The sequence below is a fragment of the Lepisma saccharinum genome, chromosome 5, assembly GCF_977018435.1.
Source record: "Lepisma saccharinum chromosome 5, izLepSacc3.1, whole genome shotgun sequence".
Lineage (NCBI taxonomy): Eukaryota > Metazoa > Arthropoda > Insecta > Zygentoma > Lepismatidae > Lepisma > Lepisma saccharinum.
In genome coordinates this window covers 33,372,455-33,444,543 of record NC_139233.1, presented here as the reverse complement: position 1 = coordinate 33,444,543, position 72,089 = coordinate 33,372,455, and the positions used below count along the sequence as shown (strand labels likewise).

The 72,089-nt window shown below is 38.2% G+C and overlaps 2 protein-coding genes, 3 long non-coding RNA genes and 1 pseudogene across 5 annotated transcripts; 1 reads left to right on the top strand and 5 right to left on the bottom strand.

Annotated features, from left to right (window-relative positions):
• Positions 1–13,113: 13,113 nt before the first annotated feature.
• On the bottom strand, positions 13,114–16,030 carry LOC145988301 (uncharacterized). The gene is made up of 4 exons (XR_014441732.1): positions 15,976–16,030; positions 14,659–14,729; positions 13,863–14,047; positions 13,114–13,195 (listed from the first exon to the last, which is right to left on the bottom strand). It is a non-coding gene; the product is annotated as an uncharacterized LOC145988301 (long non-coding RNA).
• A 6,437-nt stretch (positions 16,031–22,467) lies between these two features.
• LOC145988310 (uncharacterized) lies at positions 22,468–27,056 on the bottom strand. The gene is made up of 4 exons (XR_014441735.1): positions 26,983–27,056; positions 25,999–26,069; positions 23,697–23,896; positions 22,468–22,565 (listed from the first exon to the last, which is right to left on the bottom strand). It is a non-coding gene; the product is annotated as an uncharacterized LOC145988310 (long non-coding RNA).
• Positions 27,057–32,812: 5,756 nt separating this feature from the next.
• On the bottom strand, positions 32,813–37,017 carry LOC145988300 (uncharacterized). The gene is made up of 4 exons (XR_014441731.1): positions 36,956–37,017; positions 35,506–35,564; positions 33,896–34,118; positions 32,813–32,920 (listed from the first exon to the last, which is right to left on the bottom strand). It is a non-coding gene; the product is annotated as an uncharacterized LOC145988300 (long non-coding RNA).
• A 2,935-nt stretch (positions 37,018–39,952) lies between these two features.
• Positions 39,953–40,426, bottom strand: LOC145987981 (histone-lysine N-methyltransferase SETMAR pseudogene; annotated as a pseudogene).
• A 6,046-nt stretch (positions 40,427–46,472) lies between these two features.
• On the bottom strand, positions 46,473–53,621 carry LOC145988299 (uncharacterized). The gene is made up of 3 exons (XM_083123166.1): positions 53,575–53,621; positions 48,524–48,588; positions 46,473–47,386 (listed from the first exon to the last, which is right to left on the bottom strand). Exons 1-3 carry the CDS (start codon positions 53,590–53,592, stop codon positions 47,149–47,151), a joined length of 321 nt encoding a protein of 106 aa, XP_082979292.1. The 5' UTR covers positions 53,593–53,621; the 3' UTR covers positions 46,473–47,148.
• Positions 53,622–56,192: 2,571 nt separating this feature from the next.
• Positions 56,193–61,200, top strand: LOC145987980 (uncharacterized). The gene is made up of 2 exons (XM_083122820.1): positions 56,193–56,281; positions 59,930–61,200. The coding sequence occupies exon 2, from the start codon at positions 60,049–60,051 to the stop codon at positions 61,198–61,200; it is 1,152 nt and encodes a 383-aa protein (XP_082978946.1). The 5' UTR covers positions 56,193–56,281; positions 59,930–60,048.
• The last annotated feature ends 10,889 nt before the right edge of the window (positions 61,201–72,089 follow it).

Below are 72,089 nucleotides of genomic sequence, written 5' to 3'. Positions count from 1 at the left end.
AAATTTTCGAATTAGGGTAAAAACTAAGCCAGCAAATCAAGTTTCTCAAAAAATAAAAAAAATGTCTGTATTTCCGAAACTTGAGGGGGTAGAATCGATTTTATTTGCTAGTCGAATAGTTCTCGTCGAATCCTGTCCAAAAAATCATCATCCTAGCTCAATTAGGAGCCAAGAAAATCAATGTCTTGGAAAACGTCTTAACATATTTGTCTTAAGAAAATTTTCTTGACAGACCGGAAGTAACATCTTGACAAACCGGAAGTCGACTTTCTTAAAGATTAAGATATTTGTCTTAAGACGTTTTCCAAGACATTGATTTTCTTGGCTCCTATGGGACCTAGAACCATGTAACTTTGGTTTATGTGTATACTATTGTTTTTCCTACATATTCACTCACCATACAACCCACCCAAACAAAAAAATAAAATTCACCCCTGCGCGCATGCGTACATGTATAAATTTATTTATTTATTTATGAACTCAACAGGTACATACCTAATTACAGAGCCCATATGAAGGATACATAGTCATTACAATTACATATATTTCTGTAATATAGAGATAGAAATTATATATAAATATATATACATATATACATACATACATATATATGTATATATATATATATACATACATATATACACATACACACATACACATACATATATATATATATAAAATATTAAAAATATTTTTATATATATATACACTTTATCACACAATTTAAATACAAAATTATGTGTTTAAGCTTAGGCCATTGTGTTAATAGTGGCTTTACTGAAGTCCCTTAGGTTCATAGAAAAGATGTCAATGGTGTTATTCTTGATTAGCAAGTTATTGTAACTGGTGCACATTCTCCACAATGGAGATTTCTTTTTAATTTCGGATCTAGCCTTTTTTATAAGGAAAACTTCATTCTTTAGTCTAGTTTTCGACGACGGAATTCGAAAATTAATCTGGCAGAGTAGATGTTCAGCATCTATTTCGTGATTTAACAATTTCCACAAGAATACTATTTCATGTAACCTTCTTCTGTGACACAGCTTTGTAAACCGACATTCATATATTAGGTTGTCGTAGTGTTCAAATGTGGGGTAAACTTTCTGAAATTTGTATTTTAAAAATCTAAGAAATCTCGATTGGACTCTTTCAATTGCTACACTGTACTTTGCTGTGTCTGTATTCCATATAACAGATGCATATTCGAGTTTGGGTCTTACATATGAATAATACAAAACTTTTAGTGTCTCTATACTCTTGAAATCCCTCCCCATTCTAAGAATAAACCCAAGGTTCTTGAACGCTTCACTAATTATTTGTTCTACGTGTTTATTAAAAGTAAAATTTGAATCAAAAATAACCCCTAAATCCTTGACTGTAAAATTTCTTCCTAGAGTATTGTTGCATATTTGATACTGAAATTCAACTGGGTTTTTCTTTCGAGTATATGTTACATAATGACATTTACTGATATTTAGCGTTAAATCATTGATTTTTGTCCACGTTTCTAACTTTGTAACATCATTTTGAAGTTGCACACTGTCATCTTGTTTGCTTATTTTCCTGTAAAATTTCAGGTCATCTGCAAACAGCAATTTGTGTGAGTTTTCAAATGAATCCGGCAAATCATTAATAAGTAATGTGAAAAGAAGTGGCCCAAGGTTAGACCCCTGAGGTACTCCTTAGGTGACTCTTATCTCGTCGGATGTGTGGCCTTTATACGTTACGTACTGCTTACGGTTCTGCAAATAGGAAGCGAACAGTTGACGCAGTGGTTCAGAAATATTGAAGCATGCTAATTTACTTAATAGAATATCGTGGTTAACCAAGTCGAACGCTTTGCAAAAGTCGGTATATATTACGTCAACCTGACCTCCTTCGTCCAATGTTGAACTAATAAAATTGGTAATATCGGAGAGATTGGTCAACACCGATCTACGTGGTACAAAGCCATGCTGAAACGTTGATATTACAGGTTTTACGTGGGTAAATATGTAACGGTGCATGATTTTTTCGAATATTTTTGCTGGGGCTGATAATATACTTATTGGTCGGTAGTTTTGTACGTCATTAGTGTTATTACTTTTGGGAAGTGGACAAATTGCTGTGGCTTTCCATTTTTCAGGAAATTTGTGTTTTGCAAGAATTAAATTGAAAATTAGATATAACGGGTATTTCAATATATTACTGCAACCTTTGACTACATAGGGCGGTATCTTGTCCGGTCCGGCTGATTTCTTAGGTTTTAAGTTTTTAATTGCTTTTTCTACGTCCTCAATTCGTATCTCTGTAATATTAAGATTATCCAAAGTTTCATATTGCTTATGGTTAGGCAATACTTTCATGTCATATCTAGGGGGATCTTTTTTATACACCGACTGAAAATGCTGTGCAAAAGCTTCGACTACTGATAGTCGGTCTGACAACACTTTGTCTTGGAACAATACAGGATCTTTGTTACTTTTCCTGCGTTTATTTGTAACAAACGACCAAAACTGGGTGCTATCTTTTGCAATATTTATTTCCGAATTGGCAACATAACTGTTGTATGCATCAATAATTTCCTTACTAACTATTGTTCGAAATTCGCTAAATTTATTGTAGTGGTATCGAAAGTCTCCCGCCTGTTTTTTCCACTTCTTGTGGTGATAATGTTTCCTATTTATATTTTTAATAATGCTGCTCGTAAACCAACACGGGTACTGTCTTTTGCGGCTTTTCTTTAAGAGGATACATTCATCGAATATTTTATATATAATTTCATAAAACACGTCTGTAGCTTGATCAACGTCATTCTTTGTTTTCAATACATCCCAGTTCGTGTTAAGCAGCTTGTGATAGATTGATGAAAAGTCGGCTTTACTAAAGTTGTACTGTAGCTTATGACAAGTTTTGTCGCGGGTTTCTTTGACATAATTAATATCTACTAGCAACGAGGGATGGTGTGTGTCTTCAGGAACTAGCGGCTGTGTGTTTCGTGTTACTGTTATTCCCTGCCCATTTATCAAAAACAAATCGAGTGTTTTCCCATTGCTATTTTTAATGTCGTTCAAGCTTTTTAGTTGATATACATTAATAAAGTTGTTTAAATCGAAATACGTTGTTGCTGATGAACTAGTTAGATTGTAATTGCTACCAGTTATATCTGTCAGATTAAAGTCCCCACCTAAATATAGATGAGAAGCTAGGCTCAAAGATTGCAAATAATTGCAGGAATAATACCATAATATTTTAGACTGTAGGTCCAGGTCCCGAGCCAGACAACATATTTGCACTACAACACAAGAAAAATTCATATCTGTGCATATGGGAAGTCCAATACATAGTTGGCAATGTGTGATGTGATCTGCACCAAACATTTAATTTATATGTATGTATATTTAAGTTCCGTGTTGCAATCATGAAATTAAATTTTAATTAACTTTTGTATCCATCTCTCTCTCTCAATCTATATAGCCTGTTCATATTTGGCACAGTCATTGCGAGTCGGCCGTAGCAAAAACAAAATCTCAAGCCATTTTTGCGAATGCTTGGTGTGGCCATAAGCATAATTGGATATAGTTGCCATTAATTAGAGGATTTTATTTTAATTTTAGGTTTAATATCAATCAGCAAGCATAAAAAAACTAAATATTTTAAATAATAAGATTCGAATCACTATGTACTTCCACTAGATATCAAACACACACAACTCTCTGCTTCCTCTAACAATTTAACACATTTATTTTTTTAAATATTTATTTTTTAATACGCACACATATTCCCTACCAACAACGGCACACAGAAGAGAAAAATATTCCAGCTACCAAGATGCTGAAAAAGCAATATACAACTAGTTTTTTTTTTTTTAAGAATTCACGAATAACATATTGCTCACAAATTCTTAAAAAAAATAGTTACATTAAATTTTCAACATGCTCCAAATATATAAAGCAGAAAGAGACATGAAACACCTTCTATATTCTCTCTCTTTGCATGTTTTGTGAGTATATTTTCTTCCACAATACATAAGGGCTGTTTGGTTTTTCAGGAAGTTACCTCCCATCCACAATCCCTTACGTCTGTTAGGTTTTTCAGAATTGACTCACAAAACCAACGCCATATTTATAAATTAAAGTCAACCCATGCAAGCTAAGAAACAAAGTTACTCACATTTTGGAAATCCTGCTGAAATGTTCTTCACCGACGTTCAAGATGAAACAGAACTTTTCCACGCTAGAGCTTTTAGTTTTATCCGTTTTAGTGAGGTCGAGGAGTGATATGTTAGCCAACGCAATATGGACCAATAGAAATCCGAGACAATTCGCTCTAGAAAATAGTCCCCTACATTCCAGCCACATCATTTTGCGATTTCGAAAATTCACAAGCTAATGCATCACATCACTCCTACCAATGCTGTTAACTGACGTCACTATTTCTCAACAGTTGCCAGAGCTGATGTAAAAAAAACTGCTGTAACCTTGTAGCCTACATAGCATCGTGTGTATTGAAATATGAACAAAACAAATTGTATACGTCGGTGAGGAATTCCATATTTATTGTTCAGCTATTTAAAAACAGGAAGTGCATTGTATAACTTCCGCTATCCAAGGCCTACCTATTGTTCATTCTATATTCTGTCAACATTGTTAGCACGCAGGGGGAACGAAATTGTAGTTTCTAGATGTCCACAGGCGAAGCGTAATTTTCAAAACGACAACAGTTGCTTTTCGTTACCAAAAAAACTAATTGCTACAATACAATAGGTATATATTTACAATTAATAGCAAAATATTAATATTTATTTAACAACATCTATGAATTTGTTTCGAACAAAAACATGTTATAGAAACATTTGCCAGCCGTAAGTTCAAAATTTTGGCCCCCCTCTTCCCCCCAAATCGCATTACATACATACATACATACATGTGGAGGACCCGTGGCCTGCCTCTAATATTGCTTAAGAGGTTTTGTTAGCATGCAATAGATGAGTATGCTAGAAAAAAAACAGGGGGAAGGGGGGTAACAAGTCACCACCACCACTATTGCCAATTAGCGTCACCAACTCTTCTTCATCTTACTGCATACTTATCATCTTAGAAGGCTACGCTGTCAACTCCTATTTGCAGGTTAACCTCGCCTCTAAAATATCATATAGCAAAATATTTAAAAAACAAAAAGTTTGTGAAATATGGAGGACCCGTGGCCTGCCTCCCAATATTGCTTAAGAGGTTTGGTTAGCATGCAATACATCAGTATGCTAGAAAAAACAGAGGAGAAGGGGGGGGAGTAACAAGAGCACCACCACCACTATTACCAGTTAGCGTCACCAACTCTTCTTCATCTTACTGCATACTTATCATCTTAGAAGGCTACGCTGTCAACTCCTATTTGTAGGTTAGCTTCGCCTGTGTAATATCATATAGCAAAATAATTAAAAAAACAAAATATTGTGAAGGAACTAGTCAGTGTTGCCAACTCCTATTTGTAGGTTAGCTTCGCCTGTAAAATATCATATGGTGAAATTTTCTTGGGGTGGGTTGGCAACACTGCGACTCACTTGAAGTCGTAGAAGCGGTTGCGTTATTGCCTTTGTTATCTTCCAAAATTCTCTGTTGAATTTGGAGTGTGTGGAAAGTAGTTTGTGCCATTGGTGTTCTTAGGTTTTCTTTAGTCGCTGCCTGGTCTTATCGATGAGGATATTCCATAGCGTTTTATACTGCCTATTCCTGGTTTGCTCCCATTTTTTCCTGGCCCAGTGCTTGGTCTAGAGTTACAGGATGGATATGCGATTGAGATCTCTGCTCTTAGTTGTAGACGTCGTAGAAATTTTGCTGAGTTTAGAGCCTGTGGCGATGTCGGAGGTGGAGGTGGTTGGTGGCTTGTGTCTGAATTGATATTTCAGAGTTTAGAGTGTGAAGGAGACAGGCAGGTGGTCGGAGTCAAGTGCATTGCAACATTCTGGAGGGGTTGTAATGGGCAAGTTTTTGAAGGTGGTGATTTCCAGGATCTCAGGTCTGGTCCCGTGTCTTGGGTAATAGGTAGGTTCTCGTGGGGCGAAAACTGGAAGGTTTAGGGTGGAGAGAATGTTTCTCAGTTGCGTTCCGTTGGCGTTTGTGTCTCGGGAATTCCATTCCGGGTGTTTGGAGTTCAAGTCCCCTGTGCGTCCAGATTAATGAGGGTGGTGATGTCCGCTGGGTCTAGTCTTGTGCTTGGTTGTTTGTAGCCGGAGACGAGCGTTGTGGTTCCGTGAGGTTGGAGGATTTGAATCGAAGTTCCTTCTAATGACTGGAGTGGTGGTAGAGTGACTAGTTGGCTTTTATGCTCCCTCTCCCCACCACCACCCCAAAAGGGGCAAGTTGAATAGCTCGAGGAACTTACCTGAAGGTTACATACAATGTATCAAAATTGAATTTCCGCTTCGGGACTTCCTTCCTGTGGCGTCTATTCCGACAAATGTGACTCACTGACTTACGCCATGGTCCACGCTCATAAGTAGTGTTTTCATTCAACACTGTATATAAAAGAAGAATAAGTAGAAGAGGTTCGTGAAACCTCTTTCATTCATGAACTATTTGTTCGCACCACGTACGACGGGCATACTGTAATGGTTTACACTTTATTTTATTTTCAGGTCCCATGGTCCACCATTCGAGAAGTGAGGACTGACACATGAATGTACGAGTCTAGTCTACCGATTGCAGGCAGCAGTGCCCAAAAAGGATTCCCGGTGTTCACACAGCAGGACGTTCCACACATTATTGTCAGCGGACTATTGGACAACAAGGAAAGCGACTATAATGGTCAGAGTTGAACAATTTGGTTTCTATGAGCGAGGGTGTGACCACAGCAGAGATTTACAGACGATTGGCAGAAGTGTGGTGAACCTGCGCCTTCACGGAAAAACGTTTACAATTTAGCGGGAGGCTGGAAAACAGAACGCACGTCAACATAAAAAGAGACATGTTCTATAAGGAAAGTGGCTGTGACAACACCAAGAAACATTACACGGGTTGACCAAGTCATTCTTGAGAACAGGGGCATCACGTTCTCTGAAATGAACGCAACCACGGGCCTGTCCAGAAACACTCTGCAGCGAATCGTGCACGATCACCTTAACATGGGGAAAGTGTTCGCCAGATGGGTTCAGAAAAAACGACCAGGAAAATGGGCAAAAGGAGTGCTCCTGCAACACGATAACGCACGCTCCCACACCAGTCGGGAATCAATCACGGCCATTGCTGAAATGGGGTTCGAGGTCCTGCCACACCCCACGTACTCTCGTCTGTAAATCTCTGCTGTGGTCACACCCTCTCTCCATAGAAACCGAATTGTCCAACGCTGACCATTATAGTCGCTTTCCCTGTTGTCCAATAGTCCGCTGACAATAATGTGTGGAACGTCCTGCTGTGTGAACACCGGGAATCCTTTATGGACACTGCTGCCTGCAATCGGTAGACTACACTCGTAGCTTCATATGCCAGTCCTCACTTCTCGAAGGATGGACCATGGGACCTGAAAAAAATAGTGTAAATCATTATAGTAGGCCCGTAATATTGACCACAGTGTGGCCACCTTGGTTTCAAATATTAAACTTCGAACTACAAGCCGCTTAAGAGGTAATTCCACACAAAATTCCGAGAATCAGTAGTGAAGTTTGGTATGGTTTTGTGACAAATGGGGGACACTGTATTAACTGAAAGTTGGTTTATTACGTACAACAACTTAAACAGTTTGACCCACAAGTTTGGATCTCACTTATTGCACCCATATTGAAGACATTTTGTGTTCTGACTTCATTGCGTTATGCCTTTATTTGTTATTTAGGCTTGTTAGGTTTAGTTGTTGTAGCAAAAATAATAAATTTTTGGTCAATCTCTGAAATATTGCATTGTACGTACTTATGCTAAGGGAACTAAACGTAACCAGCTTAACCTAACAAGAATGACGTCAGAACACGAAGTGTCTTCAATATGGGTGCAATAAATGAGACCCAATAAACAGTTTCTGCACATGTAGCATACAGGGGCCTCCCTGGTGGCGCAGTGGTAGCGTCGTCGCCTTGTAATCAATGGGTTCCGTGTTCGATACCCAGTGGAGGCTCATAGTGGTTCGGATCCCATTTTAAACCGTAGGTCCAAAGTCAATCAAAACATGTAACATACTGTCCGCAGGCAGCGCCACGAGACGGGGAATGAGGAAATATAGCGGAACTGGTGATGAGAGACTATCGACATCTTGGAGATACATATGCGAATAGCACCAAACCTGACCTGCCTAACCAATTCACGAATTCATCTAAACGCACGGACATGAAAATAGGCGTCTGGGCAGAATTGCGATAGTGCCACATATTGGAAAAGCAAAACGAGAGTGGGAATATAGTCGCTTGTTCCCGCGCACTGTGTGGCAACGTCAACCGGGCTGCGTTACCTAGTTCGACCGTCAGACCAACCTCTCTCCGTGGCACTTTCGAGTCCCATTCTATACATAGTTGGTGATCGTGTGAATTGAAAATTCGTTACAGGCCCCAGAAATAGAGTTCCATGTCTACAGCTCTACAACGAGATCATTCATTCTCTTGAACCTTCAAGCCATAACCATGGGGTTATGCTCCAATGTGGCAACAGCCACGCGAACTTCTGCCACCTCCCTAATGTCATGACCGTGCTTTTAGTAGACCAATAACAGAAATAAGCAAAAAACGTAACCTGTCTAACCTATTCAATGTTTATTTCTGCTATTAAATGCGTACGTGAGTAGGTTAACCATGTTAGGTTCGGTGCTGTTATCACCCTTCAAGTTGCTATAGCTCTCTATCTAGCTGCTCGTGAAGAAATGCACTCTGTACTCTACCATGTAGGAAGTTGCATTGAGATTTGTGCGTTATTTTGCGATGCACTGTACAAGAGAAAGTTTCTTGTGTCCAATAGCTGGCGGAACACAAACATGTATTTCTGGTGCAAAAGCAATTTAGACCGCACGAGAACAATCGTTTTGGCTGTAAAGCTTCCCAATGGAACCTTAGGTTAACTTTTAATGATTAACAGTGTTACTCTGGTAACTCGTACTCGAGTGTGGCTGAAATTCACTTTCGCTACGACGCGTGTCCTGTTGTCAACGGGTGCGCATATTGAAGCTTTCTAGTGTAGGAATGCTCTCCAGAATGTTTTAAGTTGATAAACTACTTGTTTTAGTTATTAAATCGTCTGTTTGCTTTCTGTAGGAACTGTTTACGTTGCTGAACCCAAAGCAATAATTTTCAATGTGTCCCGACTAACATATTTCGCAATAACCTCACGAAACCCTATCATTCTACAATCCATTCTCGGAGTGTGGTCTATAGTGAACAAAATTAGATATATCCAGTTACGCTACTATCATTAGTTTAGGAGATATAAAATTATTTAGAGCAGGACATAATTTGAAATATCGAGCTGAAAACCGCCGCGAGAACAGATCGCCGTCTGATTCTTCCTGCCAGAGATATACGACTGCTCTGCTCTTTCAGCATTGTTATGAAAGAAGTTAAAAAGTACTTTCTTCAAGAACTTTTCAAAAGCATATGATGTTTCGAATATTCCAAGGTTGTGAAGACAGGGTAGCCTTGTGCATTTAAACGGTAAGAAATTCAAAAATTAGACAGATTAAGCCCATAATATCCGTTTGTTTTTAAATACCAGATGGTTATAATTAAAGTGACGGTGTTCAGAGTGGTACAGCACGGGCTGTAATAAGAGTAGCAGTCTGAAACTTCGTAGATATACTAATGAAGCAATGCGCTCGCGAATTATGAGAAAAAAGTTCTAATTTTCGCCACCAGGGCAAAAAATGGCGATGTAAGCAGTCAAAACGTGGTAGTTACAGGAAAGGTGCAGGAAAGATCAAACACATGAGAACAATGGTTCTGGCATGTTTATTAGGAACTATGGTTACAGGAACTGTTCAATATGGCCTCCCAATTCAGCAACATGCTGCATTCGTAACACGGCATGGTCGACGGTTGCTCGCAGCATGTCTGGTGAAATCTGAGCGACATGTCGTTGTATGCTAGCCTTCAGATCAGGCAGAGACCGGACATGTCCCTGATAGACACGATCTTTAAAATATCCCCACAGCCAGAAGTCAAATGGATTAAGGTCGGGGGATCTGGAAGGCGATGCATCTGGAAACTGCCTAAAGATGATGCGGTCATTAGTGAAGGTTTCTCGCAGCAAATCTTTCACTTGGCGAGCGACATGTGGTGTTGCCCCATCTTGCATGAAAATGGTGGTGTGTTCACAGTTCCGTTCTTGCAAAGCTGGAATCACGTGTTGCACAAGCAGGTCCCTATAACGTGCAGATGTCACTGTACACCTAACAGGCCATCGAGGTGTCATCTCCTCAAAGAAAAACGGACCAAGAATGAAGGAGCTAGTGAACCCACACCAAGCAGTCACGTAAACTGAGTGCAATGGTTGTTCCTGCACAACATGTGGACGAGTGGAACCCAATATGCGACAGTTCTGAGTATACACTGCACCATCCAGAGTAAAATGAGCCTCGTCAGTCCACAGAATATTCCCCGGCCACATGTCATCCACTTCCATGCGTGCCAAAAACCGATGGGCAAACTCACGGCGTTGTGGAATATCTTGGAGTTTAAATTGGTGCACAGTTTGAATCTTGTAGGGATACCAGTGTAAAATGCACCGCAAAACCTTGCTAACTGTTGACCAGGGCAGTGGTAATTTACGTGCCACAGCTCTAGCACTGGTTGCAGAAGTTGAGGCATGTGCTGCACGGTCAGCTACAGCTACAGCAACTTCGTTCACAACTTTCACGGGAATGGGCCGCCTTCCTCTCCCTGGTGCAACACCTAATTCACCTGTTTCCTCGAATTTCTTCATCATCTTCTTCAGCCAATTAATTGACATGGGCCCTCTTCTCAGCCCTTTCTGTTGGAGATATTTCCGCAGTGCAGCGTTGCTATTGCTCCAATTCTGGTAAAACAACTTCACTAGCAGTGCACGGTCTTTCTTCGCAATAGCCATTGCTTTTTACACGGAAAAATTCAAACTTTAAATGTTCAGCGAACATTCACATCACTGAAGGAAAAAAAGCAACAAGCGTCACCAACAACAACCAGAGAGCTCACACAATGGTTAGGCAATGTCACCAACTTTGACGTCAGAGTTACAGAAAATTCCACTTTTTGACTGCTTACAGCGCCATATTTTACCGTGGTGGCGAGAATTGGAACTTTTTTGCATAATTCGAGAGCGCATTGCTTCATTAGCATATCTACGAAGTTTCAGACTACTACTCTCCTTACAGCCCGTGCTGTATCACTCTGAACACCGTCACTTTAATTATTGCCACCTGGTACAATCACCACATTTTCTGCAATGTATCAATATTGATAGACAGAATTATCTAAACGAGCTAACAATTAGTTTTTCTTGATTCACGTGTACGCTGGTCCCTTGGCATGTGCCAGCAAAACGCGCTTGACTTTTCTCGTTTCGAAAAATTACATCTATCTTCGCTACAGCGTTTGAGTGGATCTTCGTGTGGTTTGCTTTCTCTGTTGTGTAGGTATCTGTGATAGTTTCGTAGCATTGTAAGCCTATTTTCTATCATAGACAGCAAGGAAATGAAACCCCATGAAGATTAACTGGAATGGGCTAGAAAAATCTAAATACAGTAGTTGTTCTCAGAAATTGGAATAACATATTGGTTTTTCGAAAGCGACTTTGCTGCAATTAGCGAATTCCTAGGACTGATCTCAATGTAAATAGTATAATTTTAAACTCGTGATTGTAATAATAATAATTCTGTCGCTACGTCCTCTTATATGGTAATTGTCTTTGGCGGATTTAACGGGAGGTAAGGACCCCTCCTACACGGATGACCACCAAAAGGTAATGATAAAGTTATATCCCAACGAAGAAAAGAATGTTCGATCAGTACGGCCTTTAGTGATATCTTTTTTCAAGACAGTCAAAGGAAAATACAAATTTTAGCAAAACTGTAACAATCGGGACTGTATGACCGCAGGAATGAAGACGACAGCGTTCAAATTAGGCTATCGGAGAGATCCTCAAATCAAAATGCGATGAAAGAGACTGTTTGTATATACAGTAGACTCGCGATTATCCGAGCTAATTGGGACCGAGATTACCTCGGATACGGAAAAACTTGGATAATACGGAGATAATGTGCTAATAGGTCGTAAATGACGAAACAACACTTAAAACTGTATAGTAATTATTACTAGTACAACATAAATGAGAAGATTACTTTTTCCGCTTAGAATAGGCGTACACAGACTTAAACACCACCGTAACAATCGGATACACCGACAATGTAACGAACACGTGCAGCGCGGACGGTGACTTGACTCCATAAACAAACAGGGGGTTGCGTTATGAAGCGCGATGTTTTCCAACCACTCACTCGGTTAACCCGGAGCCTCGGTTAATCGTGAGTCTACTGTATACGTTGGGAACAAAGCGGAAGTATTTTAGGAGGTTTGATCTTCCTATTATTTGAGTCAGTTTCGTCCAAGAAAGTAATTCCGGTGAAGGCACATTGCATTCCACTCTAAACTGAGAGTGCAGTCTCGAGTATCTTATGTGAACGTAAAGTCCATAAAACAATCTATTCCACAAGAAATGCAAGATGTACCGTAGCTACTAACAGCTGATGTAAAGAGAACATATTTCGCGCGAATACGTTTAATACTTGAAAATATCTACCCATACCTTCAATATTTGATCTTATAATATGCTTAGCCTGGCAACCCGCCCTTTTTAAAAGAACTCTGGTATGCACGCGTGGAACTAGAGTGGTGCACATAGCGCTCGCTCGTCAATCCCCACAAGGGCATGCAAGTTGCCCAAACCTAGCTTGCACCATATTCTGTACCTCTGCCAGGGAAAAATATGGATCCATCTATAACAATTATTTTCATATCGTTACAGAGATTATCACTAGAATCTTGATTCAGATCGTTAATATCTCCACAAGTTTACCTCTTACAAAGTTATATCTCTTTCAACGTCAGTTTGGACCTTTCTATATAATAGGGGATAGCAATACAAGGATTGGTAAGTTACAAGAGTAAAAGATAAACGTATTTAGAAAAATGATTTATTCTGTGAAATTTCGTACAAGAATGAGTGATGACATATACAGAAGAAAATAATTCGTTGAAGCAACGTGTCCCAGAATTCTGAAAGAGAAATTATAAACATTAAAATTCATATGGTCTTATTTGGGTTTGGGTTACGTTAGTAACTTCTCCATTTACGTTAGTAACATAAATGAGTATGCAAATTCTGTATATATTAAAATCCAAATCCAATACATAACTTACAAATTAATATATAACTCTTCACTCTTGTATATTTACAAGGCATTTAAGTCACCAAAAACGTTGGTCAGTTTAAATCATGATTGTTTTTTCTAAATATGGATTGGGAGAGGGCTCAAATTTTGTTCTCTTTATACATTCCTAACGTCTTTAAGTGATGTGGTTACCTAATGTAACCTCAAAAAGGTCAAGGTTTGTGAAGTTCATAATTTCCATAAGAGAATTTATGCAAAGAAAATGTTTTCACGTCTAAGTAGTTTGACTGAGGGGTCATCTGACTCAATCCTTAACTCCTTCGCATAAATGTAATTAATACTTGCGTTATTCTCATATCTACAGAGCCTCACTGATAGCTAGGTGAAAACGTCGATACCTCATCGTCAAGGAATCCAGGGTTCGACTTGTTTTGTTTCATTGCCACTGGCAGGATATCTTGTATTTCGATTACGAGTTCATACACTTTAATATGTTACTGCGGTTGAACATATTTGTATCAATTGACGCATTTTGTGTTCTTCCTACGTACCCGTTGAGTGTCCTAAGAGCCCTTCTCAGTGCCAGTGCTTGTGGTGCTCCACCTTGTGCTCGTGGGTGTCCTTCTTCTTGTGGTGCACATGGTGGTGGGACTCGACGTGCTTGTGTTCGTGGTGATGCTTATGGATATGGTGGTACGGATGATCGTGGTGGAAATGTTTCGGATGATGTTTGATGCTGAAAAGAAGATTATTTACCTTGAGAAATATAGCAACATACTTACGTAAATAAAATATGTACAATGCCTATATAATGAATTGGCACGTATATTGTCTTGCGGTGGCCAAGCGCGGTTGGTGTACGAATCACCATTTTGCCACCGAAGGAGCTGGATTCAAATCGCAGTCGTTTCATCTGATTACCATTCAGCTTATTAATCTAACGAGGTGGAAATTTGACATCAAGTAATATATAAAATCAAAACAGAGGATAATTATGAGTCCGTGAAATTTAGACAATGTAAAGGGAATGAGCCTTTGCGAAGACATCCAAATGTCAAACTCCCTTCCACGTTGCGTTGTGTTGGGTTGCCAGCATCCAGGCGGCAAAACGGTCTTTTTTGAACGGCTGTATCGTCGAATTGACGCACCGGAGAAAAAATGTTATTGAGAAAAGTTGTTTGTTTTGATGTCCTCTACGAATATGTGGTCCGTGGGCGCCATTAAAATGACACCCTGTATATATGATTATATTATAAATGCACTGTTACATTGCTAGGTTATCTGGTTCATGCTACCGTATTATCTTTTTCGTGAAGTCTTCTCTAATATTCGTCTGAAATAACTTACTGTTTGTGGTGGTGATGGCCAGCTTCTATGACTGTCGCCAGGACCCCAAGCAGCACTATGAGGCACAGCATCTGAAAATAGATTGTTCATATAATTCATTTCTGAAATAAGTTGCGTATTTTATTGATTTCCTGACAACGATATTCTCTTCATCATACAAAGGTTTGGATATCACTTTGTGGGTCCAATTCCTATTATCCTATCTGAACATCAAGTAGACTGTAGACAATGTAAACTTTACCAAATTAAAGAACACCTTTGTGTATCAGTTCTCGAACTTCGTATTGCGTGAAACAAGCAATGGACAATTTGCGTCATACTATTTATGCTTGCCACTGTAGAATTTGACTAGGCTAATCATCTAAATGCCGGCCAAAATGTTAATTTCAATCAATCACAAATGTTATTAGTTAGACGTTCTGTGAATGACCAAAATACCCATTGTGAAGACATTCGTACAACTGTTATCACTTACCGCGGCGTCTCTTTCTCTAGGAGCATTTGTGTTCTTTTTTCAAGTCATTGGTAAAAATTGCCTCTTAGTGATGACGACAAGATGTATTGACCTACCTTAATTCTGTACCTAAATATCCTTCAGCCTTTGAAATCTTATTGAGCTGACAACTGCTACGACGTTTATTTTTCAAGTTTATATGAATATAAAAGTTCATACATTACTGACACGAATAAAAATTTCGTGATTTAAATTCCGTTAAACTTCAGGTTGTTTTTATTATGTACACACAGAACCCAAGACGTGTCAATTGACACATCGTATATGCTGACTCCAATAACACATTAATGCGCATAAACTGCAAATGGTGCATCATTTGACGTGCCAAAATACACACACAAATGTATAAAAGGAAACTTTAATCAGCTGGTGATCCATGTGATGTATGAAAAATGCATCAATTGGGAATATCAGACAAGATCATTTCAAAGATAAAATTTCACATTTAATGCATCAATTGACACAGCTAAATGTGTACTTTTTTAGCTTTCATATTATCTTTTCTGAACTTCCCAATTAATACATTTTTAAGGCATCACACGGAATACCAGCTGATGAAAGTGCTTTTTATGCATTTGTATGTGTGTGTTTAGGCACGGCAAACGGTACATCATTTGCAGTTTATGCACATTAATGTGTTATTGGAGTTAACATATATGTGTCAATTGACATGATTTGGGTTCGGTCTACAATGGTTGAAATAGAATTTCCATAACCTGAGAGCCATCTTGTGTATACTGTAGAATCTCACGTTAAAGTTTCCAAGTGTGCATATCAGTGTTTTGTTTCACAGTCATACTCACCAATGCTCTTGCACTCATGATGTATGTTGTTGCTGTTGTTACTTGGGAAGTCCTCTGCGAGAAACTGTGCCACCGACGGCTCTTCGTCGATATTTATTGAGCCACTCGTTACGATACAATAAATGCATGACAATAGATAGGAAATGTGGATTTGGGCTGCCTAACACGAGAAAATCTACAGGCATTATGGTGGAATTAGCCATCGCGTGCTGGTCATTAATAAGATTTCTTACGATAAGACTCGAATATATCCACGCCCCACTTGTTGACCATACTAGCTCATATATGGTACCAGCTTAAGTTTTGCGCTATTCTGCTATGTTAAATTTAATTCTTGCTTTAATTAATACTCGCACGTCTGGTTATTATGAAAGGAAGTGAAACGTTACAAATTTCACCGATTATACTTGTTTTTGTTGGGAATCAATCAGCAGAATTAGAAACACTACTCGTGCAACAAGCAACATGCAACAGTAAGGAAGTCAGTTAGTAATATCTTAGTTATGGAAAGAATTCACATACTGTACATAAGAGTGTGTCTCTTCCTGTTTTTCTTTCTCTCCGTTTTATACCTTCTTTTGTTTACGTATCATCCTTCTTCTCTTTCGCCCTTCCTCTTTATTTATAGATATTTTCACAACCTTGTCAACTGAATCTTTCACTTTTCTTTTATCTTGTCTCGCATCTCCCCTCTGTCTGTATCTTTTGTTCATTATCTATGTCCTTTCCCCTTTTATTCTCTTCTTCTCCTTCTATTTCCATCTTTCTTCTATTTTTCTCCCTTTCCCTTTGTTTCATACATTCATCTGTCTTCATTCTTTTCTCATTCCTTATCCTCTTCTCTCCCTCCTGCGCGCGTGTGCTTGTGAATGTGTGTGTAAAACATTCTAGCACATCCATTTTCTTACCTTCATTTTATCATCATTACGTTGAATTTTGCACCAGTGATTTTTCACTACGTTCTAAGTCACGTCACTTTGAGTCGTAAAGTATTATCTGTAATTCAGTTTTAATATAGTTTGTAGCCTCTCACTCAAGAATTTTTAAGGTGGGAGAAGGGACGTGGGGCTCAACTTCTGGAAAAAATAGTGCGAGTTCAATTGAGAATACAAAAATGGAGCGGAATGGTTATATTGCTACAATATCTTCATGAAAGTAAAGCGTAAAATTTAATTCTGCCTCATACATCGCCTTTGAGTGAGTCCATGATATTGTTTATGTAAAATGGCTCTTTTCTAGATTTTGTATTAACATTTTCCACGGTCAAGATATGTTAACTTGGTTGTGTTTCGTATTCCCACAATTTGGCTTCGTGCAGTAGGGGTTTATCTTCCAAGCTAAAAAAAACGTAGGCAGGTATTTTAACATTTTAATTTTCATCCGTTTCATGATTGTATGAAAGAATATGGTGGTAATATACACTACTTGAGACAATATCACTAATAATAATTGGCCGCCGTTGTGCCCGAGCGTGGAGAGTGCTAAGCTGTCGGCTTTTGATCTCGCTGCCGAAATTCCCGTGTTCGAGTCCCGACCTGAGTATGATTGTTTATGAGTGTCCCTTAATGAATTTTATAATACACTAATCCTCATCGTTGCGATTAGCCGAAAGTAGCATAACTGCGAAGTAAAATAAAGATAATAATAATAGTAATAATAATCATATGAATCTAGCCCCCCATTGTTCCTTTATGACTGTCCGTTTATCTAGTTCATCGTTTCAACTTTCATCCTCATTGTTTCAATTAGCCAATAAATGGTAGAGAAGCTGCGAAAAATAAGATGTAAAATAATAACAGAATTTTCTTCGTAGGTTGAAAAATAAATGCTCCAGAAAACATGCAATAGAGGAAAAGAGTGTCCTGTAATGTGAGTCTGTAAACAAAATATAACTCACGAATGAAGAAGTTTACGTGAAGGTTTCGTCTTGTAGGAAGGAATACAGGCTTGGATGGTGCAGTGGTAGCGTCGTCGCCTTGTAATCAAGGGGTGTCGGTGGAGGCACAAAGTGATTCGGATCCTACTTTAGACTGTAGGTCCAGTCCCGATTAGTCGTACTGTGCATTGTGGACTTAAAACACCAAATCAACAACCAACCAACCAATACAGGGTTGGAAACACTGCTCCTCTCGGGAACTATTCTACCAGGCGAAACTAGATGTGATAAAATTCCTGGTTGCATAACCGTAAGGAAGGACGTTTCTTTAGATTTCCTGGCACAAGCTCGCACCAAGCATTCTGTATGAACTTAAGCAAGCTGAGCTTTAAGGTTTGTCGTAAATCGTCGTAGTTCTTGCCTAATTTATTTTGCTTAAACCGAAGCTTTGCAAGTTCAGTGAAATTCTGACCAGTCACTCATTACCTATGTACCGTTTCCAACCTTAAAATCCTGCCCGCGACTTGGGATGCAGACTTAATTTATATACATTTAAAAACAAATGTTGATCTAGTACTAATACATATTTTCGTGGCATTATAGCGTTATCTCTGCTGAACAAAATTAAGTATATCCCGCTACGCGATTATCATTAATTGCGGAGATATAAAATTATTTAGAGAGATAAAAGTACGAAGGCAAGTCGAAAAGTCTTTGCCCCATTTTTTTCAACCGAAATAATAAACATGCAGGGAAATCAAAATATAAGACTTGTTCTATGTACCTTTCACTATTATTCCACATAGTCACTACAGTGGTTTAGGCATTTGTCACATCGCACCACTAGTATGGAGATGCCGCTGTTGCATAATTCGGCCTGTGGATCGTGGAACCACCGACGGACAGCGGTCTTCGCTTCGTCGTCGCAAATGAACCTTTGGCCTGACAGGAACTTCTTCAGTGGACCGAACACGAGGAAATTACTGGGAGCGAGGTCTGGACTGTACGGTCCATGTTCCAGAATCTCCCATTGGAATGACTGAAGTCTGTCGATGGCCCTGTTGTGACCATCTATCGCTGATTGTCATGAAGGTTTGCTCGGCCATTTTCGAACTCGCAACACCACCACCGGACACTTCTCAAAGCTAGACACTTGTCCTCATACGTCGCCTGCATTTCGTATATCTTGGTTTCTCAATCACACTAATATTTCGCCTGAAAAAGAAATAGGTGCAAAATCTTTTCGATTTACCCTCGTATTAAAAGCAGGACATAATTTCAAATATCGCACTGAAAACAGCCTCGGCGTTGTGGCTATTACCGCGAAAGCAGAACGGCGTCTATTTATCCTGCAGAGTTATCCAGACAGTGGTTTCTGCTCCAATTTCAGCATTGCATATGAAAGAAGACCAAATAAATGAAGTTTTTTTTAAACATGACTTTATTCAATAACTTTTTAAAACATACATTTCGATTACTCCAAGGGTGTGAGGACAAGGTAGCCGCTTGCATTTAAAGAGTGAGAAGTTGGAAAGCTTTTACAGATTAATCCCATAATGCCATTTTTCTAAATACAAGCACATCATATTTTCCGCTGTATTTCAATATCGACAAACAGCATTATACAGACAGGGCCAAAGAGTTGTTACCACTGAATTTGATATGCCGAGGTTACGGTTAGTATGTTTTTAAGTATTTATTTTCACTGTAATTTACATATGTGTATGTATGTAGGTATGTGAATGGTACAAAGTGTATCTCAAGGATGCAGTTCAGTTCAGTAAACACCTGCAACAACCTTGTCCTACATATGCCACCGTTCTCGATGCACACATGCTACAAATTGACATATAAGTGGCAGTGGCGTAGCATGAACATTTCAATTGGGAACGCCAAGTCCGAAGGAAGGGTCGGCCCTTTCTTGCTTAATAACTTACTTATGGTATTAATCGCCACAGGTACTGTTTATTTGCCTGACGTCAGCTGGGTTTTCAACAAAACATCATCCATGCATGTTTTAGCTAGACAATTAGATGCCTCACTATGCCACAAATGTTTTGAACTCTGGTGTTTTAAACCTTTCTGCATGACGCAAGTCATTAGAAAACCTACCTGAATCACAAGCGCCTCTGCACAACAGCAGACGTCATTGTTGTGGTTGATCCAACTACTCATTGATTTGGTTTATTTTACTTCGCTTTTCTACCACTTTTGGTTAATCGCGAATATGAATATGAGTGATGATATTGATGAAGGGACACTGACAAAGAACACCCGTGCTCACGCTGGGATTCGAACCAGGGACCTCTGTCGTCTTGGCGCACTGTGCAAAGCAGAGTGGATGATCCAAATATCGTACACTCTACTGACGTAACAGTGCCGATTAGTAATTCAGACCACTGTTTATTACATCTTGAGAATGCTGATAAACATTTTAAAATAATTTTGTCCAGAGACCATTCGATGTTAAGAGTTTTCAAATGAATGCTAAACATTTCCATTGACACAATATTAAGCAGTTAGATAATAACGAAAAAATACAATAAAAAAAATTAATAGTTTTGCGGGTTAAGTGGTAGAGCAGCAACAGGCTGAATTTCTACCACGAGGACTTCACCAACTTACTTCACAAAAACTGTGTTGATCTTTTAGTTTCTAATGCACATCGCTGTTCGTGCGATAAATCATACAATGCAGTGGCCATTAAGAAACAGTATATTTGAGATTGGTAAAGTTACGTCAGTCAATATTGCGTATTGTAGCATCACATAGCACGAGTTGCATGAGCGCGAAGAGAAAAGAACCGGGTAGGAATTCTGCCGCTGTCGTCTGCTTCAGAAGGCAGGAAAGGTCACATGAACCAATCACGGTAGACCTCTCGTACGCCGGCGTAAGAGAGCCCATTTACGCGCGTGCTGTAGAAATGGAAGCTTTCCCTCCATAAAGGCAGCAAGGGATGTAGGAGTCCTGTACGCCGAACCTGCTCGGCGTCCGGCCGGGACAGGCATTGAAAAGGGATGCTAGAACGAGTGTTGAGAGTGGAGCGTTGCAAGCGGATCGCAAAAAATAGCTATTATAATGCCATGAAGGTCAAACATATATGAAATTAGTCACGTTTTACTTTATAATCACAGCATTTTAGCATTTTTTAAATTTTAAATCTGGGAACGCCGGGCGTACGGGCGTACTATAACGCTACGCCACTGATAAGTGGTAACATCTTTTTGGCCCTCCCTGTATAAACGAGCTAAGAGTTAGTTTTGTCTTAATTCATGTGTACGCTGGTCCCTTGGCATGTACCAGCAAAGAACAGGCTCGACAACTTTTATCCTTCCGAAAAATTACATCTACTCTAAAGCTTTCAAGTGCGTTTTCGTGTGTTTTGCTATCACTGTTGTGTACGAATCTGTGATAGTTTCATTGCATTGTAAGCCTAATTTTCTATCGTAGACAGCAAAGAAACAAAACCGCATGAAGATTCGCTGGAACGATCCTAGAAAGAAGTCTAAATACATTAGATCTTCTCAGAAGTTGGAATATCATAGAGGTTTTTTGAAAGCAGGAATTTTTTAGATGGGCTTTGCTGCCCTAGGCGAATTCGTAGGGCTGATCTCAATGTGAATAGTATAATTTAAAATTCGTGACGGTAATAATAATTCTATCGTTTGTTCCTCTTGTGTAGTAATTGTCTTTGGCGGATTTAGCGGGGGGGGGGGAAGGGCCCCTCCCACACTGATGACTAAGAAAATGTAATGAAAAAGTTAAGTCCCAAAGAACATAAATGTTCGAGAAATAAAATAGAACCTTTCAACTCCATTGTATGATATATTTCTCCAGACAGTCAAGGGAGAAAACAAAGTTTAGCACAAATAGGCTAATTGGGACTCTTCCAACCGTAGAATGAAGGAAACAGCGTTTAAATTATGATATCGGAGAGATCCTCAATGAATACTGCAATGAAATAGATTGTACGTATATTTACATTGATGGGAACAAAGTATGTATTCCAGAAGGTCGAATCTTCAGGACGTTTGAGCCAGTTTCGTCTGAGAAAGTGTAGTTCCTACTGGAGGCACATTGATTGTACAATGGTTCGGGTACCACTTGAAACAGAGTCCAGTCCTGAGTATTTTATCTGAACATAAATCCATAAAACAATATTTTCCACCAAGAATGGAAGATGTCCTAACACCTGATGTAATGGGAACAGTTTGTTTCACGTGAATACGTTTAATACATTGAAATATCTACCCATATTTTCAATATTACATCTTGCAATATACTTAACCTATTTGTTTGAAAGAGCTCTCCTGTGCACTAGAACAAGAATGGTGCACATATCGCTCCCCAAACCTCCACCAGTGCACGCGAGTTGCCCAAACCTGGCATACACCATATTCTGTGCCTCCGCCAGAAAAAAATATGGATCCGCCTATAAAAATATTAATTTCATATTCGTTACAGAGATTATCACTAGGGTCTTGATTCAGATCGATAATGCCTTCCTAAATCTAGCTCTTAGAAAGCTAAATCTCTTTCATATTAATTTTAGACCTCTCTAAAATGAGAGTTTAGCAACACAAGTTGTGGTAAGTTACAAGAGTAAAAAAATATCGTATCTAGAAAAATTATTTATTCTGTGAAATTTTGTACAAGAATGAATGATAACAGAGGAAGCGAATTTGTTGAAGGAGAAGCAAGGTGTCCCAGAATTCTGAAAGATAAATTATAAACATTAAAATTCATGTAGGTTACTTGGGTTTCCATATTATGTTAGTTAACTACTGCTATGGACTCACATAATTGAGTATGCAACACATGTAAATATGAAAATTCAAAGTAACAATATAGCTACAGGGAGGGCCAGAAGGATGTTACCACTTATATGCCAATTTGAAGGAAGGATGAATTATATGTTTATATGCCTTGCATGTGATTATTGGTTTGATTTATTATTGATTGATTGATTTAGTTTATTTTACTTTGCGTTTTGTGCCTCTTGGCTAATTTGCGACGATGGGGATGAGTGATGAAATTGATGAATGGACATTCACAAACAACCAAGCCCGAGCGGGAATCGAACCCGGGACCCTTGGCGTTGCAGCGCGATGTGCTAACCATTCGGCCACAGGACCACGTGTGATTATTGGATACATGTTATATGGAAACTGTAGTTGATATGTAATTGATATGTGTTATTTGCTGTCTTACACAAAATTTATCCGGGGTTGATGCACATATTAAAATTACAGTGAAAATAAATACCTAAATATATAGTAACCGCAACTTCAACATATCAATTTCGGTGGTAACACTCCTTGTATAACATACAAAATTATAACTCTTCACTCTTGTATATTTAAAAGTCCTTTAAATCACCAAAAACCTTGATCAATTCAAAGATCATGGCGATTTAAAGAAAGTTCATATTTTAGAAGTTTAGATGGCGCAAGAGTTCAATCTTGTTCTCTTTTCATATTTGTAACCTCTTTAAATGATGTTTCAAAAGGTCATGAACTATGCAGTTCATAAATTCTGTAAAGCGATTTTATTTTTTAAAAACTCTCTTTACGTGTCAGTACTTTGACTGACGGATCATCTGAATGAATTCTTAACTCCGTCACATAAATTTAATTAATATTTGCGTGACACAAATCTAGTGGTAACGTAGTGGTGCCCTTGACTTATCATCAAGGGATCACGGGTTCGATAGTTGTTTTTTTTTATTGTCACTTGCAGTTTTTCTTGTATTTCGGGTACAAGTCCATACACGTTAATATGTTATTGCATTGATCATTTGCATTAATTGACACATTTAAGGTTCTGCGATTACCAGCCTACGTACCTGTTGAGTGTCCTAAGAGTCCTTTGCAGCCCGCACCACCTCAGTGCCAGTGCTTGTGGTGCTCCACCTTGTGCTCGTGGGTGTCCTTCTTCTTGTGGTGCACATGGTGGTGGGACTCGACGTGCTTGTGTTCGTGGTGATGCTTATGGATATGGTGGTACGGATGATCGTGGTGGTAATGTTTCGGATGATGTTTGATGCTGAAAAAAGATTATTTACCTTGAGAAATATAACAATACTAGCTGATTGCCCGGCGTTGCCCGGGTATTTATTTATCCCAATCTTCCATTAGACAGGAAAATAATGAATTCTAACAATAGTGTAAAATGAACTGTCAGTTGAACTGCATTGGAGTGTCACCATTCATCTTACCGACCCCGAAAACTAAGGATCACGCACTAATATAGATCACTTAACGTGTCACTCCCTTCCCACCCCCACCCCTAGGGATGCCAGAGGTGTCTTTGAGTTCAACGGCTTTGGGAGTGTCACTATTCTTCTTAGCGACCCCGAAAACTATGAAATCCACACTAATATCGGTCGTTTTACATGTACCCCTTGGACCCCTACCCCTAGGGGTGCCAATGTAACTAATTTTATTTACAGGTAAATGTCATTGTTAATGGCACCAATTAGCTTAGCGACTCCGAAAAGTATGGATTCGACACTAATGTAGGTCATTTTTGACATTTTACTTTTCAGCCCCTCTCACCCCCATGCCGATAGGTGATGAACTTGGAGTTCAACGGCATTGGAAATGTCACTATTCATCTTAACGACCCCGAAAAACTATGGATTCCACACTAATATCGGTCTTTTTCGATTATTTTTACATGTCACCTCTTCCTACCCGACCCTTACGAGTGCCGGGGGTGACTTGGAGTTGAATGGCACTGGGAGTGTCACTATTCGTTTTAGCGACTCCGAAAACTATGGATTCCACACTAATATCGGTCTTTTTCGAATATTTTTACATGTCAGCCCTTCCCACCCCACCCTTAAGGGTGACAGGGGTGTTTTACCCCAACAGTATTTCTTTCCAGATTGCAAGTTATATGTGTACCAAGTTTGGTTGAAATCGCTCCAGGCGTTCGAGAGTTATGCCTGAACAAACATACATACACACATACATACATATATATATATATAGAAGATACCTACGCTAATACCATATGTACATACAACGTCTGTTTTGTCTTACGACGGTGACCAAGCGCGGATGTTGTACGATTCATCATTTTGCCACCGAAGGAGATGGATATAAATCGCTCTTACGGAGCAGTTGTTTCATCTGATTATCATGCATCTTATTAAACTTAAGAGGTGGAGATTCGACATCAAGTAATAGCAAAATTAAAAGAGATAATATTTATCAGTCTGTGAAATTTAGACACAAATTCCATCAACTAGAACTGTACGTTATATGATGTCTGATAAGGTTACGGGTGTAAGGGATGACCCTTTGCGAATGCACCCAAATGTCAAAAACTCTTCCACGTTGCACACCCTGGGCTGCATTTTGCAGACTAGGGAGGCTCAGCCGTCTGAACTAACGGCCAGTGTAATACTCCGTTAGGCTAGTGTCGTGTGCTGTCCTTTTGCGTTTGTTATTGATTTGTTTTATTTTACTTCCCTTCTATGCCACTTTTGGCTAATCACGAAGATGAGGATGAGTGATCATATGATGAAGGAATACTTACAAAGAACACCCATGCCCAGGCCGGGATTCGAACCCGGAACCACTGACGTCACTGTTCTAACCACTCCGCCACGGAGACCGGCCATCAATTTCATCATTACATGACGAACCCTGGTTCCGGTGGAGGTACATGGTAGTTTTGATCCCACTTGAAACAGCAGGTCCATGGCCGATTAGCCAAGCTCTGCATAAAGTGGACTTAAAAACTCAAACTCACCGCTCATTCTCATTGCCAAAATAACAGAACGGTCAAAGTATTTTCTTATTTATTCCCTATGTAAACTTCACATTTTTTATTATTTATAATTCCTTTTCTTACAGGAAGATGGCAGATATGTGTTACACATTTTTATAGAATATCAGAGAATTAATATATTAGTAAATTTTGAGCTTCCTTTGTCATGTAGGATAATAGTTCTATGGTCTCAAATTTCTACAGTTAAGTATTATGAGTATTTTAAGTATAAACTTCAGATATGTTAATTATAACGGTGAAGATATTTTTATTATTAAAGCACTGTTAGATTGTTAGGTTATCTGGTTCATGCTACCGTATTATCTTTTTCGTGAAGTCTTCTCTAATATTCGTCTGAAATAACTTACTGTTTGTGATGGTGATGGCCAGCTTCTATGACTGTCGCCAGGACCCCAAGCAGCACTATGAGGCACAGCATCTGAAAATAGATTGTTGAAAGAATTCATTTCTGAAATAAGCTTTGTATTTTATTGATTTCCTAACAATGATTTTCTCTTAATAGTACCAAAGTTTGGATATTACTTTATACGTCCAATTCCATTAGTCTATCTGAATATAAAGTAGGCAACATAAACTTTACCAAATTGTAGGACACCTATCTTACCATTGTTGTAAATAAGATCTTGTCCTTCTACAGTGGGATGCATAAGTATGGTCAGACAAATTGTCCACCACTAATTCCACTGCATTTTAAGTGGCTTGAGGGACTGAAATTGAGATTTGCGCTGTTGTAGAGGCGGTCAGCTCCTTTGCTGATGTGTATCAGTTCTCGAACTTCTTATTGCGATGCACAATTTGCCTCATGCTATTTATGCTTCTCACTGTATAATGTGGTAGGGCTAATAGCCTAAATGCTGACCCATGCAAAATGTTAATTTCAATCAATCACAAATGTTATTAGTTAAGACTTCGTGTGAATGACAATGAGTACCTATTGTGACACACATTCGTATAACTGTTATCAGTTGCCAATGTTTACTCTAGAGCCATTTATGTGCTTGATCAAGTTATTGGTGATGACAAGATATATATTGAACTACCGTAATTCTGTACTTAAATATCCCTCAGCCTTTAAAAAATTGTTCAGCTGAAAACTATTACGACCTTTTGTTTTTCAAGTTTCTAAAATGAAAAGTGTATTAATTACTGACACGTATAAAATAAAATAAAATAAAAAATCCATGATTTAAATTCCTTCAAACTTCAATATCTTTGTATTATATATTGGTTGAATTAGAACTTCTATAACCTGAGAGCCATCTTGTGTATACTGTGGAATCTCACGTTAATGTTTCCATATTATATCAGCGTTTGTTAGAAGAAATACTAACCAATGCTTTTGCACTCATGATGTATGTTGTTGCTGTTGTTACTTGGGAAGTCCTCTGCGAGAAACTGTGCCACCGACGGCTCTTCGTCGATATTTATTGAGCCACTCGTTACGATACAATAAATGCATGACAATAGATAGGAAATGTGGATTTGGGCTGCCTAACACGAGAAAATCTACAGGCGTTATGGTGGAATTAGCCATCGCGTGCTGATCATTAACAAGATTTCTTACGATAAGGCTCGAACATATCCACGGCCCACTTGTTGACCATATTGGCTCATATATGGTACCAGCTTAAGTTTTGCGCTATTATGCTATGTTAAATTTTATTCTTGCTTTAATTAATACTCACACGTCTGGTTATTATGAAAGGAAGCGAAACGTTACAAATTTCACCGCTTATACTTGTTTTTGTTGGGAATCAATCAGCAGAATTAGAAACACTACTCGTGCAACAAGCAACATGGAACAGTAAGGAAGTCAGTTAGTAATATCTTAGATAATTTTCACCTAGATGCTGCGGATAACAACAAATTATGATCAGTTAACAAGGCCATGGAAAGAATACATACATAAGATTGTGTCTCTTCCTGTCTTTCTTTCTCTCCATTTCATACTTTCTTTTTTTTACGTATCTTCCTTCTTCTCACTTGTTTCTCTTTCATCCTTCCTCTTTATTTATAGATATCTTCAGAACCTTGTCAACTGAATCTTTCCCTTTTCTTTTATCTTCTCTCGCATCTCCCCTCTGTCTGTATCTTTTGTTCATTATGTATGTCCTTTCCCATTTTCTTCTCCTCTTCTCCATCTATTTCCATCTTTCTTCTATTTTTCTCTCTTTCCCTTTGTTTAATATATTCATCTTGTCTTCATTCTTTCCTCATTCTTTATCCTCTTATCTCCCTCCTGAGCGCGTGTGCTTGTGTGTATGTGTCTTCTCGTCGTTGTCGACTTTGTCCCTTTTCATTTTTATCCCTTCTTTTCCTCTTTTCTCCTTTCCTTTTGTTTTCTACCTTTCTCTGTTTGTCTTCTTATTTCCTCATTCTCTATCCTTTACTCTCCTTCGTGTATGTATGTCTTCTCTCGCCGTTGTCCACTATCTTTGTCTCTTTGTTCTTTTAATCTACTTCTATTTCCATCTCACTTGCACTTTCTATTGGTTTCTCTCCCTCTGTATTCTTGCTTTCCTCATTCCCTATCCTTTTATCTCTCTCTCCTTCAATATCTCTATCTCTTTTTGTACCTTTTTCATAGACAGTTATATTTATTTTCACATCAATCACTACAGTTCTGCTTGTTGTGTTGGCATATCTTGCATATTCAAATACTGGTTAACATCTACATAATTCCAAATCAATGCCTGTTCTTGTGTAAACTAATATTTACTTAATTTTTTAGTTACTCAGCGAATTCTCTTACACGCGTACACTGTCTTTTCCACCGGTTAGGAACGATCAAGACAAATATTACTTATTAAAATGGTTTTCATTGTAATAAATATAGAAAAGAAGTTCATATATTGCCACTAAATATTCTTAAGTTCCCAAGGAACACATTTGTCTACATGCTCTTGCGCCATCTTTACGTAAAAATGGGATTAAAAAAACAAGAAAGAACAGCTTAAGCGTAATGACTAAATTAAAATCAGTGTGTGGAAGGGAAAGGAAATTTGAGCTCAAATTGGTTGCCCAACTGGATTAGGTTTCTACAGTATCATTTGATCATGTTGCATTTGTTAGGTTTCAGTAGATATTGTAAAGGAAATTACCCATGAATGATTTGGTTACAACCGAGGAATGACCGTCGGAAACCGTTAGTTACCGCTGCCACCCAATAACCATTAAATGACCATGATCGTTAATAACGCTCGGTTTTTTAATGTATATTTATGGTACACATAACTGCAATCTTTAATTATTAGCTATCTTTAAATGTGATAAAATATTCAAATTGGAATAGAAACGGTAGCGTCCCGTTTCTGTAAATTAACAGGGAGACTGGTTAATTTCACGGTAAATTCTAACAGCGTACTGTAGTCGTCTTTGTACAGCAAATACCAAATATGCTATAGTTCTTGTCTGGTCTTACGGCGTGCGGCCTACATTCTGACAAGGGAAGTGAGGAGCTGTGAAGCGACTAATCCTGCGCGATGAGAAACGCAGCAGCCTATAGAACGAGTTGAGCGCAGCATCTCCTCCCGCGACGTTGTTGTCTGGTTTGTCTGCGGCGTATTCCCCGCTCCCCACTTCCCATTTAGGCCGCCCGCCGTAAGACCAGACAATATCTATAGTAGGCAAATTGTCAATCATCATGTTCATTCATTACGTTTTCCGCAACGGTGGGGTTCAAGAATCGAAACAGAAATACGAAATAAGCAAAGGACAGTGTCTGCTCAATTACGAGCAGAATTCCATTTCCCCCTCCATGTCGTAATTCTAATTCACAACAAAGTTTCCTTCCAGTCGACTTCTGCGGTGGTGCGATTTTCACAGCGTGCTACGACGGCAGGGATCATGGGTTTGAATCCTGGCCTGTGCATAGGTGTTCTTTGTGAGTGCGCATTCATCAATTTCATCATGTCATCACTCATCATCACTTTCGCAATTGGCCAAGAGAAGCAAAGTAAAATACACGAAATCAGTTAATCAATAAATTGTTTCCTCCTAATTAATTTTCTTATTGGAAGTAACTTGTCATATTCGAGTTCAACTCTTCCTCAAATCTTGAGGAATATAACAGGTTCCTCCTATTAACTAAAAATGAGTTGACTAATTTTTATCAAATAAATATGGTTCAAACATTAATTAGTTCAGTAATAGTACGTCTATATTAGGCTACACTCTTTCCCAACACAGACACATCAAAATACAGAACGAAAGCTAACGAGATTCTTGTGCGTAGACCATTAACCAACATAATCCTTGTTGTCCTGCCCTTGTATGTGCTGGATTCCCACATTTCCCATGTACAGCTACCGTTTTTATTACAGGTAATGGAGATTTTGAACCTCGGAGTTTTATTTTGGTAGTAGATTGATTTTAAAGCTTTTAGAAGTTTATCTCTGCCAGATTAGTTTAATCGAGACAGTTTTCATTTCAACTCAGAAGATCCATCCTGGTGTACATACAAATGTAATTCCACTCAGTCAGTTACTACTGTTACTACAGGGTCCCTGAAAAATCTCGTACCATGTTCCAAATCACGGTATTTGTTCAATATCTTCTCCGTCATCTTCTACATGAGTCTGTATGCGAAATCGCAGGTTGTTGAACAGTGGCGGCGATTGGGTTCCAAAACTGGGGGGGGGGGCAAGGTGTCAAAACTGGGAGGGCAAGGACAGTATATGTCCATTTGTATATAATATTTAGCATAGTGCGGGGGCAAATGTGGCGAAAGGGCCTCGCCCCCTCTAATCACCGCCACTGCACGGGGATCATGAACTGGAACTATACCACAGCACTGCACATCAATTCTGGTGCGGAGGTTGGTGAGAGCATTTTGGCAGCTGGAATTTTGATACCCCCAGAATGTAAAGGAAACATGTCCGGTGACCTTGGGGGCCATAATTCTCAGCACAAAAGATTAAAATATGCTCAATTTTATCATTTTGCTTATGTTGTGTGACTTATCGAACACCCTGTGTTACTATAATGACAGTATTGTTTCATCCAGTCTCTCTATCATTGGTTTAGTGGAGAAAATTTACAGCTGAGAATGAATACAATGTTATAACTAGATCAATGGTTCTCAATTATGCTAGCAGATGTCAGGAAATCCGTAGCACACAGCAATCTTCCCAGGGGAGATTGGTACAGTTCCAGTTGCTCCAGGGGTCTCCTTGTCTAAGCTCTTTATCTGATTAATCATGTTATATTCACGAGACTCTGTTTCTCTCGTTACATCTCATTAAATGGGTTATCCGAAGTTCATTTCAGCTATATTAAAGTATTTTATACTGCTCCCCAAAACTTAAGGAACACCAATTGAACAGAACGAAACAAACACAAATGTTGGTTTCACCAGGGTTTATGAACACCAATAAGGTACAGATGCAACATCCAACAAAAATGACAAGCAACATTGCAGAATGGTACACAAGTGTCCATAAATCGTAAAAGTACGACACCCCAGTAGATGGAACTGGAGTATGAGAGCGCTCAGACCGCCAATATATCGTGCGTGACCACCTCGAACGGACAAACAGGCACGACATCTGGCCTCCATGCTCTGAGTCAGATTGGTAATCAACGCTGAAGGGATACGGGGTCACTCCAGTAAAAGAGCGTTCCCAGCTCAGGAAGGGTCCGTGGTGGTGGGTTACACTGCGCAAGTCGTCGCCCAAACACGCTCGATAGGATTGAGGTCCGGCGAGCATGCACGCCACTCAATACGGGCGATGTCTTCTGTTTCCAGAAATTCCGACACAATGCATGCTCATCTGATTTTGAGACAAGTGGCTTTAATGTTTTTCATTGTAATTCACCTGTACTTGTCTGTTCCCTTGGTGTTCCTTAAATTTTGTGGAGCGGTGTATTTAATATACCGTACTTTTGAGTTCCAATTCAGTTCAGTGTATGTAACACGTTAAGCAGTTTAATAAGAGAATCATGCAATCATCGCTCATCGACATGATTGGCCCAGAAGTGTCAGCAAAAGGGCGCTTTGCAAGAAAATACGAAATAAAATACAGAGTGCTTGCTTAGGCTAGAAATTTAAAGTACAATTCGTATTTAATTGAATGTAATTTTCCACGATGCAGGTTACTACACTTAAAAATAAATCTTGCGGAACTAATATGATTCGATTTTTCTATATTTCGTTTTCAAGACACTTATCCATGCAGTATGGTCTGGACCTCTCAATTTTTTTCAGGGTACCAGCAGTCTTTTCCTTCTCAAATTCTAACAGTGGGATAGTAGTTCATTATAACAGGAGGGTATTGCGATTGTGTGGTGTTAATTAATCTTATACCGGGTGTTTCAGAAATAATTGAGGTGTTACAAAAATGTATTGCAAGTAAACTATTGTACTTACGTTAATTAAACCAGTCCAGAACGAACGAGAACGAACGAGGAACCAGTTTGTGCGTGTATGTTTTGTTCAACTGAGAGTTCGTATACCTGCCGCTAGGCGACACTCGAATCGCCCACATCACTCACAGAAGAATCACTCACAGTGTTTTGTGCAATGTTTTGGTCCCCAAGGTCACCAGATCTTACACCGTGTGAAATATTTTTGTGGGGTTTAATTAAAAACGGTTTCGTCTCACCCGTTCCGTGTGATATCGCAGCCATAAGAGAAAGCATTATCAAAACCATAAACACTATCGACAAGTCCATGTTGATGCAAATGTGGGAAAAAGTAAACTATTGTATCGATGTCTCCCGTGTCTCCGTGATCATTCGTAGGTGTAAAAAATATTGAGTTCCTCTTTCGTTCTGGACGGGTTTCATTAACGCAAATTCAATACTTTACTTGCAATAATTTTTGTAGCTCCTCAATTACTTCTGAAGCACCCGGTACTTAAATGAGTTGTCTTCACTCATTGACTCATAAGGCACAGTCCATACCCATGAACGTAAATCCTGAGTTTTGGAGTGTGTTCCTTTTATGACGTAAGCATACAGTAAGAAGAGGTTTTCCCAAATTCTACCCCTAAGGACACAAAATGGTCGTTAACCTTATTTTTTATTGATTCGCTTACAGCCCAAACTCCTGGACCTTGAAGATAATACTTTTATTGTAAACAAAAATCGTCAACAGATGGCGCTCTATGGATTGTACATCTTGGCGGAAAGGCCGCTAGTAATAAATAACACAGAATGGACTACGTTAGAAAACCAAGCTCGTTTTATTAGAAAACATTTTTTGTACATGAAAGTATGAGTGTTGATTGTAACAGCATTAGAGATCAGATCTGTCCTTGACTATTTATCCTGAAAAGAAATCAAAATTGTTGAGAAATATTAAGCAAATTCTAAATATATCTAATTATTGCATATACTTTCTTTTCAACAAACGAAATTTTCTGAACGCCAAACAGCATATCACTATTATAGTAATCACCTGACTTACTCATGTTTTCCGACTATGACAATGTTATAAGGGGACCCAAGTCGAGGTGTTGTCCTAATGATATCATGTTTACGTGTCATTAGAAAGAAACGTTTTTAAGAGAAGAGAGAAAGGACGAATTATAAAAGAAGCAGTAGGGGATGAGAGAGTGAAGAGTGAAAGACAAAACAAGATAACAAGAGAAAGAGAGAAGGGTGGATAAATAAAGAAGCAAGAGAAGGAAATATAGAAGTGATAAAGGAAGTGAGAGTGTGAGAGGCAAAAAGAAATAAAGAGAGGAGACAGAAATAGAGAAGAGAAAGAACCCAGAGAGACAAGACTGAAATAATGAAGTAACACAGAAGAAAAACAGAAAATAATAAATAAAGAACCGAAAGAGAGAGAAGGAAGCTGGACAAAGGGACAGAGGTAAAGTAATAGAAATAACAATGCATGATAAAAAACGCAGTGAATGAATATGTGTTAGAGGAAGAAGTGGAAGGAAGGAAATTTAAAGATGATCAATAGTACAAGACATTAAAAAGAAATATGAGACATAAAACATAATGGAAAACAGAAAAACAAATTATAAAGAAGATATAGAGTAAATAGGAAGGAAGAGATACAAAGAATAAATTAATACGGAGGAAAGCTTGAAATAAAACACAAGGATAAGGACTCGAGTAACCAAGGGTACCATGTTCGATTCATGCTGCTTCGAATCCGACCTTAATCGGTACGGTCTGATCACGCAGTAGACTTAACCACGCAATCAACAGAGATCCAAGTTGCACCAAATGTGCTACTCATCTGCAGCTACGTAACCTGGGAATATTTGAACACATGCCTGTACTTACCTACATGCTTATTAGTTGTCGCTGAGGTCGCACTTCTGAAGATCCACCGTTCTTCTACCAACCCTTCTTCTCTTCCTTCTTGTGTTCGTGCTTCTCCTCCTTCTTGTGGTGGATGTGGTGGTGCTGCTCGTAGTGTTTGTGTTCATGGACGTGGTCATGGTGGTGATGGTACGGGTGCTTGTGGTAGAAGTGCTTTGGGTGGTGTTCGATGTGTTTCTTATGACTGAAAAGAAAGTAATCATATTAGTTTCAATCATTGAAATAATTCTCAAGTTACGAGAAGTTTAAAAACGTTGCAAGGGAAATTTCTCACGAAAAATACACTTCTAGCTTTGTGTGGTGCACTGAAGCCGATTTTGCACCGTCATTCCATTGTTTCCTTTCCTGTTTTGATCCCTTATCTCTTTCTATCCCTCTTATACTGCTCTCTTTCCCTTTGTTTTCTTTTTCTAATTTACCTCTCTCCTTATCTCTGTCTCTCCTCATTTCTTTTTCTCACATTTTGTCTTCCCATTCCTTTCCTCTATTTCTTTGTCTCTTACTCTGTTTTTCCTATCTTTCCTTTTTATGTATCATTCTTGTTTTCTCTTTCTTCCATCACGTTTCCCCTTCATCTTCCTCCCTCCATTTCTTTTCTCAATACTTATCTCTTCCTTCCTATTTTCTTACTTTCAATCTCCTCTCTCTCTCTCTCTTTCCCTATCTTGTTCCAATCTCTCTCTTTACTTCTCCTCTTTCTCATTGTTCCCTTCTCTCTTCTACCTCTTTCTTTGTTTCCTCATTTTCTCTCTTCTACCTCTCTTCTCGCTGTATATTTACTTAACGTTCGTTTTCAAGTTACGAACGAGCTTTACACAGAAGTGTAATGTTTCTTTGCTAAAATCAAACATAGCGTCTCGCGAACAAGCAAACGTTTAAGTATACCTGAAGCAAGAGATTCATTGGAATAATCCGCGTATTTGTTCAGAATTACTAACAAAATACCTAATTTAGAAATGTGGTTATGGTTATCGATAATCGCAACCAAACGTTTTGGGTAAAGTCAAAGAAATCAACATTTCCTATCGGCGTATAATACGAGTACGATATTGCACCCAGTACAATGAAATTCATTCTGTTACCTTAACATTTCACAACTATGTTAATGCGTAACTCGAGCTTTGAGATGGATACAAGTTTAACGCCCAAACATTTTTACAGAAATTACAAGGAACATATTGGACTATAATATAAATCGGTTTATTATTTTAGTTTTATTATTTGTTGGATCTATAATGTTTTTAATTATTTCTCCTAATATTATTAGAATTATTTTAGGATGGGATGGCCTAGGATTAGTTTCTTACTGTCTAGTAATTTATTATCAGAATGTTCGTTCCTATTCTGCTGGGATACTAACTGCTCTATCCAATCGAATTGGTGATGTATTTATTTTATTATCTATTGCTTGAATATTAAACTGTGAAACTCGAGTAGTCAAAAATTTAACTTTTCTTTATTTTAACAAAAAATTAGACGTCTTAGTCTCAAACAGGATTCCTGTGGTTCTAAAATGGTACATTATTTGTATAACATTGATATTAATGTCTAAGTTATTATTTTCTACTCACTGTTCTTCGTGGCCGGCGAAGGAAACCGCCAAGATCCCAAGAACAATGAAGCACAGCAACTAAATAAGGAAAGAAAAACAATAAAAAATATAAAATGTTTACAGGAGATACAATTGTATAGGGAGTTGTTCAATAATGAACATTACCTGTACTTTGAACAAGATGTTTTGTGACATTATTTATCGAACAACCCTCGTATCTCCCCCCTCCCCCTGTGTGTGTCTTTTTTAAAAAAATCAATTAGTAGTGATAATTTCTATGGTTCATTATGCTTTATGTCTGGTGACTGTATTTTTCTTTGTAGGTTGATTACAAGATCTATGGCAGTGTCCTGAATGGTGAGTACCAAAAGTTTTACACATAGAAATTGTTATAGAGTTACAGAACTCTACGATGATGACTTACGAAACGGCGAACAACACGTTAGTTCCTTCACATTAGTTTATACGCTTTCCCATATCCATCCTTGCTTCCAGACAACGGTACCAAACGTTACTTAATGAAAATACACTGAACCGGTTTGAAATAACATTATACAATGCGTGATACAAAGCGACAAAGCATGGATTTTGGATGGATTTTGTCTCTAGGCGACATCTCCCGGAATTTAGATAAGAGAATGAAATGAAAACGCTTGACGTTTGTTTCGGGAATTAGAAGTAGTGTTGCCCACGAGACGAGAGTTTGGCCTGTCTCGTCTCGTGGAAATGCTGTGATATGCTGTCTCGTCTCGAAAATATTCGTTTGTCTCGGGACACATGATCAATCTCGTCTCGTCTCGAATTTTTAAAAGCCTGTCCCGTCTCGTCTTGTGGGCAACACTAATTAGAAGCAAACTATTCCTTGTTCTCTTATTATTTTTTGAACCGGTGAAGCTTTGTAGTGGAAACTGCACTTCAATAATTTTTAGGTGTGAGGGGTGACCGCTCTGAAGGCAGCCAAATTTCAACCTCCCTTCCACGTAGTACTCTGGACTGCATTTTGAAAACAAGAGGGACTCTGGCTTCTTGACAGACAGCCAGTATAGTCCTCCGTGGAGCTCGTGTTGTGTTGACCTACATCTTTGTGACTGTCCCTTCGCGATTAGCCAAAACTGGCAGATAAGCGAAGTAAAACACATGAATGAATCAATCATAATTTTTAAAGGAAGATTTATAATGAATAATATGATTGAATGACATATCTATATGTATTAACTTCAAACTTTTACCCTGCCCACAATGTATGAGTGAGTAAAAATCTTGATTTCAAAATAGCAACAAGCTGTTTGTATTCTACATAACGTGCAAAATTAATTGAAGGCCAAAATAGAGAACAGCAGAAAGCAAACTGTTCGGATTTTAAACGAGAAAAAAATCATGCGTCTGCCTCACTTTTGATTTTCCAACCACACTGCTGCCATCTTGTGGCTTTGATCTACAACTACATGAAATTACTTGTAACGCCTTACCAAAGCTCTTGCGTAGGAAGCCATTGTGAGTTAAGCTGCGTGGTTCTTGGGAATCCTCTGCAGTTAGTGAAGACTCAGAACCAACTCTCAGCTTATATACCACTCAGAGATCATGATAATGAACGCAACAATGGAGTGGAACTGGCAAAAATTCCGTTCTGCCGATTGTTAGTGAGTGGACACAGTTCGCGAACCTCGAACGTGGGTGATTTCGATGATATACTAGATATTCAGTCGACTGAATTCTCACTCTTTGTTTCACACCTTATCACGTAAGGCACGGGTTGTTACGATTACGTTTGATTTGGCTCTGACGGGTAATAAATAATTTTCAGTATCGGATCGGTGTTAAGGAGAACTTTCGGGTTTTAGCACACACATGAACACACACAATCGCGTGGGACTTTCTAACGTATCTTCCGCATACATGGTTCAGTTTCAGTGTGCTGGGACGCCCTTCCGCGAATGTAATTTTTACTTTATCATAAGAATTGTAAGAAAACGGCAGAGCTGTGTTTACGATACGGAACGAGAGAGTCGCTCTTATTGGCTCTCAGCCTCAGCGCTTCAGGGGCGGGGCCATTGGGAGACTAGGCTAGTCACAAGAATTGAGGAAATGTCTACAGTGCAATGGAATTTACGAGATAATTCCTCCAAAATTAGCTGTTCTAATACATTTTCAAGTATAGGAGATTACTGAAATAGTACTCCATGTTCAATAAGCCTCAATATCAAAGTTAGGTAGGTAAAAATAAAGTTTCTCGTACACATTTCACCGTGCCGAGCTATCACCTTCTCAAACTGGAAAAAGCCGAATGACTTCTTCTTGTCACGTGAGCGACGTCATCATCTGTAGGCGAGACAGCCGCCATGTTTCATTTATTTGGTGGAAGTAATGTTTGACCTTTTTAGGGAATATGGAATTGCAATGCAATTTTAAGAACTGCAACGAAGTTTAAGTGAAGTGTGAACGTACAAGAAATATGATCTATAAGTGTTGAGTACCCCAGTGTAGAGGAAATTATGATGAGAACAGTAAAACTAATGTATTTAGATTTCCTCAAGATGTTACTAAAGAAGAGAAATGAATTAGGGCAATTCCACGTAATGTTATCCCTACGATCAACTCCAGGGTAAGTAACATAGATTTTATACTTATCAATAAACTTGAGAAATAGCTTAGTTCACAATGTAAAGATTTAATGTGCACGAAATAGGCATCTTACAAACTTTTACATTTGCTCAAGTTTTACTTGTTTCTTGCAATCATTTTTGATCACCAGTATCGAATTGGTAAATCTAACCAGTTATTTAGAAATGCCAAATAATTTAACTTGAATTACCAAACTTGGTTAACGTTACATAGTTGTTTATCGTTGCAAAATGAATTGTAAAACTTTATAAAATATTGTCACCTCTACCAAAGCAGTCTAGTGCTTCGATAACATGTTCATTATCGAGACTTCCATATAATTTATACAAATATTCAATTTCAAAGTATGCTCAAGGAGAGAAAACTATAGAACTGAGCAAGATTGACAAATGTGAATATTTATATTCTTATTTTTAGCTCGCTTTTCTGCCTCTTAGGTTAATCGGAGATAATGGAAGACAGGTTGGTGTTTATGTTATGCATTGAAATACAAATACACTGTGCAACAACAAGAACTTTGATGGAATATTTCCTTATATAATTATACAAGAATATAATGTTTATGTTTCAAATAAAAGTTTTCACACAAAAGGCATACATTTTAACCGAGTTATGTGAATAAGCAAACATAGTCATTTTCTTTACCTTGGGTTTTCTTGAGTGTATTTAATAAAATTCTGTACAAGTAAAACTTGAGCAAATCTAAAAGTTTATAAGATGCCTATTTCGTGCACATTAAATCTTTGCATGTGTATAAATTATTTTGGCTCTACCAAGTTTCACGTGACATTTTTTTTGGTATTCCTAAACAAAATGGTTGAGAAATTTTCACTGATGTTTGGTTATTGGAAACAAACAAATCGCCAAACTGCTCTACGCCAAACTGTCAACCTAACCTTTTTCTTTAGTCTAAGCAAATATTTTTTTCCGCGCACCAATTGTAACCTAAAATCATAAACCGTTTTGTAAAAAGTATTGGTTAATTTTTTAAAAAAATAAAGTATAGCTACTAGTATTAAGACTTGCTGATGTCATGTTTGATTTTTGTTATTTAGCGTAGCTTCTCTACCAATTTTGGCTAATCGCGACGATGAGGACGAATGACGATATGATAAAATTGATGAAGGAGCACTCACAAATATCACCGGCTCTGATATCAGGTGACCTACAGGAGAGAATATTATTTTCCTTTCAACAAAAGTATTACATGTATACTTGAGGACAGGTTAAGTAACTAAATACTGTAGATGTCCATTGTTACCAGGTAACCAAGAAAGTTCATGCGGTTTTAGTACAAAGAAGAAAAGGTCCAAAACAAATGTGTTTACCTTATATTTATTCTGCAAAATATCCACCATCCGCTTCTACAACCTTCTCCCATCTTTGTACAAGCCTGTAGATGCCATGTTTGAAAAAGTCTTTGTGTAGGGCCGCAAAAAACTGCACCACCGCGTTTTCAACCTCCTCGCGAGTTTGGAAATGTCGATTGCGCATATGGTTGTCCATAGACAAAAAAAGATGGTAGTCTGATGGAGCGATGTTGGGTGAATATGCTGGATGTTGCGAAAGTTGCAGCCGAGAGAAGAAATCACCTCCAGGGTCATCTTTGCTGTATGCGGTTTAGCGTTGTCTTGGTGGAAAAGAACACGCTTCCTATTCACTAATGCAGGTTGTTTTTTGCAAGCTGTTCGGTCACTCTTTGCAATTGCGCGGAGTACACCTCTTTGTTGATGGTTTTACCACTTTCCAAGAACTCATAATGCACAATCCCAGCCGTAGTCCACCAGACACACAGCATCACCTTCCGCTGATGAAGAGCAGGTTTTGCAGTTAAAGGTATGGTGTCATTTGACGATAGCCAATGCGGTCAAAATGCGGTCCAAAATTGGACAGTTGTTGTTCCTATTGAGCAAGGAAGCGCAAATGTTCAGTCGTTGGAGACGGTTCGCAGCAGTCAGCTCGTGCGGGACCCACTTACTCAGTTTCCATGATTTGCCAAGCTCATGCAAGTGCACACGAATTGTTTCAGCACTTACCGCAAATCGTTGAGCGAGTTCTTGACACGTTTGATGTGAATCCTCTTCAATTGCTGCCTTCAGTTGGTCCACCTCGAGAGATTTCGGTCTGCCCGATCGAGGTTTGTCTGCCAGTGTCTCATCGCCACTCGAGAAGGTCTGAAACAACTTTTGCGCTTTCCGTTCACTAATTGTACCTTCTCCAAACGCTGCACATATTTTTCTTGTTGCTTCCGCTCCTTTTGTGCCCAACTTGTACTCATACAGTAAACACGCCCTGATTACTGCATTCGACACAGCCATGGTTCACTGCGAATACTTGCTCCCGAACTATCGACTGCGACTTGTTATCTACGTTAGCCGACGTGCTAGGGAATGAGCTTTCCGCCAATCACACATCCATGTCCCCTGGCGACTGAACTGCGTACTACCCCACGAAAACTCCGGGCAGTTGTAAAAACCGCATGAACTTTCTTGGTTACCTGGTAATAAATTGGAAGAGCTTTCCTAGTTTGTTCACTCTAGTTTGTTCTCATCCCCGTCTGTGATCTTTTTACTGCCAATTCCTGGCATTGTAAACCCCACGTCATGATTTTGCTGAAAATGATCATGGTAACCACACACTTGTATTTCTAGATTTCAAAGACGGTTACAATTTTTGCAAGATTTCAATTCTCTTATAACTTAAGTTCTGCTTGTATAAAGCAAGTACCTAATAGTCCACTTCATTCTAAAGACCCCACTTTACCTTCATGTTCCCAGTTATAATGACATTTTTCCTTATGCTATTTCCAGGTGTGTCAAGCACATTTCAATACTGGGGGCATTGAATGGGAGACTGTGCACTTGGATAACCGTAAAGGAAAAGTCTTCAGAGTTGCTTTGGCAAGGCCTCGGATCCGTCCAGGTGCAATCCAATCTATTTTCTCTGGATGTCCATCATACCTGTCTTCTGGAACGCAAATGAAGAGGTGCGAGAATGTCCAGAAAATAAGAAAGAGAAGAGGGAGGCAGAAGCTTTAAGAAGAGCAATTGCAGACAGAATAGGGACAAAGAGTATGACGCAACTCCAACATTTTCTATCTTAAGTGAACTGAAGGGTCGGATCAACAAAATCTATCTTTCTTCACAGTGGGATATTTTGCAAGAGGAAAGTTGCATGATTTTCTTATCCCTCAACCTCTCTGAAAAACCTCATGCAGTTAAATATGTTGTTGTAAATTACTCACTCTCTTTGTCAATGTTTTATCGTGGAGTTGCAATTAATGCAAAGAGATTTTCACGTAAGGTTTTAACTATACACATGTTATTGAAGATACAATATACTTCCTGGAAATGTTCGACAGTGTAGAATCAGCATGTAATATCAGTGATGTTTTGGAAACCATTGAAAGCCTTCTGGATGATGTGAAATACACTGTGCATGAAATCAGAGTGTCAGTGCTTCATTTTATAAAATCACAAATACGATTGTGAAATGTACGTAAGGAACGACTGAGATAATGATTCTGAGATTATTGTTTTCTCATTTTTGAATTGACAGTGCATATAGGTTCATCCGTGATTCAGGATATTTTTGAAGTTTGAAGAAATTATGTTCAGATATCCGTGCAAGTCCAATTGGAGAGCAAAGTGAAGGTAATTTTCTGATGCACATGCAAGGAAAGTGGTTCACCTTAAATACCATGAGTTGTACTGCTCATTGATAATGGATGACATCCATATAAAATCCTACATCGATTACAAGGGAGGTACAATTGTTGCATTGCTTAAGATAGATGTGAAGTTGCAAAAAGTGCTCATGTATATATATGATTAACAGTGTGCTCTCTTAAGTACAAGGAATTTGTGAAAACTGCAACTGCCCAGTCATTGCATTGTGTAATTAAGAATGTCATATTTGGCCTCGAAAAGTTAGGAATTAAGATTATATGTGTTGTTTCAGATAACAAAATGATAAATAGGAAATGTTTAATGTTGGCCATAGGCAGAACTTTGAGTATATTCACTCAACTGATAAGAAGAGGCATTTGTTTAATCTTGTGGACACTGTGCACTTATTTAAGTGTATTAGAAACAACTGGGTCAATTAGAAAAAATGAAAATGTGAGTGTTGTTTACCCAGATTTTGAAAACCTGTGTGATTGTCACTCTTTAGTATGGAAAGTGATATCATCCTAAAATATGCTTATAAATTATCATTAAAATCTCTGTGGCCAACTTCCCTAGAAAGACAAAATATGCAACTAGTTGTTCAAGTTTTCAACCATATGGTCATTGAAAGTTTAAAGCAACAAGGGCCAAAACACAATTTGCCGAACTATGAAGACACTGCAGAGTTCATTAACATTTTTTAAACTGGTGGGAAGTAGTCAACGTCGAGTCTCCATGGAAAGGTGCAAGGTTAAGAAATATTTTACAGTATCCTCTGACAAACGAATCCTCAGATGAGACACTCTTGTACCTACGTAAATTCCTTGATTTGTTGGTCTAGTCAGGAAAACTCACCAGAGATATTTCCAGTGCCCTGAAAATAGCCACACATGATCTAATTGAAATAACCAGATATTGTACAGAAGAGTTAGGACTGCAATACCTTTTGCCAGGAAAATTTCAATCAGACACACTTGAAGCAAGATTTGGCCAATACCGACAGTTTGGTGGTGCGCAGTACAACGTATATATCCATCATATTTTTGAGACGGAACAAAAACTGCGTCTTGTCAGCAGAATGAAGTTGAAACTGAAGTCACTAAAATATGGTGACATCTTTGCAAATCAAATTGACGAGTATGGTACATCTGAATTTTCCCTGGCAGTTACAGACTTGGCTATGTTTCAGAGTTCGAAAATTCGTGCCGCGGATATTGTGGAAGCGAAGAGAGATCTTCCTATTTTGATGTACCTAGTAGGCTATTGCTCTTACATTACAAGAAAAATATTGACGTGCGATGACTGTAGCAACATTCTAGTTTTGGACAAGATTATGCAAGATATTCCAAATGATTAATTTGATTTTACAAAAAGTTCTGATAGAGGTGGATTGTTGTGTCCTTCAGAGGTGGTTGTGGATATTGTGCTGATCAATTATGTTGTTGTCAAAAACTGATAAGCCGTGAATATGAAGTGGAATTCTTGAAAACAGCAAACCAAGGAGAAGTGGCATTCAATTTCAATCTTGTCAAGTTCAAAGAAGATGAAGATAAAGACGTTGGTGAGCTGCAATAATGGACATGAATGCGAAAACGTTTTGAGAATAATTTTGTGGTCCTCAGCAAATGCTTTGTTAAATAATTATTGTATAAGAGTAAATAACTTTGTTGAAGGCCGACACAAAAGAAGAAAACTCTTCACACTCTAAACTTTTCTGCTGTTTGCATTATTCAATTGTCGAAAAAAGTGCTATCGGAAAGAAAATTAAATGATAATAATATTGAAAGTGCTAGCGATGTGTCTAAGAGTTGGTTAGGCAACTTGATCAAGTTCCTGTCAACGTAATAGGCGGTGATTAACTTATTCTATTTGTTTTATACTTTTCTTACAAAAACTGTAACGAGTTTTATGTAAAACGTAAAAATATTGCGGATAATATTTCATAAATATGTACATGCATTTTTTAAAAAAAAATTCAACCAGGAAGTTTATAACGATTTTCAACATGAATTTGGGTTATAATAGGGATTTTTTGTGGTGGCTATAGTGGCTTCTTGAACGAAAATGTTGGTGTAAATATTCGATTTTTTTCTTCTATCACTTCTAACTATATTTACGTGAGAGTAAATCTTAAAATGTGACTTCCTCTGAGATTCCAGTAATTCAAAAACAGAAACAAACGAACTTAAATTCTCTTCGATGAAATATTGTCTTCCTTTTAGAGCGTTAAGATGACCGCCTCCAGATGATGGATGACGTCAGGACTGAGCGCTGCGGCCTGAGCTTCTAAGATGGTCTTGGCCGAGTCCCGTTACGGATTGGATGACGCCTATGGTCTCGGATTCGAGTCTCGGCCTGGGCATAAGTTCTCTTTGTGAGCCTTCATCAATTTACTCATAACAACATTCATTCACATCTCCGCGATTAGCCAAGAGAGGCACAAAAGCGAAATAGAAAGAAACCAAATCAGTAAATCAATCCTATCAAGTTTCCATACTTTGTCGAGAGATGGACTTAAAAAGCAACTTATTTTTAAACGTATATTGATTAAATTATCGCCATGAAAACCGAGCCAAAATTTTCAATTACTTGCATTATTTTTCGTCTAAATAATTGCACGTAAAACAATAATATTTCTCTTGGCGTTTTCTACAATAGCTTTATTGTTTTCAATCTGCCTTAGAATACTATATGTGACCAGTAAATAAATTGCAACTGCAATACAATGGTTTAATCTGTTATACCTAGATAATAATATTCTTATCCCAATTATATTGGATCTATTTTCCACTAATTGTTCCCACAATTCCCAACCGAATATAACGAACTTGAAATACTGATTCCTGAATTCTGAATATTTTAGAAATCCTAAACTAGACTAAGGTGCTGGAGCGGTGGAATTGTTAACTTTCACATTTTACACATTCCAGACTGAACAACAAAGTTTGAAATTTAGTCTTCTTTGTATCTGAAGTGTTGTAGCCAAGCCTTGACATATTAATGAACGAGTAATAGCCTTGAAGAAAGTTTAGACATCTGGAACCGAAAATACTTCAAAATATCATTATCCTGTGTCGGAATGTGTTGTCCAGAACTTTGCTGTCTTGGTGACCAAATGCGTTGAGTTGTAGATCTCACCACCGAAGTTCCTGGGTTCGATTTGATTTATTTTATTTCCCTTTTCTGCTACTTGTGGCTAATCACGAAAATAAGGATGGGTTATAATTTGATGAAATTAAGGAAAGTACTCACAAAGAACATCGTACCCAGGATGGGATGCGAACCCTGTTCCCCTGGCTTCGTAGCGCCCATTTTCCATTTTTCGAGTTCCGACCTGAGTGTTCTCCGTGAATGTCCCTTCTTTTGTTTAATCTAATCATCATCCATCTTCATTGTCGCGATTAGCCAAAAAGTGGTATAAAGACGACTCTAAATAACACAAATATGAATTATCCAGAAGTTAATATGAGAACGTTCCTAGGACTATTAACAATTCCTGGTTTGATCCGAAATCCTCAGCTCGAATTCCATTCTCTGTACAATTTTTCCTAATTGCAGTAATCTATGGCACTGTCTATCAAAAGAAAGTGTAAAATGATCGAAAACTGAAAACCATCTAGGTGAAAGCATTTCAATACGGGTTTTTCATCCTCATGTAAGCTAAATTTAGTAAATGATAAACTAATGCAGATTGCCCCCCAGAAGAACACCTAAATTTATCTTCACCGTACATTTAACACTTGAAATTTCTAAGTGCGTGAATTGACGAGGTGGGTGTGCCGTGTATTTCCCCCCCAGAAAACATTTTATCCCCGGTGTGTGTGTGTGTATGTGTATATATATATATATATATATATATATATATATATATATATATATATATATATATATATATATATAATCTCTGCCAGAGATGGAATTGAAAGCATGTGGTACACAATTTCTTAACTCTGTAACAAACATAACTGAAAAATTATTTGTGTCCATTAATGGCCCAGCCATCAAACAATTCCCTGCCGAAAAGAATGCTGCCTTGTGGAATAAGGAAGGACACCATTCTGCAACAGACAACCGCACAGATCCAAGACACACCAGGCTGTTGTCCACTTTAGTTTTCACGGCATACTGCTGATGTAAAAGTGTTCACAATAAACTTGGGGTTAGGTAGGACATTAAGTTTGAACTTGGCAATAGAACGTTGATCAAGTTTTTGGTGTTACTAGTTCGATAGCTCTTTTTGTGTATGAGTCTGGGTTTTCTTGGAACGTAAATATATTGTTTCGTGTAAATGTAATCACAAGATTTAATGCCCTAAGTTAGAATGTAGGTATTTAGAACTGCAAGGCAATAGTTTAATTTATTAACTGGTAACATTTACACATTTACATACCCAAAACAAACTTACCTTCCGAAATTAAATCACGACTACGCCACTGAATGGACATTTTAATAATTGTGAGTAAATGTGATAATGTTCTAATGTAATGGTTGTAATAAATAAACACATTTTCATGGATACAATACAATCTTTATTATTTAAGAAGTACATGCATGCAGTGTTAAATGATAAATGTATGATAATTAATGTTGTGTTCAGGTTTCATCTCAATCATTTATTTATTCTTAGAAGAGACGAATCACTATCCAATTAGGAACGTCAACAGTAAATTCAAGCCCCTCCCTCGTTCCTGCTCTTCATATAGTCAGAGTTTTCTTGCTAATTAAAAGTGCAGGGTGTCCCAAAATGAAATCCCTAATTTCGAATGACGTTAGTTTTTACTACAGATAGACAGCAGATTCGGTACATGGAAAGATGGAACTTGTCTTTTCACGTCACTTCATCCTAGTGTGTGTTAATACGTTATTCCAACTCGCTACTCGCGTCACATTTTTGTAATATTTGGCGGAATTTGGAACTACTAATGTCTGGCCCACAAACTCCAAAGAAGAAAGGGTTTACCTACAACTAGCAACCAGATGCCAGAGGTAACGTTGGGAAGGTATAAACAACTACAATCATGAACACCCTGTATTTTAGAACTATATTTCGATATAGGAACCAAACTTTGACTTTTGTAAGTGTACATTGAAATATCTCACTATCTTTTCACCTTTCAGTATAACTCCGACAGCGGGACTACATATCCCCACGCTTCCAAATGATATCAAGACTCAACGACAAGAATTTAACCTATAGAAGATAGTAACTGACCCAGTCTCAACAGGCCTGAGAAGAACTAGCCATATCAGTGATTTAAAGTTATTATACACGGTGACCCGCGAAATACTTGTGTAACACTTTCGGTTATCTTTTTTGGGCCACTCTGTACAACGTGCCTCTAAGCAACAAATTCCTTGCTGACTTGCTGTATTCAGTGACTCCAAGGATGCAGTATCAGATTCTCATGCCCTTCATCCTGGACCTTGTACTCAGGGTGCACCTCCTTGACGGGTTCCTCCTTCTGGTGCTCGTGCGTCTCCTCTTCCTTCGTGTGGTGCGTGTGGTGGTGCTTCTCGAAGTGCTTGTGGATGTGAAGATGATCGTGTTCGTGATGGTACGGGTGTTTATGGTAGAAATGCTTAGGATCGTGGAAAATCTTCTTCACGTGGCTGCAAAAAGAAGAACTAATGTGTGAATAAGAATGCAATGCTGCCTTGTACCCTTTTTAAGTTTGGAGCGGTATCTCCAATGTTATGCTATGGAGTACTCTTTTTTCACGATTATCTCGAAAATCAATAGACATAGAATCCTGTAATTTTATATGAGTATTTAGACATGGCTTTCCTCACAACTCATGTTTTCAATTTTTTGATTATCGTCTTACTTTCTCGGAAAACAATTAATTATTTTCAGGCGTGAAACTTCGAATTTTGTTTAATATTTTTCCATACGGGGCAACCCTGATCCAGATTTCCAGGACATCCCCCTTGGCGAATGAGCTGGAGTAAGTTGGGATCATTGAGAATATGAATTGGTTTGTAACTCTAAGAATATTAATTTACAGAAAAAAATTGAAAAATGCATCACCATGTTGCTGTTAACGGTAAAAGTGCAGTGGATACTCGCATTTATTTTTCCGGAACTCGAGTGAGAATAGACTGTCTCCGTGATGCAGTGGTTAGTGTAATCCATCGGGGGTCTGTGGAGCTAAGCCACGCATAATGGCACAGAAGGAGACAAAGCAAGTATGCCGATCAAAGCAGTGTGCGCTGCAAACGACTTGTAGCTGCAGTCAAGTTGCCCCCTCCATGCAATTCCTTTCCCTCTCACGCGTTCATTTACATATACGTTTTGGTACAACTCTATATAACATCATAGTAAGAAGTAGTATTTGTACAGATCATACGAAGAAAACATAGATAGAATTCACAAAAAATTTTTAACGTGTGTGTTTTACAAAAAATATGATATATCCCCACGACAAAATAACTTGAATTATAATAATCTGCTTGACATATTTGGGTTTAAGAGCCTTAGTAATAGGAGAAAAATATTAGAACATTTGTAAAACAACTAATTGTATCTTAGACAACAGCTCCTTTCTCGGTCAAATACAATTCAATGTAAGGTAAAATTATCTCTGCTATAGAAATATTCCGATTGGTATTATACCGGATCTCGTATTGTGTACTTTGAAAATCTCTCACGTACAAAACCACTTGTGTTGTCAAAATGTCAACTGTAGCCAGAGATGTAGCTACCCACCCACATGTGTTCATTACCGTACAAAGAAATGTTCAACTTACTGTTCCTTTTTCTCCTCAGTCGCAGTGGCATGCACAACCAAGGCAATCAGGGTACAGCAAGTTATCTGCAAAAGTGATTATATATTGCACTGATATTATTCGATCTTACAGATAATGTTTGCAAAGTTGTAAATTTGGTAACATTGATCAGTATTTTAAAATATGAAAGAACGTTCCACCTGTATGAGGCCAATTCTGAAAAAAACTATGAATTATCGTAAGATCTTTGTGCTTATGAGAATCATACCTTACACTACATTTCATATAGTTGTTCGAAGCTCACATCGAAAATTGATGGTGACTGTTTCTTGAGAGGTGTTGCTTGTAAGGTTCCTAAATATAGAAGTAGACAGAATTTCCTGCCATCAGTAAGTAAAGCAACTACTCCTTGCATTTACATGTTACAAACAACTTTGAGTTTTCACCGTTGCTAATTAAATTTAAATTAAATGATACGTGTAACACAGCCATTATGACCATTTGTGGAGAATAAATTACGCTACAAAAGAAAATAAAAATACTGTTTTGATAAACATTGAGAGCATGTCGTGACGTGAAGAGAACCTTTGAGCCTAATCTTGTGTCTACATGCATTAAAAACAGTTGCAAAATTTACCTTCATTTGGCAACACTTGGTTTCGGCGAACATATTGCGATGCTTTTATTGTGTATGCCATTGAGCTGTTGATTGGATTGGATTGATTTGGTGTTTTAAGTCCATTTTATGCACATTAAGGCTACAGTTTAAAGTGGGATCCGAACCATTATGTGCCTCCACCCGGGATTACAAGGCAACGACGCTACCACTGCACCATCGAAGAGGCCCTCATTGAGCTGTTGAGCTACGCGATGAAAGACATAAAAGAAAAACAACAGAAGTCAGATATAACATTTGGAAAGTATGAGCATCTACAATCATGGACACCCTGTATTTTGAAAGTTAGAAAAATGTACCACTTGGTTGTGATACAGGAACACAATAAATCTGGCTGTGAAGGAAGCCAATTACGAATACTGTTTCTAGTTGTCATTTGTGTTTGAAATTCAAGAAATGATATTTGAGCGGAAGTTATCAAAACGCTCACTTTTCAGAAGTGCAGTGTAAAAAAATTGTAGAGAACTATTTACCGCGAGCAGTTGTTTTGAGAAATGCATTCTCGTAAGAAGTGCAATTAATATCTCCTTTCCATTAAGCACAGGGTCAATAAATTTCAATTTTACCCAAAAATTGCTATTCGGCAAACCTCTATGCTGTCGTACAAACATTAGAAAATAGTTTGCGAAAATCGAGTACAGATGGAAGCACCAAGACATAAGGAATAATTAGTTGGTCAAAAGATAAATAATGATTAAAGAAAGAAGAAGTGTAAATAGGAAGAATGTAAATAAATATATCCAATATCCGAACTAAGATACGTATATAGATATGTAGATTTTTAAAGATATGCATGCAATTTTGCAATCAATCTGTAGACAAAGGACCAGAATAGCTCGAAGACACCAAAAATATTTGATTAACCAACGAATGCTTTTTGCGTTAGATAGATACTAGGAAAACATTTTCTAGTTGCTGAATGTCTGAGCTGCAGAAGTATTGTTGAATTGTCGAGTAGTGTTGCTGAGACGGTGAATAGGTACTGAGTTGATGAATCGACGAGTTGCTGAGACTCCTAGCTGACGAGACGCTGAATTGTTGATGAGATGTTGAGTTCCTGAGACGCCGAGTTCCAGATTAAGTGACAGTGAAGTGATTGAACAAGGAAATCAACCTTACAAAACTAGCATAATTATGTACGTTAATCTCAATATTCTTTTGTTAATATTGTGCTCAGAAATGGTTAGTATGTTCCTATGTATGTGTGCGCGTGTGTAAATGTCTCTTCTATCTTTTCTTCTGTTTTATGTCTCTTCTTCATTTCGTCTTTGTGTTCTTTTCTTTGTACTTTTCCTCGGTTTAAGCACACGAGTTATATATTTAAAGTGGGTTAGGTGGGAGAACAGGCACAGGCTAAACCTCGTCCTTCAATGAAGAAAATTTGAATTTGAATTTGATATCATATAATCTTAGAAATTGATGTTCCTCTATATGTGTATAAAAGAGCAAAAATAATACATCTATTGTGTTATTTTACATTGTCTTTCTTTAGCGTTATTTTCTAATAAAGAACCACGAAGTGTGAGTTATATACCCTCAGAAGTTAGTAATGCCCCCTCCCTTCCGTCCAAAGAAAATAAATCGAATCGAGAAATTATACAGTCGTGTTTTTTTTAGGAGTTGAAAGAAATGAACTTAGCTCCAAAACGAAACTGACTTCTACTTTCAGCGACATATTGCTCTCATTCCTTATGTAACATTTGAATGTTGTAAAGAGCCCATACTTTAAAAGAATTCAAATCAATTTAAAAAACATATACAATATCCAAATTTCATTGTGACTTAAGTTTGTCATGCCTTCCTAAGTAATAAACGAAAATGATAAACAAGAATGAAATATCAACACATGTTTCGGAGAAATGAATATCAGGGTGATATCAGTCCGGAGTGACAAAATGATTAGCGTCACTTGTCTCTTGGAAACGAACCCTTTCGTACTGGAGTGACGCGACAAGTTGCACTTGTCGCTTGCGTGTCGGAGTGGGCCGTTATCTCAAAATTGCGCACCGTGTCGCTTTGACCTCTGATGGCCGCACAATCACAGGGAATATATCCCGCGCACAATCCTACAGGACACAATTTAACGTGACCAGCTTGCTAGCAACACGATATATACTGTCAGCAGCGACTGTTATGACGTAACGTATTTGTTAGTTGCTGTACAGGGTACTAGCAGCACTAAAACTAACCTACCTAACGCAATCACGTGTTTATTTCTCCTAGTAGCATATCAATAATGCCAACAGATGCCGTGGTGAGATACATGTAAACAACGCACTTGCAGCTCCAGTCAGATACGATAGTGGACATTGTTCTCTGCTAGCGAGAGTCACGCCGTAATATATGACAGAACCTGAACCTGAATTTTTAGTGCTGTGTTCAATATCGCGCGGTCTTCATCCGCGGGAAAGTTATTATGAACTGAAAATGTTCTTACCTAATTGGGGACTTTTTTGATGGTATAAGCGCTGTACGTACAGTGACTGACACACTGGGTTGTAACGATTTCATTGGGAGTAAGTGGGATAGTAACAACCCAGAATTGTCCGTGACTGTACAAGAAATGGTCGAGTAGTTTAAGTACATTACTATTTCAGATTTCATGATAAGAGTGTAAAGTTATTTATGAAATTGATTCTGGTGAAGGAATCCCTAAATTAAGAAAATTTGCAACTAGTGTAGTCATTCTCCTTACGTGCATAGTTGAAGATGTTGAGTAAGCACTGGTGAATGGGGTTATTACTAGCATTGCTTACAATTTAGGGCAGTGGTTCTCAAACTTCGAGAGCTGGCGACCCCGGCAACTTCGGTTTTTAAAAGTCTATACCCCAACAATTTTGCTTGTAAACAGCTTTATAATTTTTTTATACTTTACATGTTAATTAATACATATTGTGTACCCTTGAAATTTAATATTAATAAAAAAATTATGGCATAATCATAGAGAATATTCGTTCTATTTTGTCTGCTTTGTTGACAAATATAAAATATGGTTTAAATTAGTTGGCAACGGCTGCTGGATCTATTTTAGTTTCCTTTGGCCAGTATCATTAGATTAATTTGGTAAGTGCCAGTATTCAATGGCATGCTTCATTTCGGGCAGCGGAAAATTCAAACTAAGACCACTCCATGTTGTTATGTGGCCTTAAAGTGTATTTATGTGTTACTAGCGAAATCTAAAGTTAGATATAAGAAATATATATGACGTCAGGCGTGCGTCTCTTATTGGTGCTACCGAATTCGAACTCGAGTGTTCACGAGCGACCTATAGAAGTCTCGTCCACTCGAGTTCTGTGTAGCACCCCGTTCACATACACAGCTCCAAACCACTTCAGGTAATGGTTGGGCCTTTTGGTAAATATGGGGCAATATTTCTGTTAGTGACACCCACATCTCATAGTTATTGCATGTTCACACACGATATAAATTTATTGTTACTGAGTTTGTTAGGTACAATTTATAAAACTGTTGAAAGTAATGATGTTATAGGTTGGTTTGTGTATTAAGGTTAAAGTATGTAAGTGTATATGTGAACTGAACAGATTGGTATAAAGGGAAAAGTTTGTTATCACCAGACAGTAAAAATATTTATCTGTTTAATTGAAAGAAATGCTGGTAGTAATTTTAAGATCCTCATATACAATGAACGTCCTCGAGACGCATAGAACACTCTCTGGGACGTTTCCACTGCTTGGTCACATTAGCCTCCATTCCGCGCAGGAGTGTGTCGTTCAAGGAACCGAGGGTGGTGATAAAATTAATCAGAATATTTCCACTTCAGTACATTTATTAATGAAAATTGCTGGGCAAACTAAATTGGAGGCGGGAAGCAACGCACCCCACGATTAGATCGTTTGATTCAGCACCGCAAATGTGACCTCCCCGATGTCGCAGTGGTAGCATCGTCGCCTTGTAATCAAGGATTCTCGGTTTCGATACCCGGTGGAAACACATAGTCGTTCGGATCCCACTTTAAACTGTAGGTCCAGTCCCGATTAGCCTTACTGTGCATAAAGTGGACTTAAGACACAAACTCAATCAATCAGCGCAACTGCCAGAGAAGCATTTTCTATTTTCACAGTCGACACCCGATCGAAAGGCAGGCAGTTCGGTCTCAAGCTGCAAAACTAACGCTAGGCCTCGGCGGTTGGAAACACTGATTTGGATTACGTTATGTCACTACACTGGAACCCACTCATTCTATTTGCCCCTATGCCAACCTCTGTAACCAAGTAGTTAGCTACAACGTCATGAGTTCCGGGTTCGAATCCTTCATAAATTTCATAATATCTCTCATTGTAACCGTCACGATTTGACAAAAGTGACAGAAAAGCGACACTAAATACGAAAACTTTTAAAATATCAAATCTTTGCAGCCTGCTATGAATAGACTCACCATTTTCACGACGGCCATTGCAAGTCCTGGTGTGTGACTTCCACCAAATACAAGCGAAGGAATGTGCAATTGCAGAAATGTGAACCCATTATATATAAAAATAACAGACGGCGGTTACGTTCATCGCCTGTCACCAGCGCGTCAAACACATCGACATCCTTGTCATTGGTTTTCACCGGAGAGGACATCCCGAGCTACAATGGAAATTCGCAAACGACATGTTCGCGAACCTGTCACCTCCTATGTGCAAGCCGCAGGAGGAGTTTCACCTTTGTTTACTCCAGGATGTTTCTGTATTGTTTGTTTATTGACACTGCACTTCCATGCGCAGAACGAACAATTGAAAATCGACACGGTTGTCAATACTGAAATGTCTTCTTACGGATCATCGTCTAAGACATGTGTCACGGTCATGGACCAGTACTGTAAGATACAACGTTCCTGGTATCTCTTCAGTAAGGGCGTATTCTGAAAGTAAATTCTATATATATGAAAGCGAATGGGAGAGGAAAGAAGAGTTTACAGGATTCTTCTTGGGAAACCTGATGGTAAGAGACCTGTAGGAAGGCCAAGACGAGGATGGAGAGATAACGTTGAAATGGACCTAAAGGAAATAGGTAAAGATGGAATAGATCGGATTGATCTTGTGCAGGATGGGAACAGATGGAAGGCTTGTGTTGCTGTAGCAATAAACCTTCGGGTTTAAGAAGGCTAGAGAAAGATGAAGATAGAAATATATACAACAACAAATATGTACAAGAAATATGAATACATAATTAACTGCAATATAAGTTATAAAAATATTGTAAAACACTAAAACTTTACATAATTCACATATGCCATCTTTTCAGTTCATAAGATGTTATGCACCGGCTTATACTGAATTACAAACAAGACCTTTCTAGTTCCTTGCACTTTCTGACAGTAGGTGTGCAGTGTTTAATCAAGAATGCACTGCAGTGCAAGAATGACGGTGTTGGTGAACTTGACATAAAGGGAACTGATTTGAAAGATTGTGTTGTAGCAGAACTCCAGCTTTTACATAATTCATAAGAAATATCTTTGAAAATAAAAGAATTCCTGTTCTCGAAGCGTTGTTGTACCTCCCCAATTGCGTAGTCTCTTTAACCTGTAGGTTCAGTCCTGATTAGCCTACATTTGTGCCAGCTCCCGTGGCGGAGTGGTTAGCACACACATCGCGCTACGACGCCAGGAATCCCGGCCTGGGCATGGATGTTTGTGAGTGTCCATTCATTAATTTCATCATATATCATCACTCATGCCCATCTTCGCAAATTAGCCTAAAGTGGAACAAAAAGCGAAGTAAAATAAAGCAAATCAATCAATCAAACCTGTGTGTGCATAAAGTGAACTTAAAGCAAAATCGTCAAAGTCGAAGGATTATTTTAATATTTTCTTTGTGTTCACATAACCATGAAAAAATGTACAGATCTGTTGCAGTCATGAAACTTTATTCTTTAACTTTTTGATTAGAAGAAACGTTCTCAGATGTTCTTGTTTTAATGCATGAAGGCTTTTCCCCTTTTTATCTTTCAGCATTTCGTCTGTTTTTTTCTTCTCTTATACCATTCCGCAAGCCTCTAATTTACTTAAATTTAGTTGCCATTTTTGTTAGAAAGAACGGCAGTAACCATGGGTCTTCCTCTCCGCACAACAGTTTTGCTACATTGTGTTCTGACGTCAGGCGAGGAATGCATACGAGGTTAGGTTAGGTTCCATTAGAATAAATACAATGAAAAAAAATTTATTTAGGCTAAGAGAGCTAAACCCAGTTAGCCTAACCTAACAACGTAGGCATCTAGCCTAAAATTAAAACACAAGGTTGCTCAAGTGTTGTGCGATAAGTGAGACCCGTAAACCATTCTGTGTCCACACCGCTGCACAACGTAGTGGAAACGGTGCAGGCACCACATAAGGAAGTAGACAGCATTGAACTTTGTAATCAGCTAGGAAGTCAGTGCAACAGAAAGTCGAAAAGCGACTATTGCACTCAATAATATGAGAAAGAAAACTGCATGTTCTTGAGAATTACCGAATTACTAGTATAATCTTCATAAACTTTTTCCTGCTCCCCTCAAAATAGACATTAGTTAATATGCAAAGTAAAAAAACTTACCGATCTCTAACTAGTGTTTGGAGATTCAGTATTGAACAGTGGTTTCCCCCATAATGCATTCGTAGTCTCTACTTAATAAACAGACCGTGAAGAAGATATGTCCATTTGCACATTCAAAAACGTCACCGGCGGTTCTTAGAAGATAAACTTGGACATAAAGTTGCCATCTAGCTGCTCGTGTCACTTATGTACTTGACACCAGAAATGCTTTCAACATGCTTCGCAAATTATGGCGACATCTCGCGGGAACCGTTACAGCCTTTTATTCCTCACGAAGGTTCCATTATCGCTTATGTATATTCAATTACTCCAGTAACCTTACATTTTGCATTGTAATTGTGACGATTAAAGCACCTAACTGTAAAAAAATGTTCAATAAACAAATGCTGGTTTTAATTTTATGATGGTGGTACAACGCCAGTGGAGCTGTGCTGTAACGAACAGTGGTTGTTTGTCTTCGTGGCTCGTGGTTCGATGCTGTGAAGTGAGCATCGGTGGTCGTATGTTCAGGTTTTTGTGACAGAAAGCTTCAGTGTCTGTGCCGATATTAGCTGGATAGTGTTTAGGGAGGTAAGTAAACCTTCTTTAATTGTTATTAATATTAGATTACTAGGTGAACGTGAAACGGATTAGATATTTCTAATCCGTATTTTTTTGTTATGATATGATTTCTTAATTTAGTTTATTTTACGTTTATTTATTCCACTTTTTGCTAATCTCGACGATGGGATTCATTGAGTTTGTTTTTATGTCCACTTTATGCACAGAAAGGCTAATCGGGACTGGACCTGCTGTTAAAAGTAGGATCAGACAGACCTACTATATGAATCCACCGGGTATAGAACTCGGGACCCCAAGGTGCGACGACGCTGGAGATGAATGGTTATAAGATTACATGCATAAAGGGATAGTCACAAATTCATATGGATGACACAGAGGATTATACTGACTGTGGGTAGAGGACCCAGGGACTACAAAAATACAGCTCAGTGTGTACAAAGTGGGAGAGAGATTGGCAATTGAGTGCCTTCATCGAAGCTTACCCATTACACGTCCTTTCCTGTGATTATTACGATAATTAATTACGCCGTGTGCGTTAATTGATCGAGCTTAGATATTGCCTCCAAGGTTCTCAGATTTGAGTGCCGACCTGGTCATGGATATTCTTTGAGAGTGCCCCTTCATCTTTTCTACTCATTCTCATCGTCACGATTAGCCAAATGTAACAGCGAAGAAGACAAAATTACAGTAACTGCTCTTGCGAAGGTTTTGGTTAACAGGCCGGAAGAGGGAAGAACAGGTTACAAATCTTATGGTTGGGAAACTTAGAGGTAAGAGACCATCGTCGGACGGCCAGTCTGGCAGGTAGTAAATGCAAACAAGTCTGGTCCTACACAAGCAAAACTAGACTAGCCATCAGTCAATTTAGGATGATACATTTATTGCACATACGTAGGGTAGGTATTTCCGGAACCAGTTCTGGGTTTCTCGAGCTAGCCGCTAGAGTGTGCCAGCAGCAATATTCTCTGATAATGGCAGATGCAAATAAGAGGCTGCATTGTTTTTGTGTTCTTCTTTAAGGCATTGAAGGTAATATAGATGCGTAATAGAAAGCAAATGAGTTAGAGTTTGTTCATTGTTTTTTTGCTAATGTAAATGCACACATTATTTGATATCACACGTTATCAAATGTCTCTAGACGTATAAAAATTGTTGTTACAATCCCCATGTACTGCATACCATCATTAAGTGCATCTTCTCTCATCGATGCTCTGCGTACATGGATGGATAGGCAGGTCCATCAGTATCCTAGGAGTAATAATTGTTGAGTGCAAGACACTGAAAGTGTGTGAGAGACGGATGACACTATGAAGCATTTAAACTCCCTTTAAAATGAACCCCCCCTTTCCCTTAACTATTTTTGACATTGCACAACTTTGAAAACGTTGGTTAAAATGGTAACTACGGAATATTTTAGTATTTATCTCTCTCACAATATAAAGCATTCCCCTCCGAAAAAAAATGTTGCGCTCGCTAGTACTTGAAAGAACTTCGAGTCAAATACACCTTATATTTTGTAGCTTAAATTTACACTCTCTCTTCCCCCCTTACAAAAGATGACAATTTCTATTGAAAGGGGAAACATAAGTTATTTTGCTCTTTGTCATATTCTGATGTGGTCCAGATAAGCAATGAATATCTGAATTAAAATTTTACTCCGCTGTGTCACAGTTAAGAGGCCTGTGGATGGCCAAAACAAAGATGAAATGACAATATTAGAATGGACCCGCAGGTAATTGGTAAAGATATGATCAGGAATGGATTGATATTGTTAATTGAACATTGCTAATTGTCTAGTGCTTCTATTCTTGCACATTCTTACACTATGTTTCTCGAGAGGGTCTCTTTGCTTCAGGTGATCAATTAGATTTTTGCCGACATGGGGATCGAATCTACGACAAACTCGTGTCTCTTCTACAAATGCTTTACATTAACCAACTGCTTCACGGTTGAGCTAGGAGATTCCCACCGGAGATGTTGGTTAGCGTATTTTATTTGTAGAAATATCAGGAGTCTTTTGTAGGTTTGATGTCCACCAGTGGCGTATGCTGAGTTCAAGTGTGCGCTATGTCACCATGCTATAGGGTCCTATTTTTATAAAATATGTTGAAGTGGGAGGATTAAAAAATTGAAATGAGTAAGAAAAATATAATAATAATAATAGTTATTGTTATTTCTATTATATACATAAATTGACACACGACATATGGAAAAGAGAAGATGCACAGATTTAGATCATTTTCCCTTTTAATTTTTTTCTCGAAATTCCCCATTCCTTTTAAAATTCCATCCTGGGAACAACACTGATTTAAAAGAAAGCGAAGGCCTGCAGGTATAACCGCCTGTTAAGCGGCCAGAATAGGAGAGACGACTTGCGTTACTTTGTAACTACTTGATGAAGTCAGAATAGAGTATTGCAGAATGCGCGGTGGTCATCTTGTAATTAGGTTCGATACCCCGTGCAGGTACAGTCACGGACACTTCTGGGTTGTAACAACATCATTGACTTTCAATGAAATCATTACAATCCAGAAGTGTCCGTGACTGTACATACTAGTTTGAATCACACTTTAAACTGTGAATCTAGTCCCGATCAGGCTTTCTGTGCATAAAATGGACTTAAAAAATAAACTCAACATGAAGTACGAATAGGTTGCCAATTCCTGATAAATAAGGTTTCTAACTTCTAAAACACCATAATATTCTGATCCAAGTTAACAATTTTGTGCACATTTTCTGATCGATTTTCATCTGTATCTGGATGCCTAAGGGCTAGAATACACACCCATGATCCCAACCATCGGCAAAAGGAAACTGCTCGCCTGCCTGGGGAAACCTAATATTCAGTTTCATTGATTGATTGATTTTACTTCGCTTTTCTTTCACTTTTGACTGATCGTGAATAAACATAGAGTTAGTATATTTGTAAAGAGTAGAACATTAGACTATGGATATTTTTTTAATTAGCAGTACACGCTAACAAAGAACCGTTCTCACTAACGTTCGGGCAGGTATTGTGTGATCTTACTTGTTATGTATCGTTAAAATACTGTATTTAAATGCATATTTAACATACTTTCACATTGAACTTAAGTTCCAGAAAAAGTATTGAATATTTACAGTGAGAAATTTTAATAATAAAGTTGACTTTCCACCCGTCACATAGAAAATCTCATTTTTTGGAATTCTTGAAAACTCCTGGAACTATTTATTCTTTAGATTATGCTATAGAACAATTATAGAAATTATGAAAACACGAAATTCTGATATGGTTCCTGCACTTTACACAAAATTTCTCAGGATACATAATTTGCTTCTATGTTTATTGTGGTGGAGAAGATAATAAATAACTTTATTGTTATCGTCTATCAAAATAATGTAATTGCTTCTTTCTAACGTTAAATGAACTACATGCTAATTTCCGGAAGGTTTAAACTACTTCTTGAGAAGAATATTGAGTGATCTGGTATATCGAGTAGAGTCTTGTCGTGAAAAGTGTTATAATAAATTGGCAGTAAAATAGCATGGAATTTGATAGATGGGATGCACCCTTACAAAGTTTTTGGTGGTACCCTTGCTAAGAAACTGTGATTTTAAACATTTTCGCGTTCACTTCTTTAAATAAAAAAAAATCAATAATTAATTTATTGTTTTCAGGCCAGAATCCCACGAGACGAGAATCAAAGATGGCAGCACTCTCATAACTTTAAGTTGACAGCTGGAAACACTGTCCTCGAAAGCCAAGGAACGCCTGAGACTGTTCTCAATGTCCTACTATGACCTACGGTAGAATTTACTTCAAGTTGCATTCAGACAAGGATCTCTCATCGCTGGACGTTGGTTCTACTGCGGTCAGCAAGCACGGAAGATGTATCGTAAACTTCGTTCTAGTAAGCCGAACGTCCCTCGTCATGACGGTGGACTACACCTCCCCAGACTTGGACTCCGCATTAGACGATATATCGCAGTTTGGCTCTTTCGTAGAGCTCTGCGGCTTGGACTATACCGAGGACCATTCCCCTCATCTTTCCTTTAACGTGGAGGTCCCCAGCGTCGTGGCCGAGGAGGAGGTTCTGCAGGCCGTGAGCTACTTCGACCTCGACTCCAAGTACGTCTCTCGGAGGAGCGTGTCCGGTACGGAAACGGTGGTGTACACTTTCAAGACGAGCGATCCTGTTTGTTTCAAGTACTTGCAGTGTTATGGTGTCCCTTTTCACGGAGCCTTCTTCCCGGTCACCGTCTCCAGTCCAGAAAACCATCTTGGTAATGTTGGAGATGGAACCCTGACTCCATACTCCAGCCTCACCTCCTCAATCGCCACCCACGACACCGGCATCGGTGATATCTGGTCCGAGCCGACTCTACGCGGGAAGGTACCTAACTTCAGACACGCTCATCAAGATGGAAGAGGAGTGAAGAAAGATGCCACATCCGATTCAGAGGCTTCAGGGAAAGTCTCTCCCAAGCCTGGTCTGAACCATCATCACCGAAAGAGCACCAGGACGTACCAGTGTGATAAAGAGGACACGCCCAGAAGCAGAAGAGCACCGAAAAGTGCCTCGGACTCCCCCTGCGCCAACTGCGCGTTCTGCGCCAATTCTTCGACTACCAGAAGCGACAAGGACAGGAAGTCAAGACGCGCCAAGTGCTGCACGTCACACTTCTGCACCCACTGTTCACGCAGCACCCTGCACAAGCATGACGTCATACGTTTGTCTCCTCCCTTGGTCAGATCTACCAGAGAGATTGTGTTCCCTTCGTGCGGAGGGTGCCACTGCGACTCGCAGAAGGTCTCTGTGTCAGTGTCTGCAGACTACCCAAAGGTAACCATCTCCTGCGGTCGCAGTCGACCAAAGACGAATCTTGTCTCCTTGACAAAATATTGGAGTTACCCAAAAAACAGTCGGAAGTTGGACTGTACGTTCTGAGGAACTTTTCAGTAATTACTACAACTCTTTTCAACTGATTGTAGTCTAATGTACTGTAAGCATGTTTATAGGTTAACATTGAACAGGAGGATTTATTCTCAACCCTAAGATTGCCTGCCGACTTGTTGGGTGTGAGAATGAGATAAGGGAGAATACCTTAACATTCCTGCATGCCACGTCCTTCACCAAATAGGCACATAACTAGTCTGGATTAATCGATATATAATTTTCCATCACCTTCTTAGCATAAAGAAGATACATACGTGTATTTTTTTTAATCACTAATACATATTACGTCGTATGTATGGAAATGAACCTAAATTGTAAGGCAGAGCGATATGAAGTTTTCTCTTGTAAGCGTAAAAAATATATATACGTGCTTTCGAGTGACTAATCTTACATCGTGTGTTTAGAAATGTAAAGGAAATTATGCAGAATAATCGTAATTTTTCAGAACAACAGTAAAAGAGCATGTCATAAAACCTTATTGGTGTATAATATACAATACTTTCATTTTAATATGCATTTCGTTAGCTGTAGAAACTACAATATAACAACAAAACTTTTACCTTGCCATCTATTGAGCATGAAGATAATCTCAATTGTGGCTAAGGTCGTGTGTACCAAGAAGACCATCAACTCAAAAATATATTTACGGATTAGCAATACTAACTCGTATCTAATATTAAAAGAAGTGTATCCAGTAAATGTTGCTAAGGGTACAATTCCCTAGATATTCAATATTTAGCTGATCCAGAGTTTCCTTTGCTTCATACTGAAGTATCGAAGAAAGTGTTAATTCTGTGTGTACATTCATCTTGTGTAAACATTGCCTACAAAGGATACTTTTTCAGAGTATAATCTTGATCTATATTATTTGTAACATCAATTAATTTGTGCATGTCATGCGTCACATTCATTTATCAATTCAGGTGAGATATCAGCACAATGCTGATAAACGTATAGTTGTTCATTGCAAGAACCAGTGCACTTGTGAATTTTCCAAAAATTGATTATTTTTCTGTTCCATTCATACTTGCATCCAATTCTTATGTAACGTCCAAAGCCAGCTGCTTAAATTTCTACAATACATCACTGGAACCAATATCGTCGATCGCTTCCAAATAAGAACACTGTGTCATTGGGTGTTACTTAATGATTGGCCTAGCGTTGCTTCTCTAGCAAGAAAACCTAAAAGTTCCCCCAATAATGTCTTAATTTTTGCATTCTATATAATGCAATTCATTTTCATGTTAATGTGAATTTGATAGCTGTAGAAACTACAGCATGATTACAAAACTTTTACCTTGCAATCTATTGAAGACGATACTTGTAAAAAGTTTGGCAAATGCAAAGACATTGTTTAAATCAACCCGTTCGACAGTATTCACGAACAATAAACACACCCACGCTCTCACACTACATTGATTCAAACGCCCAATGGCAATCGTGTCTCAAGGTCACGAGTACAGTTCATTTCGTTGAGGAGTGTGATGGTTCTACTTAAACACACATAGGCATTGTCCATGTAAATTTTCATGGGGAACCATGAAAGTTTTTCAAGAAACTTAGCAATAGAATGACCCTGGTCTGGTAAGGACAGACACATGATGGATATTTAATATAGACTCTTAAAGATATAAAGTCATATTATCTTGCCTTGAGAATTAATGGGTATTCTACTATTGTGTGTTTTATATTGTACTAGCCTAAATGTTGTCAAAAATGTTTGTTTTACATGTGTATGATGATTATTTCTAGTATTATATTACAAAAATGTTATAACGCTAGTGTAATGAATGGCTAGTTATGTTGAAAGTATGGTGCGTAATTATGACTTCTGTTTTACATTTGTCAATATTTTAGAACACTAATTTATCTACAGTAGCTTATGATATGCACTACATGTTACTTTTAGGATGTAAGGAAATAATTGTTATTGCTGCTAGTGTAGACATTACCCAGAATGTTAAAAGTTCGATATTGCAATATTCACGAATGAAATTACGTTATACAGTGTATAACTAGAAGGAATAAAGAACTAAATTATGTTGCGAATTTTTCATTGTTGAAAAACCTCCTACCTGGTAGAAGTGTGAAATAAGAAATGTAATGTTGCATTCGCGGCATAGCCTGAGAATTTCGTTCTGGTGAGAGGAGTCTACTTCGTTGGTCATGCTTGCTGTGTTCTCACTTTCTATTTCTCCTCTTTTCTCTTTGTTCGCTCCCTTTTGCCTTTCCCTATTTACCTATTCGTATCTTTCAATTGTTCTCTCCCTTGCTTTGTTTCTTTATCTGCTTATTCTCTTTCACTTTTTCTATTCTTTTCTTCTTTTCTCTCTTTCAAATTCTCTATCTTCCTTCATCTGTTTCTTTATCTACCCCTTTCTCTTTGCTTCTTTCATTTTTCTCTTCTCCATATATATTTTTCTTTGAATTTCTTTCTCTCTCTCCCTTTTCTCTCCTTTCTCAATCTATGTATTTCTCCCTTTTCCCCTTGCTCTGTTTGTTTATCTACCCATTTCTCTTTATATTCGATTCTTTCATTTTCTTCACTTCTATATATATCTATATATCTTTATCTTTGCATATTTCTCTCTCTCTCCCTCTCTTGCTTTGTTTCTATTTCCCTTTCTCCTATTTTTATACCTTCCTTTGTTTCTCTCCTTTTTGTTTTCTCTATTTTTCTATTACTGCTATTTCTGGATTACTCTTTCTGTCTTCTTCTCCACCCCAGCCGTCTATCTCACTGCCCACATGCCATTCTTTTTCTATTATAAATGGTTCTTGCTCTATTATTGTTATGGAAGAAGTGTGGACTAAGACGATTTTAATGTGTGATAGAGCTCATCCGATAGCGACGTCTATGTAGCCAATATCCTCGATTGTTCCCCAAATACATATGTAGTAGGTTTAATTCCTGCTTTGTAAAGTGATACCCATCCTAGAAGATGGAGCGGCAAAGAAATTGTGGAATTTTCCGGGTTGTATATTTGTATTTGTATTCTTTTTTTATTATTTTACATCGCTGATAAAACATTATTTATTCTGAGACACTATCAACAATTTAAAGTCTCAAAATCAATAATAATTTCATACATTTCCTTAGCATCACAATTCCATATCACACCATCAAAATCAACAAGTCCATTGACAAAATTCAATCTGCAACAACACGGCCTATCTTGACACTTCTCTGCACATTCTACAGTCGCTTTTATGCCTTTGTGTAATCGCGAAGATAAGCATAAATGACGGTTAGAAATAAATTGAAGAGGAATCCACAGAGAAACACCATTGCCTATCATAGGCGTGCGCAGACCCTCTGATTTGTGGCGGGGGTGGGGGCAATAGCATTGATGAAAATTCAGTCTGGAAAGAAAATCCTAATTTTAACTCACTCTTTAAGTTTTATTGCATTGATGGGGGTGTATGTATACACACCCCACACACACACACACATGGTATATATATTATCTATATAATATATATGTATACATACATACATAATCAATTCATCTGCCCCATAACAAACCAACAGCAAAAATCATATAAATTGTCTCTTAAATGTGCGCGCTCATTTTCCTCCAAACAATTTTCATGCATTTAAGAGAAAACCGTTTAACAGCTGTTCTTTTCTCCTTGCTAATTTTCAATGCATAAGAGGAATGAAAACCCGAGCGAATCGAGGAAAAAAATTTTCAGATTCATTTTTTTGCAAACGAAAACAATATATATTTAATATGGCGCAAAAGTTTCATGTAGCGCTATGGCATTCCCTATTACAATTTTTTTTTCATTTAGATCGTTCTGCGTCCAGGTCAAAACTCCCGCCGACCCCTTGCTACGACTCTGAACTAGACAAGGCTTCAAAAAAGCAAACATTGCGAGCGAAGCGAGCAAGAAATGTATTTTTATCCGTATAAAATTTGAAATCGACGGGGTTATTGCAGCTCTCTGCCCCCTGCAGGTGCTCTTGACCGTCTGGAAGAAATAATGCAAGAAAGACGTGAAAACTAAATCAATCTAGAGTATCCTTTTGTCCTGCTAGTCTTAGATTCTGCTAGTCTTACTTCCATGTTTACCCCGTCCCGTCCAAGTTTGGGGGCAATGCCCACTGCCCACTGCACCCACTTCCCCGTAGTTGCTTTGAACTTTCACCAGCTTGAAAATACTTAATTTTCTTGAAGAGTATATAATATTTTATTAACGGCGATAAGATTCCTCTATCCTAAATTTCTAGGTGAAAATATAATAATATAGGGACATGGAAGTCTCTCCCTTAGAAATCGAATGTCAACTTAAAAGTACATTTACACATATATAATTTGATTTCAGTCATAGTAATTTACATTAATTATTATAATGAGGATGCAGGAATGCGATCATTTCAAATTCAAGAGGTGTTTTTGAGGGGGCAACACTAACTATTACCAGGGCAATATGCCCCATGGAAAAATAACTTGGTTGTCCCTCCGTGGAAAAATTATGCGGACGTCCACGGTTAGGGGGGGCATTTGCCCCTCCCTCTTGCCCCGCCGTGCGCACGCTTATGTTGCCTAGGCCAGGAATCGAACCTGAAACTTTCGGTCTATTCTCATTCGGCCACAGAAGAAGCTTTTGAGTTGGGTTCCACACACCGAACAGAATATGTACTTATTATAAAATTTTCCATGTAGATAACGCAGGCAGATAAAATATCTGCTGAAGCATGCACCAATTATAAGATTAAGTTAATGTGGTAAAGAAGCATATGTCTCATTTGACGATAAGAGATTAGTCCCTTGTGACAAGAATCGCTTCTCTCTCTCATTGTTTAATCGTCTGTGAATTTCTGAGTTATTCTTGGCAGATCCATTGTATTCCCGGGCCATTAAATTGTATCGCATTATTTATAATGCATGTTCTTTTTGATGAAAGTTCTTGTCACGTTAGACAATGGGAGTTTCCAACAATGCATTTGATATCATGACAAAGCGTGATCTTGATTATTATTACGCGACATGCAATGGTGATTATAAGCCTTCCCAGTGCGCTGTTCCATTGGATTAGGGTCGTAGCTAGATATTTCAGAGGAAAGGGTGAAAATTCATTTCGACCCCTCTCAAACTTTACAAACGCCAAAAGCAACAAGGCAAGCATAGCTAAAAAGTGCATCCTCCCCTACTTCAATAATATTTTTATCTTTACCTGTGACAAAATTCACGAAGATAATTAGGTAATTAATGATACCTTACCTTAAGTTAGAAAGAGATACATTACAGGCAGTTATTACAGCATACAAAGAATTGTTAATAGAATTACATTCCAAGTGGAAAATATTGCAGAGGCCGGCTCCCGTGGCGGAGTGGCTACGACGCTAAGGGTCCCGGGTTCGAATCCAGGCATGGGCATTGATGTTTGTGATTGCCCATTCATCAATTTCATCATATCATCACTCATCCCCATGTTCGCAAATTAGCCAAAAGTGGCCCAAAAAGCGAAGTAAAATGGAATGAATGAAATGAATCAAGATTGTAGAAGTGAGGAAAATGTTTTCAATAGACAACTTAGACGAAGTGTTACTTTGTAAGACACATTCGATATTGAGGACGTGTTTCTGTCTTAATGCAGCTGTAGTGTATTCTTTCATAATCATTTCATTAACACGTTGACTGCCAAGGCCAGATTGTCTGAATGACTTCGTGGGGCCAAGTAAAAAACAATGTGAAAATGGATCAAGTTGGTGTCATTAGATCTGTGAAGCACAAGAAATTTCAAAACAATCCAAGAAACCGTTGAAAATTCAATTTAAATTTGAGACCCAATTTTGGGTATCGTGGCCTGGAGAAGAGCATTTTAATCAGAGGGCCACGAGACCCATTTCTGTGTCTCACTTTTTTTTTTTGTAAATGACTTTGTTTCTTCAAATAACGAACTTCAATCACTTGAACTATCAAGCTCGTCCAGAGTTGGACGCATATTTTCTGTTTCTTTGTCATACATCGTCAACAGAACATACAACAACAGAAGTGCTTCTTCCACAAAATATTGCACGAAATGCAATCTACACGTTCAATAACACTGAATATAGTCTTAATTTCTTCTTCTTCCTTTATTTTTCCCCTTTGTTTAATTCTTGCCTGAAATACAACAAATGTCAAACAACAATACATTAAAAAATGAATCGATTGTTGTATTGAAAATCGACAAAATAAAATCATCATAAATAATCACAGAGCACTAGGTTTATTACTACAATGTTACGGCCATTTGTACGCCATTGTTGTAATAGCCTGTTGCTATCTAGGGCCACGCTACGAGTATAGTGTAACATTCTGGAGCCAAAACAATACAGCGTGTCCACAATGAGACTCCAACATTTTGAAAGTCTATACCTTTTTCATTTTAAATTGTACAGCTGTGATTCCGGAAGCAGCAGAAGCAGAAACTCAAAAAGTTTATGTGGTAACGTTTTAGTGCGCGCAATAGCCGTAGTGGCGCTGCAGCAATCGATTGTTTGAAAATTGAGATTCCAAACGAGCGTGCACAGGTTGTGTGGTGGTGTGCAGAAACGAAATCACTTATTCAAGTGCAACGAAACTTTCGTCGTGTGTACAATAAGGATCCTCCGACATTCACGACTATAAAGAAGTGGTGTGATCAGTTTTCGGCGACCGGCAATGTTTTGAAAGGACACTGTGGTGGTAAACCCAGAATCCAGGAACAGGTTGTAGAAAATGTGCGGAGGTCATTCGAAAGGAGTCCACAGACGTCAGTAAGACAAGCAGCGAGAGAACTTGGTATGAAACGGTCGACAGTTCACACAGTTCTTCACTGCTTGTCTTACTGACATCTGTGGACTCCTTTCGAATGAACCTGTGCACGCTCGTTTGGAATCTCCATTTTCAAACAATCGAGTGCTGCAGCGCCACTACGGCTATTGCGCGCACTAAAACGTTACCACATAAACTTTTTGAGTTTCTGCTTCTGCTGCTTCCGGAATCACAGCTGTACAACTTAAAATGAAAAAGTTATAGACTTTCAAAATGTTGGAGTCTCATTGTGGACACGCTGTATATTTGATCATGTTAGCAAATGACAAGTGAAACCTATATAGGGGTATCGTGGCCTGAAGTAATTGCTGAGGTGAGACACACAAGTGGGTATCACGGCTTCATGAATGACGATACTTAAGACCCACTTATGGGTCTCATGGCAGTCAACGTGAACACAAATCGCATATTCCCGTTTTGACCATTTTTGATTTTCAAGATGTCCCTGTACATACTTTTGTCCATCACTTGTTACAATGTGCATCACGCCATTACAAGAAAGCTGCATGTGAAACTCTTAGAGAAATAGTTATATGGCGAACGAAGTGAACAAGAAAATAGTATATAGGGGAAGGCGGAAAGACGGGTTGACTAATATTTGACCATATGTTTAGAGTGCAAAATGAAATCAGATATGATTCTGATTGCCACAAATAGTATTATTGGTGCTTTGTTAATATTTTAAAAAAGTGAAAACTGAAAAATACGCCAAATATTTGGAATATATTGGGACTTTTTTTAAAAAAAAGAGCTTCTTCCCCGTCTTATTTATTTATTTAATTGTAGTTGTCTCCAACAGAGAAAGCTTCTCCAATTATGGGAGACTTGCATACAGTTTAAATATACATACATAATTAATAATATATAAAAACACACATACACACAAATAAAGAGATACTTCACACAAATAGATATTTACAAGACAAAACAATACAAAGCCATACCTACACTCATAGTAAATGGTAACAATATACCTCACCCATGATATATATACATGTTTAGAAATCCCTAAATGTCTGCACTTACAAGACAATAATTTCTATAATTTCTTGCGCAAACCATAATGATTGAAATTTTGTCTTGCAAACATTCAGGGAATACAAAACAATACAAAGCCCTACATACACTCATAGTAAATGATAAATAAATACCTCACCTATAACATATATTTATATTCAGAAATCCCAAATATTTGCACTTATAAGACAATAATTTCTATAATTTCTTGTGTAAAACATAATGATTGCAACTTTGTTCTATAAATATTCAGGGAATACGAAAAGTCTAACTCACTATCTATCATTGATAACTTATTGTACAAATCTAACATTTGCTGTAACGGAGAGTTTTGATACTTCTTAGTTTTAGCCATTTGACAATTCAGCAAGTTTCTATTTCGAAGATGACAACATGTAGTATTAAAAGATGTTTTGCTTAAAATTTGAGCATTATCAATAAGGCCATTAATTATTTTATACAAAAATAGCTGTTACATAAAAATTCTCCTTGACCTTAATGATGGCATGTCGATTTCTCGTTGAAGTGTATTGGTAGATAACATTTTAACATTACAATTCTTACCATGTTTTTTGGAATACAAATAACGTTGAAAGCGTTTTTGTATTTGTTCTATTTTTTCTATATATATTTTAGCTATTGGTGACCAGATTATAGATGCATATTCCAAGGTACTCCTAACCATTGCATTGTATAATAACGTGATTGCGTCCAAATCCTTTAAATATTTTGACATTCTAATTACAAAACCTAATTTTTTGTATGCAATATTTACCATTTGTATTATATGAGTTGAGTACGGGGCAAGGCGGGATACCTTAACTGTTTACTCGACATGCTACTTAATTGTAACATTATTAAGAAAGAATAATCATAGAAAAGTAATGGGCATTTTAATTGTAGAATTTTGTAAAATTGCTCAAACAATTAAGTTTCACACAAACGACCACAAACATGAACAGCGTTTTCGTCTTCGCTTGACACACCTGTACAAGAATTATGCGCCCATCGTGCAGAAACAGGACACCTGGTCCAACCTTCATCAAAAAATCATGACAGTAGAGCCTTGTTTGTGTTTCTTGTCTTTGGAAAGACCAACTTGTGCTTGGGTGCTGCTTTCATTATTTGATGAATTTGTTCTGCTCTGTACGATGATTCTGTTAACAATCACGTTGTTTTGAAGTTCTTCTTTTGTTCTCTTAATCTACGTTTGGAATAGGCACAATTAAGGACTTGTAACTTTAAAGGAGGATTACGCTGGTTACTCAGAAGCAATGTCGAAGGCTGAGCATGAAGGGTTGAAGCTGTTTCTATTGTGGCAGCATTGGGAGGAAGCTGAATGCTGAAAGTCGGTTGTTGCAGATGGCAAGAAGTCTGCTTCACTAAACACATTACTATCAACTGGGGTAGTACCCCTTTATGTCCCATCCCATCATGCCTCAACGTCATATTATCAGGTTACACGATCGTAACATAAAATGTGTGAATTGAAAATCAATGCAACCTGTTTTATGATATCCGACAAGCATACTGGACAGATAATATAAGCATGTGTTCAAAATAATAACCTCATTGTAACTTACAGCAGCAAATATTTTGCTGATTTTTTCCAACAGAGGGTGGAAAATGTACGTACATTCCGTTATTCCTGGAGCACCGTCTCGAACCGAGACCAGCGGCTTTCCAGACAAAGAGTACTATGTACTGATTAAGTTCCAAGAACATCAGATAAATAGCGCCATATATATGGCAAAAACACCCCGTGCCCTGTCTTACCCCGCTTCCCCAGCTACCTTCCCCATCATTTTTTTTGTAAACTCGTAAAATATTAAATAATTATTTAACAGGATGACGCAAATTTCTTCAGTATATCTCCCGGTGCGCCTTGTAATCAAGGGGTCCCGTGTTCGATGCCCGGTGGAGGCTCATAGTGGTTCGGATCCCACTTTAAAACTGTAGGTCCAGTTCCGATTAGCCTTACTGTGCATAAAGTGGACTTAAAAGGCCAAATCAATCATTATCTCCCGGTGACTTTTTCTCTACTTGTTCGGCGCCCTCCTTCCCTCGGCGCCGGAATTATGGAGCTAGAAATGGTACAATGCATATTTGTGGTGAGTGGTTAGAGCATGCATTATGGTTAAGGGGTGAATGCATAATTCTAATGGACCATCATCTATTTCATTATCCATCCTCATCGTCACGATTGACCAGTAGGTGGAAAAGTAACATAAATTTATAAATAGTAATACTGTAAGTTCACACTAACCAGTAATATTGCAGTGATGACGTCAGAGAGAGGACAAGGGCAAACAAGCCCTTTATAATTGACCTATTCCCTTCACATGCAATTCCCTCGTACGTATATGTGGGAGCAATAAACGTAACTAAAATAATTTCTCTAGACATTGCAACAAGCCATCGAGGCTCACAGGGGCTTCGCCCATTGTGGAGGTGATGTGATCAGCACTACAACCCCGCGTAGTTTGCCAAGATACCCATTATATTGTAGGCTGGGTAAATCCCTGAGCTGCTTCATCCGAAAAATTCCCCACCTACGATCCCCAAGCAGGAAATCGAACCCGAGTTTCCTGCATGGCAGTCAGACGCCTTAATGACTGGACCATCTCGACTAAAGTCAACTCACCGCCCCTCGTAGAATAGTTTCGACCCGTCTACGATAAGGAAGCAGCAACTTACATTTAAATATGTTTCGATGTAGTACAACATCGTCGGTGGAAAAACAACGCCTGGGGTGACGTTGCTGTGGTCATGTGCAATACGTACATAAAATGTCCAAAACAAAACTAAAAATTCAACCACGAAGTTTGTTACTGGTATTAATCTCAAGACAGTACCATTAACATATATTTGACCAGATAACCTGCAAAGACACTAATATAAAACTCCAGAAACTATGATAGATTTACCATATATCCTCTCCCCATTTCAGATATATCCAGGACTAACATTGTCGTGTAATTGTTTTATAAGTATCGCTTAAGCTGAAACTACCAACCAAATTTTGACCTTCATCATTCCTCAAGATTGATACACGTT

Bases quoted from the DNA above. Each gene is read 5' to 3' on its own strand.
- LOC145988299 (XM_083123166.1), bottom strand. The intron at 47,387-48,523 runs GTAAGTTGAACA...TTCTTTTTGCAG, and splicing joins ACTGAGGAGAAAAAGGAACA to CCACGTGAAGAAGATTTTCC.
- LOC145987980 (XM_083122820.1), top strand. From the start codon at position 60,049: ATGACCTACGGTAGAATTTACTTCAAGTTGCATTCAGACAAGGATCTC.